General features: G+C 43.2%; 2 protein-coding genes across 11 annotated transcripts; one reads left to right on the top strand and one right to left on the bottom strand.

The window, feature by feature from the left end:
* Positions 1–29,654: 29,654 nt before the first annotated feature.
* Positions 29,655–39,994, bottom strand: LOC100762118 (YEATS domain-containing protein 4). Of its 2 annotated transcripts, none has more exons than XM_027392351.2 (7): positions 39,744–39,994; positions 35,345–35,464; positions 34,539–34,605; positions 34,344–34,438; positions 32,383–32,475; positions 32,050–32,137; positions 29,655–30,256 (listed from the first exon to the last, which is right to left on the bottom strand). In XM_027392351.2, exons 1-7 carry the CDS (start codon positions 39,792–39,794, stop codon positions 30,087–30,089), a joined length of 684 nt encoding a protein of 227 aa, XP_027248152.1. In that variant the 5' UTR covers positions 39,795–39,994; the 3' UTR covers positions 29,655–30,086. The 2 variants fall into 2 exon arrangements, with proteins under 2 accessions (XP_027248152.1, XP_027248150.1); XM_027392349.1 differs by lacking the exon at positions 39,744–39,994 and adding an exon at positions 39,473–39,737.
* LOC113832969 (lysozyme C-2-like) lies at positions 32,470–64,881 on the top strand. Of its 9 annotated transcripts, none has more exons than XR_004771793.1 (4): positions 32,470–33,763; positions 42,256–42,371; positions 61,011–61,095; positions 61,919–61,968. XR_004771793.1 is itself a non-coding variant. In XM_035451002.1 (3 exons), exons 1-3 carry the CDS (start codon positions 60,885–60,887, stop codon positions 64,735–64,737), a joined length of 519 nt encoding a protein of 172 aa, XP_035306893.1. In that variant the 5' UTR covers positions 60,353–60,884; the 3' UTR covers positions 64,738–64,881. The 9 variants fall into 9 exon arrangements, 1 of the variants encoding a protein (XP_035306893.1); XR_004771792.1 differs by lacking the exons at positions 61,011–61,095; positions 61,919–61,968 and adding exons at positions 34,059–34,276; positions 48,750–48,912 and having other exon boundaries at positions 32,470–33,733; XR_004771796.1 differs by lacking the exons at positions 61,011–61,095; positions 61,919–61,968 and adding an exon at positions 50,771–50,799.
* Positions 64,882–71,732: the final 6,851 nt, after the last annotated feature.

Genomic DNA, 71,732 nt, shown 5'->3' with positions numbered 1-71,732 from the left:
CCTTGGCTAATCATCTATCTCCCCTCGCTCAAGCCTAATGCTCAACAGGGTGTGAATCTTTGCTTGGCTCGCTGATACATTCTCACCTCCCAGAAAGGTTCCTGGCGCATAGTGGGCACTCAATAGAAAGGTGTTGAACCGATGAAAGGTCAAGAAAATAGCAATTTGTATTTCTCTTTCAAAAAAACATTTGTTTCAGACGGGCATGGAGGTATATGGCTGTAATGCCAGCAGGGCATGGGAGGCTGAGGCCAGAGAATTGCTGGGAGTTTAAAGTCAGCCTTAGTTACAGAGTGAGTCTAGGCCAACCTATGGTACAGAGTGAGACCCCGTCTCAAAAACAAATAAATTAAAAAAAAAAAAAAAGGAAAGACTTCAGTCTCCTTTTTTTTGGTGTATATTCTCACTTCGGATTGAAACCTAAAGGCCTCATCTGTCAAGGCCCCAGTGAGTGGTTTGGCAATTACACAAACTACAAGCAGGTCCCCTTAGGTCAATGGACACCTGAGGCTATTTATTTTGTTGGTGAAAGCCCAGTGTGAGAGCATTTTGGTCCAGTTCTCGAAAACAGCAGTGCTCTAACCAGCAGCTCCAATAAATCTTACAGATCCTTGAGCCCATAAGTCCTGGCCTCTTGCCTCTCTACACATCTATTCATCCACCTAAGAAGAGCCCCTTGTTGGGGCTCATAGGGGCTGGGTGGGGAGGAGCAATGGGAAGGAATACAATCTTCCTTTTCTGCCCTGGGGACAAAACTTGAGGGCAACCAGATCTGTACTCAGGAGGGCAGAGTTTGACCAGAGAGAGTCCTCCTCTCCTCCCTCCACGTGTGCCCAGACACAGATTAGGTTAACGAGGCACCAAGCACTGATACAGCCTCATCCCATGTAAATTATGTTTACATCTGACCTAGCTGGTTGCTATGTGGCCATTAAAGTCTATGGCTTGAAAGATAGTTAACCTGGGGCTGGAGAGATGGCTCAGTGGTTAAAGGCACTGGCTGCCCTTCTAGAAGACCGGGTACAATTCCCAGCACCCACATGGCAGCTCACAATTCTCTGTAACTCCAGTTCCAGGGAAATCTGATGCTTGTATGCCAATGTACATAAAATTAAAGTTAAATAAATTATTAAAAAAGAAACAGTTAACCCAACAGAATTTATTTGCCGCAATAATTTTCTGATTGTCTGTCTCTACTGTAGTATTTTAAACATCTTGTACTGTAGTTTACATTTTCAGCTTGCATCCCCTTTGACCATCTCTGCCCAGCCACTATACTAGCTATTTCCTAAAGCTGACGATACCCCTTCTCTGGGCAGCAGAGTGGGGAGCAGATAAGGACGAGGACTCTGAAGCCATACTGTGAGTGTCATGTACCATCTTAGCAGGTATTCGATGTCTAACCTTGGGCAAGTGACTTTAACACTGTTCTCAGTTTTCTGGCTCATTAAGCAAGGTTGAACACTCTGGTTCATGGAGTTAACTGGAATGGATACATTTGGTACAATATCAGGCACATAGATGTGTGGATATACACATTACTTATTTATGTAATTGGAAGTACTTTGTGTCTTTGTGAGCTGATACAAGTTCTGAGGTGTTTGGGTTTTGTCCCCCCCCCCCATATGCCCCCTGCATCAGGAGTAAGCTTGCTAACTGAGAAAAGATCTTGCTAACTGAGAAAAGATCTAACAAGATACTAATGAAAAACAAAACAAAACAAAAAACTAAGGTAAATTAGGCCCTCTCCATGCACTCCCAGAATTTTCCAGTCTTCTGGCATAGATGGGCCTAGCCCATAAACTAAGTTCTCTTTCCCTCGGAGACATCCCTGGGCAACCTCAGGGAACTGGGGATTTCATGTGACATTACTGGGATCTACAGGAGGAGGAAGTGGTGGCAAAAAGATAAACTTCATTTGCTTCCTCCCTACCCCATAAAATAGATATTAACCCACTGTGGCTATTATATTCATACATGAGTACCTTTGGTACTAGTCTGTATTAAATACTTTCTATAGACTGAATCATCACCTCCCACTGGCAAATTTAAATGTTTAAAACACTCCCCCAAATAATCATAGGTGGAAAGGGAACCTTTTGGGGGGTGGTGGTGATGGCTAAAGCTCAGGTAATAAGGGTGGAGTCCTAATCTAACAGGATTGCAGGGAGAGAGCAATATTCCAACCTGTCATATGAGAACATGCTTGGAAGAGAGCTCTCAACAAGAATTAATTGGTTTCTTAGGCTTGAACTTCCCAATCTGAAGTCTGACTTGAGAAAAAAAAAAAATGTTTAAGTCTGCTGGCTCATGGTGTTTTGTTATGGTAGCCGACTGAAGCAGGCTGCAACAATAAGTGAACCCACATGGCTCTTAATAGAGGAGCTTGTCTCCAGATACAAGGGAACCTGGTGTGGACACTGTCTTAGTTGGGGTTTCTCTTGCTGGACCAAATAACATGACCAAAAAGAAAGTTGGGGAGGAAAGGATTTAATTGGCTCACATTTCCAGATCACAGTCCATCATTGGACTGTCAGAACAGGAACTCCAGCATGGCTGGAACCTGGAGGCAGGAGCTGACGCAGAGGCCATGGAGGGGAGCTGCTCACTGGCTTGCTCCTCATGGCTTGCACAGCCTGCTTTGTTATAGACTCCAGGACCAGCAGCCCAGGGATGGCACCACCCACCATGGGCCTGGCCTTCCCCTACTGATCACTAAATGAGAAAATGCCTTACAGCTGGATCTCATGGAGGTGTTTCCTCAACTGAGGCTCTTTCCTCTGATGACTCTAGCTTGTGTCAAGTGAACAAACAAAACCGACCAGTATAACTAATCCCTTGTTGGGGCCTGGAGAGATGGCTCAGTGGTTAAGAACACTAGGTGGCCCTCCAGAGGTCCCGAGTTCAATTCCCAGCAACCACATGGTGGCTCCAAACCACCTCTCAGACAGGTAATGAGATCTGGTGTCCTTTTCTGGCCGGCAAGCATACATGCAGACAGAATACTGTATACATAATAGATCTTTAAAAAAACAACAACAACAAAAAAAAAAACTAACCCCTTGTTAACTTGACATACAAACATCACTATTAAGCCATAACCCTTTCTTTCTTATCCCCAAGATCTCACATTAAAATCATAAATAATTTTTAAAGTCCCATAGTCTTTATAAATTCAAACACATTTAAATTTCAGTCTCTTTAAAATAGCCAATCCCCCCCCCCACACACACACAAGGTTTCTCTACCTAACAGCCCTGGCTGTCCTGGAACTCATTCTGGAGACCAGGCTGGCCTTGGACTCAAAGAGATCGCCTGCCTCTGCCTCCCAGGTGCAGAGAGTAAAGGCATGTGCCACCACTGCCCAGCTAAAATATCCAATCTTGTCCTAGCTAGAGCAGTAAGACAAAAGGGGATACAAATTGGAAAGGACGAAGGCAACCTTTCGCTGGTGATATGGCATACATAAGTGACCCCAAAAATTCTACTAGGGAGTGCCTACATCTGATAAACACCTTCAGTAATGTGGCAGGATACAAGATTAACTCAAAAAAAAATCTGTAGCCCTACTATATACAGACGATAAATGGGTAGAGAAAGAAATCAGAGAAACATCTCTCTTCACAATAGCCACAAACAACATAAAATATCTTGGGGTAGCACTAACCAAACAAGTAAAAAACCTGTGTGACAAGAACTTTAAGTCTTTGAAGAACAAAATTAAAGAGATATCAGAAAATGGAACGATCTCCCATGCTCTTGGATAGGTAAGATTAACATAGTAAAAAAGGCAACCTTACCAAAAGCAATCTGTATATTCAATGCAATCCCCATCAAAACCCCAGCACAATTCTTCACAGACCTCAAAAGAACAATATTTAACTTCAAATAGAAAAACAACAACAACAACAAAAAAGGTCAGGATAGCCAAAATAATACTGTACAAGAAAGGAACTTCTGGAGGCATTACCATCCCTGACTTCAAGCACTATTATAGAGCTATAGTAATGAAAACAGCTTGGTACTGGCACAAACAAACAAACAAACAAACAAAAAAACAAAAAAAACCCCAAAAACAAAACAAACAAACAAAAAACCAAACAGACAGGTAGACCAATGGAATTGAATCGAAGACCCTGATACTAATCCAAACACCTACGTACACCTGATTTTTGACAAAGAAGCTAAAATTATACAATGGAAAAAAGACAGCATCTTCAGCAAATGGGGCTGGCATGTAGAAGACTGCAGATAGATCCATATCTATCACCAAACACAAAACTCAAGTCCAAATGGATCAAAGACCTCAACATAAATCCAATCACACTAAACCTCATAGAAAAGTGGGAAGTACACATGAATACATTGACACAGGAGACCACTTCCTAAATAGAACACAGGTAGCACAGACACTGAGAACAACAATAAATGGGACCTCCTGAAACTGAGAAGCTTCTGTAAGGCAAAGGACACGGACAGTAAGACAAAATGGCTCCCTACAGAATGGGAAAAGATCTTCACCAATTCCACATCTGATAGAGGACTGATCTCCAAAAACATACAAAGAACTCGAGAAATTAGACACCAAAATATCAAATAATCCAATTAAAAAAAATAAACAGGGTAGTGATCTAAACAGAATTCTCAACAGAAAAAACTCAAATGGGCAAAAGATATTTAAGGAATTGCTCAACATCCTTAGCCATCAAGGAAATGCAAATTAAAACAACTCTGAGATACCATCTTATACCCGACAGAATGGTTAGGATCAAAAACACAGACGACAGCTTATGCTGGAGAGGATGTGGAGAAAGGGGAACACTCCTCCACTGCTGGTGGTAGTGCAAACTTGTACAGTATGGCGGTTTCTCAGGAAAGTGGGAATCAATCTACCTCAAGATCCAACAATACTACTCTTAGGTATATACCCAAAGACCCAAAGGAGGCACACTCTTACCATGAGGACATTTGCTCAACTATGTTCATAGCAACATTATTCATAATAGCCAGAACCTGGAAACAACCTAGATGCTCCTCAACCCAATAATGGATAAAGAATTTGGTACATTTACAAAGTGGAGTACTACTCAGGGGGGGGGGGGTGGAGGGGAGATGACATCTTGAAATTTGTAGGCAAATGGACAGAACTGGAAGAAACCATTTTGAGTGAGGTAACCCAGACCCAGAAAGACAAAGTATGTACTCACTCCCAAGTGGATATTAGACAAAGAGCAAAGGATGGCCAGCCTACAGTCTACAGCCCCAGAGAAGCTAGGTAACAAAGAGGACCCCAAGAGAGACATACATGGACCCCCGAGAAAGGGAAAGGGACAAGATCTCCTGAAATCTTCATCCAGTAACTGTTGGAAGCAGATGCAGAGATTCACAACTATCCACTGAACCAAGCTCCCAGAATCTGGTCCAAGAGAGGGAGGATCAATAGTATGAGCAAAGGGGGCAAGACCATGATGGGGAAACCCACAGAAACAATTGACCCAAACTAGTGGGAGCTCACGGACTCTGGACTGAGAGCTGGGGAACTTGCATAGACTGAACTAGGACCTCTGAATACAGGTGACAGTGGGTGGCTTGGCAGTTTGTGGGGCCACTGGCTGTGGGACCAGGAGCTATCCCTAATGAATGAGCCCATTCCCTATGGAGAGATACCTTGCTCAGCAGGGGGGGGGGCTGTTCCTGCCTCAGTGTGGTGATGGGACAGAATTTGTTGACTCCCCATGGGAGGCCTTACCCTCTCTGAGGAACAGACCGGGGGTGAGATGAGGGGAATATGGGGGGAAGTGGGAAAAGGGGAAACTGGGATTAGTATGTAATAAATAAATAAAATAAAAAACAATCCAATTTCTTTTAAAAGTTCAAGTCTTTCAACTGTAGGCTCCTTTAAAAATCAAAATTAAGCCGAGCATTGGTGGTGCAACCTTCAATCCCAGCACTCAGGAGGCAGAGACAGGCAGATCTCTGTGAGTTCAAAGCCAGCCTGGTCTACAGAGTCAGTGCCAGGAAGGCTCCAAAGCTACACAGAAAAACCCTGTCTCGAAAAATAAAACAAAACAAAACAAATCAAAATTAAATATCTTCTTCAAGAGAGAGAAGAACCAGGGCACCATTACATCTGAACCAAGCAAAACCAAAGTCCAACAGCACAAATAACTTAGTGCCCAATTATCTGGGGTTTACTTAGGATCTTCTGGACTTCTCCAAAGGACTTGGGTCACTTCTCCTTCTCTGCCCTCTGTATCACACATAGCTTCTCTTGTGGGCTTCAGCTGGCTCCACTCTACGGCTGCTGCTGCTCTTGGTGGTCTTCTCATGGTACTGGCATCTCCAAAATGCTGAGTCCTTCTGCTACAACTGGGCTGCACTTTCACCAATAGCCTCTCATAGACGCTCCTTGGGGTTCAAAGCCTCAATTTCTCTTCATGATCCCTTCACTCCTGGGCCTTCAACTGCCACTGAGGCTGCATCTTCCTTCACCAATGGCCTCTCCTGGCCTCTCACCGTGCCAAGCCTCAGCTGTTCTCCATGACCCCTCCATTCCTTCAAAACCAGTAGCACCTGGTGACACTTATACATCAAGTCCTGCTGCCAGCACGAGGTACAACCATGGCTGCCTCTGGAACACAGCTTCTCTGTGCTCTCAGGAAACACTTCCCAGAAGATTTCACCAGGGATGCTGGTCTCTTTTTCATCACCACTAACGTTTAGCTCCAGCTAACCAGCATCAATTGTCTGCTGTCTTGTTAATCACAGCTGATTCTTCAGCCCCAGCTAATTAGAACCACAGAATATTAAGTCAAAATAGCATATGGCCCTGATAGAGTCTTTAATCTTCTCTCTGAAATTTCACAAGCCAGGCCTCCACCCTTTATACTGCTCTTAACATTCTTATCTTCCAAGCTCCCACAGAACAACCCATAGAGCTCTTAACACTCAGTGGCTCTTCTAGCCCCAAGTTCCAAAGCCCTTCCCCATCCTCCCAAAAACATGGGTCAGGTCTGTCACAGCAGTACTCCGCTATGCTGGCACCAATTTGTCTTAGTCTGGGTTTTTATTGCTGCAACCAAACACTGTGGCCAAAAAGCAAGTTGGGGAGGAAAAGGTTTATGTGGCTTATACTTCCAGATAACAGTCCATCATTGGAGGAAGTCAGGACAGGAACTCAAGCAGGGCAGGAACCTGGAGGCAAGAGCTGATGCAGAGGCCATGGAGGGGAGCAGCTCACTTACTTACTGGCTTGCTTCTCTTGGCTTGTTCATCTTGCTTTCTTATAGAACCCAGGACCAGCAGCCCAGGGATGGCACCACCCACCATGGGTTGGGCCCCGCCCCACCTTGATCACTTAGATGGAGGCATTTCTTCAGCTGAGGCTCCTTCCTCCCTGATGACTCTAGCTTGTGTCAAGTTGACACAAAACCAGCCAGTACAACCACCCATTATTGGCCTCAGAGCTCTCCAGCCAGAGATTTCTCCAGGCTGGTGGAGGAACAAGGTTGAACACAGAGGACAGTACTGCTTCCTTATTTAGTATTCCCATTTCCTGTTAGTAGTCCTATTTCCTGTTAGTTAGTCGGTCGTGCTCCTTAGTTAGTCTGACATTAACCTCTCTCTATGTCTACTCCCACTTCCTGGGCACTTGAACTCTACCCAGCAGGTGGTATTCTAGTTCAATTGGTTTCATGTGACCAAAGATACAGCCAGAAGCTTGTTCCCAGAAGGATGTCCGTACCCAACAGGCATTTCAGCACCTCAGGGATTTCTCCATGTGTAGAGTCCCTTTTCCCAGGACAGCAAAGCTCGACAAGTAATCGGAGACAGGTTCTCTATTTTAATGCCTTTGTTCATTTCCTAGGACTGCACTAACAATACACCATACCCTTCGTGGTTTAGAACGACACAGGTTTATGGTCTCAGTTTTGGGAGTCTAAAATGAGGGTGTCAACACCTCACTTTACTGCTGGACTCCACAGGTGGGCATGTGTCTCCAGGCAGAAAAGCAGTGTGATCTTCCTGTGGGATCACAGCAGCACAGTACCTGATGTGCAAAGTCTGAACAGTTATTCCTTTTTTTTTTTTTTTAAAGATTTATTTATTATGTCTACAGAGTTCTGCCTGCTCACCAGGTCTCATTGCAGATGGCTGTGAGCCACCATGTGGCTGCTGGGAATTGAACTCAGGCCCTCTGGAAGAGCAGTCAGTGCTCTTAACTTCAGAGCCATCTCTCCAGCCCTGTTATTCCTTCTTTCTATTCCTTTATTCACTTCCCTACTTGTCTCCAGACCTAGTTAGTTTAAGATCGTTAGGAATTAGAGTGGAAGAACCTGTGCTTTGGAGAAAGCCTTCTCTAGATAAATCCAAAGGCTTTCTTCGTCTTTTTCTTTCTTTTGGATTTTTGAGACAGGGTTTCTCTGTGTAGCTCTTGTAGACCAGGCTGGTCTCGAACTCACAGAGATCCACCTGCCTCTGCCTCCAGAGTGATGGGATAAAAGGCATGCACCGCCACCGCCTGGCTCCAAAGGCTTTCTTTATTCTTCTTGTTCTTAAGGTAACATTTGAGTCACTGGACACTACCTTCTTAGGATTCTTATTTTGTTTAAAAGTTTATTTTTTATTTATTTGTGTGTGTGTGTGTGTGTGTGTGTGTGTGTATGTGTATATGTGTGTGCATTGTGTGAATTTATGCACATGTGTTCATGTACAAGTATCATGTACAAGCCAGAAGACACATCAGATTCCAGGGAGCTAGAGTTCCAGGTGGTTTTGAGCTGTCTGACATGGGTGCTAAGAACCCAATTCAGGGGCTATGAAGAGCGGTGTGTGCTCTTGAGCTCTGAGGCATTTCCCCAGCCCCCATCTTAGCATTTAAAATATCTTTGCTGAGCCAGCATTGCTGAGCCACAGCTGACTGACTATGACCCCATCCTCTCATCTGTTTGTAGCAGGGTAAGATCTGGCTGTGTTCAACATAGGATGAATGTTAGGATTTCTCAGTCTCGGGTGCAGGTGTTTTGAAAAGCTGTGTTTGTTTGTTTGTTTTTGCTTTTTTTTTTTCATTCTAAGAAAGAGTATGGCCAGGTGTTGGTGGTGCACACCTTTAATCCTGGCACTCGGGAGGCAGAGGCAGGCAGATCTCTGTGAGTTGGAGGCCAGCCTGGTCTACAGAGTGAGTGCCAGGATAGGCTCCAAAGCTACACAAGAGAAACCCTGCCTCAAAAGAAAACAAACAAACAAACAAAAACAAACCCAAAAAACAAAGAAAGTATGACTGAAAAGTTAAGAATTCAAATGACCAAGGCTATTGTTTTTGTTCGTTGTCTTTTTTTTTTTTTTTTTTTTTTTTTTAAACACAGGGTTTCTCTGTAGCTTTCGAGCCAGTCCTGGAACTCACTCTGTAGACCAGGCTAGCCTTGAACTCCCAGAGATCTGCCTCCGAAGTACTGGGATCAAAGGCATGCGCCACCATTGCCCGGCTAAGGCTATTGTTTTCACTGGATGGACTGCATTCTGTCTTTTTAAAGTGGGTTTTCCTCAATGTGTGCAGTTCTGCTATGCATCTCTCTCAGAGCCGATTTCAGACCACTTAAAGCAGGGCTTCTCAAACTTCCTAATGCTCCCACCCTTTAATACAGTTCCTCATGTTGTGCTGACAAAAATATAAATTATTTTTGTTGCTACTTTATAGCTGTAACTTTGCTGCTTTTATGAATCATAATATGAATATCTGTGTTGTTTTGGATAATCTTAGTAGACCCCCATGAAAGGGTCATTTGATCCCCAAAGGGGTCAAGACCCACAAGTTGAGAACCACTGTCTTACTTTTCAGTGTGCTTGTATGTTAACTGTTCTAGGGGACTTAGCAATAAGTTGAAATCTGTAATCTGTTTCTTATGTCAAATAAGATTACATAGTTAATATTTTGGTTGGATATTGTCTTTAACTTATTATTGTTAATAATCCCAGCCTCTTGTAGACAGAGACATTCATAAATTCAAGATAATTATACTGCCTGTGGGATTCAAGGCTTATTTCCCCCCCTCAGGATTTTTCTATTAATGCTGTATAGTTCCTCAATGTATCTAATATGAAGTAAATTCAAGTGCATCAAAAAGATGTCTCTGTGATAAACAGAATAGGCTTAAAAGTAGTATATTTCACGTCTGTCAGGAGAAAATAACCCAGACACTCATCATTTGCTGTAACTTTTATTGATATTAGATGGCATTAAGATAAACCAAACATCAAGCAAAAAATAATTATGTGTCAATTATTCTTCTAACACGCCTTCAAGAAAACTTGTCAACACAGGCTTAGCACATTGAGAAATATGTACTTTAAAGTGGCTACTATCAAATTCAAACTGACAACTCAATGTTGAAAGTCAAAGACAATTAAACGTTTGCTGATCGTACTTGTTTACCAAATGCCCTTGAGACTTTATTTTGCCTTCTTTGAGATAGTCTAAGCTAGCTTTTAAATGGCCGGCTTTGCTTTTAGAGCAGGTCTCACCATGTTGTCCCAGCTGGTCACAAAGTCCTAGACTTGGGTGATCCTCCTCTCTCAGCCTCCCAAGTAGCTGAGACCACAGCCACATACCACAGCTAATTTTTAAGAAATGCCTTTTTGTTAATAATGGCTTAATTCAACAAATAACATTCAAAAGATTCTGTGCCATTTTGGCATCCCCCGATGCCTATATTTTGAAAAGGAAGTTTTAAAAACTTTTATTTATCTATTTATTCATTAATTTGGAGACAGTGACTCACTAGATAGCTCAGCCTGGGCTCAAACATGCTTCTCTGCCTCCGTCTCCCAAGTGCACGGTTATAGGCATTTTAAACTGAGGAAGCACCGGCAAACAAATAATTTAAACGGTTGATTCAGGGCTAGTGAGACTCCACAGATAAAGGCTCTTGCTTTAAACCGCCGGAAAATTTTGAGTTCAATCCCCAGAACCCACATAAAGGTGGAAGGATATACCTAACTCCACAGAGCTATCCTCTGACCTCCTCACACTTGCTGTGGCACACACACACACACACACACACACACACACACACACACACACACACACACACACACACACACAGAGGTTCTGAACAATAGCTATTCTTTATCTTGGCTTTGAAAACAAAGGTTGAGGCAAGAGTCTATGCTAATGTTTTACTAGAAGGGGAAGCTTACAATTCTAGATCAGCAAGAATGAATAATAAAGAGAACAGTCAGAGATAGAAACAGAGCCAAGACCCAGCGATGTGTTAAGAGTTATAAGAGTTATAAGTTTATGAGAATACACAGTGCGAATTCGCCAGATCTTAGGAGTCGGTTCAAAAGCAGGTCTACCAGTGAGCCAGAGGCAAGCCAGTGTGCTGGTTCTCGAGTGCCTCTCATAGTCTATCTGGTCAAGAAGGCCCTACAAGATAGAAACCATTAGACATTGCCAAACATAATAAACTAAGACGCCCTCCAGGCAGACACCAGTGAAGCCCTGGCCTAAGGCACACTGTTGCTTCTGAGTCCTAAGGGAGGGAGAGCCTGAGATATCGCCCTCCAGGTTGAGCTGTCGGGAGAACTGGTTCTGCTGGAACTCTAGCTGCGTGGGTGGGATGGAGGCCTTGCCAGAGCTTATCGTCAAGCCCAGAGCCCTAAGCACCAGAGCAGCTCTTAGTAGCCTGCTCAGGAGCCAACAAAGCAGCCTGCGGAAGCACACAAAATAGTCCAATACGTGGTGGCAGTGGATCTAGCTCAGTCCTGGATTCAGTCCCCAGAACTAGAAGAAAAAGTCTGTTTCTCTTTATTGTTTCTGTTCTCCTGTCTCCAATTCTGAGTCTAACGAGTCTATTGGTTGCCAGCCTTTCTGCCATGAGCACTAAGGTAAAAAATAATGCTCCTTGATTCACGATCAATAATCATTTAATATGAGTGTCGTGAGCCTGGGACACTAGATGAGAGACGTGAGTTCTTTCGAGGAGACTTCAGAATTGCAAAGAAAAGAGCATGAACAAGCAAGTAAAGCACCTTCGTGAACTCTAGATGAGCTGTGAAAGTGAAAGCTACAAACGGTAGAGATGCAGACGGACCAATATGGCACATGGGAGGCACGAGGACAGGGCGCAAGGGACCCTGCTCCCAGGTTAGCAACTGTGGTTTATAAACCTACTCTGATGGCCACAGATAAGGTAATGCAGTAGTTAACAACAACAACAATCTAACTTGTTATGGTTTAAGCCATTAAAAGTGTCCACAGTAATTTGGGAAGCTCAAAGCAGACCATTCCAAAGACGTTTTGGAAACTAAAAGTGTCACCAAGAAACCCACCGTCCATCTTATGTTCTGCCATCTTTACTGTTCCAACTCCCATTCTTAGGTTTGTTGCCTCATAACCCCCAGCTGCAGCTCCAAACCTTACATCTTCACAGAGCAATTGGTAGAAGAAAGAAAGAAAGAAAGAAAGAAAGAAAGAAAGAAAGAAGGAAGGAAGGAAGAAAGGAAGGAAGGAAGGGAGCAATAGAAGCTTTCCCTTTCAAAATAGAAGCAGTTACCAGAAAGCCTCTTGTAGGCACCCATTACACATACTGGCCTAAGATGGTTGTACCATGGATTACTCATCAGATAAAGAGACTTAAGAGTGACATGATTCACTTCTTCGATCCATTAAGAGCTAGCTGCTGCTGAGTATTCAGCTAGCTAAAATTCCCAGGATGCATCCTGCTGGTCCTTACCTCCAGTGATATATATGTAAATCACATATATGTATACAGCTTGTGGGGGGGGCGCTCACCAGGCTTTCCCCAGTAGCTTCCTTACACGTACATCTCTTCTTTTAAACATAAACTTTAATGTTGCCTCCTAGCAAAGCTTCCAGAATGCTTCTCCTCTGATTTCTCAATAGTGTCCTGTTAATAGCCCTTGTGTGACATTTACAGCCCTGTGGCAATTGCTTATTTCTTCATCTTTTTCCATTTCACTGAAAATCCCTGGGGCTTAGCTCGGTGTCCGGAATGCAGACCTCACTCTAACAGTGCTGAGCAAACTGGGTGTGGTGGTGTGCACCTAGAATCCCTGCCCTTTGGAGCCTGAAGCAAGAGGACAGTTAGTTCAAGGCCATCCTGGGATACAAGGGGAAACCCTGCCTCAAAATAACACACACACACACACACACACACACACTAACAGAAAATTTAAAATGCTGATTAAACAGCAAATCTCTCTAGCTGTGTGCTCTCAACTCCAGGTAGGTCTTATTTGTTTGATTTGTTACTTATAATGAATCCAAGCTCTGGGGACTCTTCAAACCCTCCCTACCCTACTACTTCACATGGCTTAGTCTCTATCTTCTCCTTTATTTTGGTAGGGGACTTCTACTTCTAATGTTTTATTTTATTTTATTTGGTGCTAGAACTCAAACCCAGGGTCTTGCATATGCTAAGTACACATGTAGCTACCACTGAGCTACACCTTTACCTGACTCCTTTTCTTCCCTCCCTCCCTTCCTTCCTTCCTTCCTTTCTTTCTTTCTTTCTTTCTTTCTTTCTTTCTTTCTTTCTTTCTTTCTTTCTCGTCCTCCCTCCCTCCCTCCCTCCCTCCCTCCTTCCTTCCCTCCTTCCCTCTCTGCCTCTCTCTCTTCCTCCCTTGCTTTCTTACCTTTAAATATAACTTCTGGGACTGGAGAGATGGCTCAGTGGTTAAGAGCAGTTGCTGCTCTTGCAGAGGACCCGGGTTCGGTCCCTAGCTCATAGCTGTCTGTAGTTCCAGTGCCAGGAAACCTGATACCCCCTTCTGAACTCCAAAGGTACCTACCTGCAAGTGGTGCTCATACAATGCCAGCAGACACCCATCCATCCATACACACACATAAAAACTGAAAATATCTTAAAGTATAGTTTCCAATATCTCGTATTCCTAGAGGACAGTTTGTCTTTAGTCCCACAGTCTGAGCCCCTCACACCACAGGCTTGGTGGAGGTCGTGAGGCAGCACTTGCAGGTCTGCAGAGTCTCTGGCCCTGTTGGATTCCATGAGAAAAATTCCTAACTGGTCTGTTGACACTAACTCGTGAAGTCACATAGCACATGTAGCTGATGCATAAAGATGTACACGACACCTATGCACAGCTGTCTCTGGCAGCTGCAGCCTCTACTGTTTCCAGTGACAAACTTAATGACTGTGCCCTTGGACATACCTAGGGCACAGTTGATGAAATGAATATATGTGTGTGACCTTAGTCTTTCCCATAGAACTCACCACTCCTTCCTTGAGTGTGGGAACTTGAGAGAGCTCACCCTATACTTCTTTTTTTATTTTAAGATTTTATTTATTATGTATACAACATTCTACTTCCATGTATATCTGCACACCAGAAGAGGGCACCAGATCTCAAAATGGATGGTTGTGAGCCACCATGTGGTTGTTGGGAATTGAACTCAGGACCTCTGGAAGAGCAGTCAGTGATCTTAACCTGAGCCATCTCTCCAGCCCCTCAACTACTACTTCTTAGAGTTCACTTATACACTAATGTCAAGCACTTTATCTTCTCTCATTCACAAAAACCCTCCTCCTCCTAAATACCTAACATCCTTCCAACCTGAAGGGACAAGATATCTCTCTTTCCTAAGAGTCTATTGTGCCTTTCACCTGTCCTAGGACCACTGTTTTCAGAATCCTCAGTTTTCCTTTGGGGGCACTCTGTTCTGATCCCAACCCTAAAATGCACATCTGGCTGTCAACCCTTTTACTGTTTTACATCTGGAAACATTCCTGGCCTGTTATCAATGCCACAGACCAACCTCCAAGAGCAAAACTGGTAGCTCAAATAACAGACATAATCCATAGGCTGTTTCATGGGTCAGTTTCTTTAGAATTGGTCATTGTCTGTGGACTTGGTGGCACACAGCTATAATCCCAGCAGTTGAGAGGAAGACCATAGAGGATCTTGCTTTTTCAGTCTAGCTTAGACTGGACTGAAACCAGCCTGGGAGAAGCAATGTCACCTTTGCTCAACACAAAAATAGGGAAGTTTCACTCTGAAATAAAGATTTCAGGCTTTTTTAGACAAAGATGTGGCCCTGTCAAAGGATTAACCCATTCCGTAAGTCAGAGCCCTCTTGACAGAGCCCTAGTTGTCCCTGAAGATGCCATCCCAGACACACCCAGAGGTGCCCTCCACTAATCCCCTAGGCTTTCTTAGCCAATCAAGTCAACCAAATTAACCTCCCCAGCACGTCCATCTCCTAACTCATAAATTACCCATGCTATTCACGACAGCAGTTCCAACTGAAAAGCAGAGATGTAATCACAAATGAGATCACACCTCACGTGCTTACAAGGAGGTAACAGGTCGCCGTGGTGAGCAAAGAAGTTCAGAAAGTGCCAGGTGACCACACAGTCCACACCACTGTTGCCCACAGAAAAGGTAGACCAGGGCAGATGTTCTGTATGCTTGCCTGCTTCGTGCCAAAGACGATTCCTGCAAGTCCATCTTTCTGAGATGGGAGGCCTTCTTGGCATCCTATGAAGTCCATCTCAAAGTTGAACTGATAATGGCACCCACCACTCCCTCATTCAAACTAGTAGTAAGAATGATAAACATCATAGTAAAGTATAATAAGCACAATAGATCAGTTTGTTGCATGTGTGTGTGTATGTGTGTGTGAGAGAGAGAGAGACAGAGAGACAGAGACAGAGACAGAGACAGAGAGCGAGTGAGCACATATCTGTGGAGGCAACTTCCCTGAGTCAGTTCTCTCCTTCTACCATGTGGATTCTGGAGGTGAGGGATTAAACTTTGTTTTGTTTTTTGTTTTTTTGAGACAGGGTTTCTCTGCATAGCTTTGGAGCCTGGAACTAGAGGCTGGCCTCGAACTCACAGAGATCCACCTGCCTCTGCCTCCAGAGTGCTGGGATTAAACGCGTGCACCACCACTGCCCAGCTTGAGGGAACAAACTCAAGTTGTCAGGCTTGGCAGTAGGTGACTTTACTCACTGAGTCATCTTGCCAACTCTGGAAATACATGTAAAGTACAGAGAGGCTTCATTCGTGGAAATTGACCTATAGTGGGAGAGTGGAGGCCCAGGGGGTGTGACATTTGAACTGGACATTCAAGGGAAAATGATTCAAGAGATGGGCAAGAAATGATTGGAGGGAAACATTTATTGATTTATTTTTTGTCTTATTTTGTTTCATGTCTTATTTTGTTTGTTTTGATGAGACAGGGCTCCACTCTAGAGCTCAGGCTAGACTGGAACTAACTCTCTAACTCTCTCTCTCTCTCTCTCTCTCTCTCTCTCTCTCTCTCTCTCATATATATATATATATATATATATATATATATATATCTGGGCTTGAACTCCCTTCAATCTTGGATACCAGTCTCCCGTATGCTAGGATTATAGAGCTGTCCCATCAGATCCAGCTTTAAAATAATTCCTGGGCAGTTATAATGATGGTAAGATAGAAGTATTGAAGGGTTGTCCCAAATGTATTTAGATAATGTAGGCTTTAATTATGGCATAAAACAGATAAGTAAGAGTCAATCTAGTATATAAGGATGGAGTTTCCCAAGGGAAATGTGGAGGGAGGAAGAACCTGGGTCATTCCCATTTTTGGTGCTGGCTCATTGCAATATATACACACATCCCTTTGTTGATAGGTGAATGTTTTAGAGGAACATTTATTTATTATTGACATTTTTAAAAAAAGGATATAGGGGTGGTGGTGGGGCTGCAGCTCAGTTGTACAATGCTTGTCTAGTGTGTGTGAGGCCCATGGTTCAATCCCAATCACTTCAAGAAGGAAAACAAAACAAGGGATAGAAAGTCAGCCATTGAGATTTGATGCTGATCTGAAAACTAGCAAACTGTCCCATGCATCTCTCAAGCATGGATCTGCAGTCCAAATGTGTCTTAGCTTCGGAAACTTCTGTTCGCAGACAGAAGCCCACTGTCATCTGCCAAAGCTGCACTCGCTTAGAGAAGGGCTTTGCTGCTCCAAGACAATCCCCACAACCTGCCTCCAACCAGAGTGATCGATTTCTCCTCTAGAATACAGCTTTGTTTGATGAAGATAAACAAGAAAGCCAGAAACTATAATACAACTTATTTGACTTGCTCACTTGGCTACCTGTCTTAGCTGAGTGCTCTCTGTGCCCTGAAACAATGTCTTACCAACAGCAATTGCTTTTCAGGCATGTCTGCTTTCAGACACTTCTAGTGTTTTATTTGTGTGTGTGTGTGTGTGTGTGTGTGTGTGTGTGTGTGTGTGTGTGTGTGTGTGTGTAGGGGGAAGAAATATTAAAATATTTCTTTATGAGGAGGTATGCAAAGAAGAAAAGGAGGAGGAGGAAGAGGAGGAGGAGGAGGAGGAGGAGGAGGAGGAGGAAGAAGAAGAAGAAGAAGAAGAAGAAGAAGAAGAAGAAGAAGAAGAAGAAGAAGAAGAAGCCGCCAATATGCCAACATTAAGCCAAGTCCTATTGTCTTCCCTGGGGACTGTTTCCACCTAAGGAGTGGTTGCTGTTTTTCCAGTAGGACCAATGAGCAATACTAAAAATGCTGCACATGACAGTGACCAATAATGTGTTTTCTTCATTTCCAGACCACTTTTCAACATAGCAGAGAACACTGGTGATCAGACTTGAAGAGCAAAGGATTCATGATCACAGAACGCTTGACTCCCGTAAAGGCAGGTCAGGGACGGTAACTGGCCGATCCTTTTCTTTTTCACGGGGCCTCATGTAGAATCAGTCGGCTCCTCAAACTTTCTCCAGAGCTAAGGACCTAATCCTTCCAATCCTCCTGCCTCCACTCTGCCAGTGCTAAGATTTCAGGGGTGTAGCACTAGACCCCATTTTACATATTGCTGGAGGTCAGGCCAGAGCTTTGCATGTGCTAGACAAACTCAACAAGTGAGCTAGATTCCTAGCCCAGGTTTTTTTTTCTTTTTCTTTTTTTTTTTTTCTTTTGGTTTTTGAGACAGGGGTTCTCTGTGGCTTTGGAGGCTGTCCTGGAACTAGCTCTTGTAGACAAGGCTGGTCTCGAACTCATAGAGATCCACCTCCATCTGCCTCCCAAGTGCTGGGATTAAAGATGTGCACCACCAATGCCCGGCCAGGTCATCATTTTTCATTGGTCAGATGCCTCGAAAATATTTAACCATGATGTTAGTTACTTCAGCTTTAGCCAGACTGAGTACTGTCTGTTTCTCACCAAATGCCACACATTGCCTTTTGTTTTGTTTTCTTTTGAGAAGAGTCCCATGTAGCCAGGTAGCCAAGGATGACCTTGTACTCTTGAGTGTTTCACTAAATACATTCATTGAATCAAAATTAAGCACTAGAAGTTTGTTGTTCCTGCCCCTTGAAGGAACTAAACTGTCATGGAAGCCTTGTAATTTCATATCAACCCCAAGGCAGCCAGCCTGGTCATGGTGTCAGAAGGACTCAGGGAGACAAGCAGGGAATGTGACCCAGTGTGCTGGCTCAGCTGCCCTTTGAACCAAATCTATGGCAAGCTCTTCTTGCTTCTGATAAATGCTTCAAGATAAGCACTATTGGGAAATCTCAGCTCCGATAAGCACGACTAGGCAAAGGCGCTACTTAGCTCGGGGATTTTCCTGAAGCCAGTTGCCGTCTCCTGGACAGACTCCAGGTCCCTGGCTAGAGAAGACTGTAAATAGAATTTTAAAAATTAGGGGAATTTTCTTTTTCTTGCTTGCCAGATGATAAACACATCAGAGGACAGAGGCCTCGAAGTTGTTTGTCGTTGATGTGATCTGTGGCGAGGAGAACAAGTGATTGACAGGCCTGAATTCTTCCTGCTTGTTCTTTGAAGCCATTTGCAAGTGAGTTAGTGACCATGACAGAAACTGAGAGTTGAAGTTGAGGGTATATCAGCATTTTCAGCTCTTTTCCTTGGGGGGGGGGGGGGGGGGGGGCACAGATCAAGGACCTGGGAGGTGCCAGGCTTGCAGGATCTGGCTGCCTCTGGCTTCCTGGACTGGTGTAATGGCTCTGTTCTCACAGAAGTGCTGACAAAACATGACAAATAGAAAACAGATGTGAACTGACCTTCTAAAAATGTATTTCAAGTCCTTCTTACTCTCCAAATGGATGGATTCCTTGGAGTGGGAGATGTCATCTTCCAACAGCAGTGCTTGTAGTATTAAAGGCTGGCATTTGTGTTGTGGTCCTTGGCCAGCCCCTGCCACGGAGCTCTTCTAGCCATCTTCAGTCAACATCCATGTCACTTCTGCTCAAGTCTCTGTATACAGGCTTCATTTGCTGTATGTGCTCACACACAGCCTCAGCTGTTGTAGCCCTAGCCTTCCTTAACAAAGACAGAGGGGTGACTCTCTCCCACTTAGGCCATTGGGTTAATACTTGCTTTGAAATGGTCCCTCTCACTGCCAATTCTAAGTGCAGTGATGCCCCCCTCACCTGATGACAGGGATGCATTCTGAGAAATGTGTCATTAGGTGCTTTTCTCAAACTTCACAGAACCTGATGAACCATCAGTCATTTGATATGACACTCATTTATTTGTAGATAACAGTCTCACTATGTAGCCCAAGCTAGCCTACAACTTAACCGCATAGCTCAGTCTGGATTTTAATTAGAGATTCTCCTGCTTCACCCTACTGAGTATCAGATTATAGACATTCCCAGTTTAAGCAGTGTGTGTGTGTGTGTGTGTGTTGTGTGTGTGTGTGTGTGTGTGTGTGTGTGTGTATAGTAGTGAGATGTAGTTTATTTGGTAGACTGCTTGCCTAGCATGCATAAAACCCTTGGATCAGTCCCAGCACAACATAAAATTAGGTGTGAGGCTGCAGGCCTGTGATCCTGGCACAAAGGAGGTAGAGGCAGAAGAAACAAAGTTCAAGGTCATTCTTGGCTACATAGCCAATTGGAGGGCCAGCCTAAGTCACATGAGACCCTGTCTCAGGAGGAGAAAAAAAAAAAAAAAAAAAAAACAGAAGAAACACACTGTAAAATAATTATAAAAAGCTGTGTCTAGTAAATACTTATGTGGCTTCTATCACTAATAAATATTCTGCTTATATATCATTGTATGCATTATGTTTTGCTACTATAAGCAGAACAATGCGTTTGTTTAACCCAATCTTGTCTATCACCAATGTGCAAATAACTGATTGCATTATATCATTATGATAGCTATGACATCACTAGGAATGTTTTAACTACATTTTAATGTTATGGGATACCATACTATATGAAGTTCAGTGTTAACTAAGATGCTACTACGTAACACATAAATGTATTTTTTGACACTAAGTGATGGTTTGCAACTATTGAATACAGTTTTTTTGAGACAGGGTTTCTCTGTGGCTTTGGAGGCTGTCCTGGAACTACCTCTTGTAGACCAGGCTGGTCTCGAACTCACAGAGATCTGCCTGCCTCTGCCTCTGCCTCCTGAGTGCTGGGATTAAAGGTGTGCGCCACACTGCTCGACTGAACATATAGAATTGTGAACACTTAAATTAGAAGAATTAGCCAGGCATGGTGGTACACACCTTTAATCCTAGCACTTGGGAGACAAAGGCTGGAAGATCTTTGTGAATTTAGAACTAGCCTGGTTTATGTAACAAGTTTCAAGTTGGCCAGGACTATCTAGTGAGATCCTGGCTCAAAACTAACCAACAAAGCGGAGAGGGGAGGAGAAAGGGCTCAGCGGGTAACCGCACCTGCTCTTGCAGAGGATCCAGGTTCAGTTCCAACACCCACCTGCGACTCTAATGTTTGGATCCACAAACACCTTGGTGCACATAACATATGTGCACACACAATTAAATGAAAGGGAATATTGATACCAAATAGCAGCTTCAAAACCATCTCAGGAAACGTTCCCAAGTCCCTTGCCTTCCAGCCTCCTGACTCCAGTGTCCCAGTGCTGCCCCTTTCGTGTGTGAATTTGTGCTCGGATCATACATCTGTGTATGGGTTTGGAAGTACTCCTTCTCTTTTCTTTGTGAATGCCTGTATACATTCTATAGGACTTTGGGTGGCACTGGAATTTGCCTGTAAAACATCCCCATAGGCTCACATTTTCCAACACTTGGTCCCAGGCTAGTGGGACTGTTTGGGGGAGCGTCTGGAAACTTTGGGAGGTAGGTAGGCCCTACCTGGAGGAAGTAAGTCCTGCTTGCTAGGTCTTGAGGTTTGCAGCCAAGCCCCACTTCTTGTTATGGTCAGGGGAGATGTGGACTAGCAGTCTCTTGCTGTTTCCTGCCATCAGCTGTTTGTGCCTCCATGTTTTTCTCACTGTGATGATCTGCACCTTCAGGCTGTGAGCCAGTGTGAATCCTTCCTCCCTGACGTTGCTTCTTGTGAGAGTCCATCTGAAGTTAGAGTTTCTGTACCACCTGGTCCCACAGCTGTTTAGTCCCAAATAAACACACAGAGGCTTATATTTAATTATAAACTGCTTGGCTGATGGCTGAGGCTTCTTATTATTAACCCATTTCTATTAAATGATGTATTGCCACCAGGCTGTGGCTTACCCATAATGCTCAGGAAAGTTACTACTTCCGCAGCTACATGGCATCTCTCTGGTGGCTGTTTCCCTGCCTTTTCTCTTTCCCAGAATTCTCCTAGTCTCATAGCCCTGCCTATACTTCCTGCCTGGCTAATGGCCAATAAGCATTTATTCATCAACAAATAAGAGAACCATTTATTCACAGCATACAGAAGGACATCTCCCATCATCCATCTTAAAAATTTTTCATTTTCTACCAAAGGAGCTGTCCTGGTTTCTTTTTCTGTCATTATGATAAACAGCTTGACCCAAAGCAACTTGTAGAGGAAAGGGTTAATTGGGGTACCGGTCACAATCTGTCATCAGGGAAGCAAAGGCAAGGACTCACAGCAGGAGTCTAGAGGTGGCAAGTGAAGCAGAGGCCACAGAGTCCACTGCTCACATCACTCCCAGGGTGATGCTCAGCTACCTTACACAGCCCACACCCACCTGCCCAAAGATGGCACTGCCCATGGTGGGCTGGGTCCTTTGACATCCACTAGTAGTCAAGAGAATACCTTGACTTTTCCATAGGCTGGTCTGATGGAGGCAATTCTTCAAAAGAGGTTTCTTCTTCCAAGATGACTCTAGTTAGAGTAAAATTGAGGAGAGCTAGCCAGCACAGACGCTTTATGCAATGCCTCTTGTCATTTGGATTCTGTGCTGTCCAGGCTGTGGTCACATATATGTGGTCCTAAAAGAATGTCTCATTAGTTACTGCTGTGCACACACAGCTCAGGGAATAGCTGGTCATTTCAGGGCTCACCATGGATACTAATGATGTTTTGCTTTTGAAACAGAATCCCATGTACCCCAGGCAGGCCTCAGATTCCACATGTGGCTGAAGGTGACCTTGAGCTGCTGACACTTGTACCTCACCACTGTGCTCTGCAAGAACAGTCATGCTGTGTCACCATGCCTAGCTAAGGTGGTTATTTCTCTCATTTGTTTCTTTTGACATGGTCTCACTGTGTAGACTTGGCTAACCTGGAGTCTTCTATGTCAGTGGTTCTCAACCTTCCTAGAGCTGTGACCCTTTAATATAGTTCATGTTATGGTGATCACAACCATAAAATTATTTTCAAACTATGTAGACCACGCTGGCCTTGAAACTCATAGAGATCCCTGCCTCCCGAATACTGGGATTAAAGGTGTGTGCCCACCATTGCCTAGCTATTTTTGTTCTTGTTTACAAATGTATTATATTTATGTGTGTGTGTGTGTGTGTGTGTGTGTGTGTGTGTGTGTGTGTGTGTGTGTGTGTGTGTGTGTATGTGTACAGGAGTCAGTGATCTCCTTTCATCGTGAGGGTCCCAGGGGTGGTGGTTGTGGGGCTGGGTGGCCTGTGCCTTTACTTGCTGAGCCATCTTGCAGGCCTGTGGACTTGAGTATTTCAATACTCATTGCAACTCCTCTGAGATCTAGACACATTTTCTCTTACGTACATTGCAAATAAATACAACAGGAGTGTGTAATTGTACAGAAGCCACAAGCTTAAGGCTCGAGCTTGTTATTTTAAGGAGATGGAAGGATACAGGGTGGGTTGATTCCGAAGGACACGATTTGCTAACCATTGGAGATTGTTATAAGAAATGTTTAGAAAAGGCAAATGTATAGACAGGAAGGAAAGTGATGCTTGCCCGGAGCTGAAGGTGGATGGCAGTGACTGCAAGTCAGCAGAAGGTTTCTTTTAGAGGCAACAAAAATATTCTAAAATCAGACTGCGGCAGTGGTTGTATATAGTTCTAAATTTACTACAAAACCCCCGTATTGTACATTAAGTGGGTGATATGTGTGGTGCACCTGCTAGTTTGCTGGGGCTGATGAAACATCACACGATGGGTGGCTTGAACAACACTGGTTTATCCTCGTGCAACCCTGGAGGCAGAAAGCACACGATCAAAGTGCCAGCAAGGCCCACTCCCACGGAAGGCTGTGAGGGAACCCTGTGCCATGTCTCTCTGGGTGTAAGCAGCCATCTCTGTCCTGTCTGTGGCCCATCGTCCTCTGTATGTATATTTCCAAATCCTCTTTCCCCTCCTCTCCTCTTCCCTCCTCCTCCCCTGCCTCCTTTTCCCTACTGTTTTGTTTTTGTTCTGTTGTTGTTTTTGAGATAGGATCTACTGTGTAGCCTTGGCTGACCTTGAACCTCCTGCCTCCACCTTCCAATTGCTGGAATTAAAAGTATACTACCCAGCTCAGTGTTTTAAAAGACACCAGTCTGCTGGATGTGGTAGCATACACTTTTAACCCCAGCACTTGGGAGGCAGAGATAAGTGGGTCTCGGAGTTTGAGGGCAGCCTAGTCTACAGAGCCAGCTTCAGGATAGTCAGGGCTACAATGTGAGAGCCTGTCTCAAAGCAAACAAATTAACTAAATAAACAAAGGACACCAGTTATATTGAATTAGCTACCACTTTAATCTAATGACCTCACTTCATCTTAATTACATATTTAAATGCTTAATCTTCATTAACTTATACATTATATTCTGAGGTACTGGGGGCTTGGGATTGAACAAACAAATTTTGGAGGGGACACAAGTCAGCTCGAAACAATATATAAATTAAACTCCAATAAAGCCGTTTGAAAAAACCTACTTCATTTTTTTTGTTGTTGTTTTTGCATTCTAAGTTCTATACCCAGTCTTTGACACACATCATCTTATTTGATCTTTTATGAGGTCACCATAATTATGCCCACTTTAAGTATGAACAAAGCAACGCACAGAGAAGCTAAATAACTTGCCTGGGGTCACAAAGCCAGCAACAGAGGCATGGTGCAGTCTTTGAAGTCCCATTCCGGAGCCTACACTTTGAAACCCTCCACCAAACAGTCTTCTTCATGCACACAACCACACCAGCCCTAACATGGGCAACAGTAACGACTGACCATAATCCCGAAAGACGACAATGGCTGGGACAAATGCCCTAAATCCAAACTAACGAGAAGAAGGGTCACATGCTATGAGCATGGCCACAGGATCCATTACTGTGAGTGAGGCTTGTGATTCTCACCAGAGAAGCCTGTTGGAGAGATGATGTCTACCACAGGCAATAAGGCAATGGTGCTGTGAGCCAGGGTGGGGAGTGCGTGACGGAGGAAGACTAAAATAGGCCATGACTTAGGCTTCAGAAATGTTCTAATGGAAGTAACTGCAGAACATCCAGATACATTATCTAGAAGTAATTTAATATAGTCCAGAGCCCAGAATAGGCATGCAGGCTTTGAATTTCGGCATAAAATATGGCTTAAAACTGTGGATAAAAGCTGGCTCAGGGTGGACCCTTAGGGAACCTTAATGAGTTATCCATGGTAGGTGGTAAGACAAGCCTGTGATCCCAGCACTCGAGAGGCTGAGATGAGAAGGTCAGGATCGTTCAAGGGTATTCTCTGCTACTTACCAAGTTCTAGGCCAGTCTGGATTACATGAAACCCTGTCTCTAACAAAACAAAACCCAAGTAACTACTAAAATAAATAAACATTAATAGACCAAATGGAGGAAGAAGATATGCTGAAAGAGACAGAGGGAGTCAGCAGGACTGGAAAAAGGAAGGAAGTCAGCCAGCTAGAGGTGGCATCTCACACCTGTAATTTACTTTAAGGGTGATTATTTTGAGTTCAAGGCCAACCTGGGCTAAAACTGAGACCACATCTCAGAAATAAACAAGCAAACTGACCCTCCAAATGATGCTAAGAGTCAGATGAGCTCTGAACGCTGAAGACTGACGTGGGCACCAGAGGGCAGAAAGAAGCCCATGTCTCCAGCAATGTCTTAGCAGGTTCCGGAGCAAATTCCTCAGGATACAGGTTTCTCAGCACTGGTGAAAGGGGTAGCCAGGGCAAGTCTCGGGTAACATTACATTTTAAAAAGACACTAGCCAGTGTACTGGTGCTTTATGATTCTTCAGAGTTCATTGAATTTTTTTTTTTTTTTTTTTATTTTCGAGATAGGGTTTCTCTGTGTAGCTTTGGAGCCTATCCTGGCACTCGCTCTGGAGACCAGGCTGGCCTCAAACTCACAGAGAACCACCTGCCTCTGCCTCCTGAGTGCTGGGATTAAAGGCGTGTGCCACCAACGCCCGGCCATTGAATATTTTTATACATCTATTTAGTGTGTGTGTGTGTGTGTGTGTGTGTGTTGGTTCTCTCCTTCCACAATGTGGGTCCTAGGGACTGAACTTAGTGAGTCAGTCTGATTCATCTACTAAGCCATGCCACAGGTTCTAGCAAGCCCCTTTTTTAGATAGGTAGCTTGGACATTTCCAAGGGCCCAGCGACAAACTCTTGATTCCATTGGAAAGCATAGATCGTCCCCTTGTGGTCCACATGCCTCACTGCATTTCTAATCTAGAGAAACTGAGAAACAAGTCTTCAGGGCTAAACCACCTGCCTGTGAATAGTGAATGATTTACATACATACATACATACATACATACATACATACATACATACATTCATTCATTCATTCATTTATGATATATATATAGTTTTCAATATTAAAAATAAAATAATTTGACGTGAAAAATTATGTTATTCGAGTTCAGTATCAATAAAGCCGTTTTTTATTGGATAGTTACACTCATTTGCTGTGTGACTGCTTTCACACAATAGCAGAGGTCACCAACTGTAAAAAAACAAAAAACAAAAAACAGATATTTACTCCCTGGGTCTCTTAAGAAAAAGTCCCTGCATCCTCAACTCAAAAAGATGGGGTACAGATGGGAACCCAGCACTCGGGAGGCAAAGGCAGGCAGATCTTTGAGTTCAAGGCCAGCCTGGTTTCCACAGTGAGTTCCAGGACAGCCAGGGCTATACAGAGAATCCCTGTCTTGAAGAAAAAAAAATCAAGAAAACAAACATAAAAACAAAAAAAGGGGGGTGGGCAGGAAAATCCTGAGACTTTAGGTTGCATTTTAGAGACATAAAATTTGAGCTGAGAGATGGCTTAGTGGTTAGAAGCACTTGTTACTCTTCAGAGGACCCATACGGTAGCCCACAACCATCTGTAACTCCAGTCCTAGGGGACCTGACACTCTCTTCTGGCCTCCAAAGGCACCTAACATTTAAGTGGTGCATATACATACAAGCAGGGACACACTGCTACAAATGAAAATAATCATTGTTTTCAAGTAGCTTTGCTAGTCTCCAAGCCTCAACAAAACAATTAGGTTTGTGTCATATCCTAAGGTCTTAGGTATAGGAACAATCCCAGGATTCCATGGTCCAAAGCAGGGGGAAGCACTGGGTCAGATAAGAGACTTGGCTTTAGGAATCTTCTGGCACTGGTGTCTGGATGTACTTGAAGCAGCGTTGGAATTTGGAAAACCATCGGTGCCAATTTTAGGCATGCTGGCCTTAAAGAGGGATAGCTACAAAGATCCTGGAGCATGTGTTGCTTCACTAGAAAAGGGTTTTTGTTTGTTTGTTTAACATTATTTTTCTTGGAAATGTTTATTATAGCGCAGCAAAACTAAGCATACGAGACAATGGATGTCATTAGTTTAGGTGTCATCGGCTTATTATAAAGGGAAAGACATTAAAGGGGATTATTGACATGATGAAACAGTTCAGAACATGGGTGGTTCGGGCAGCTTCATAAAACACCAAGTCAACAGTGATTTTGGTTCACATACTTTCCAAGAATGTCACCGTCTCTAAGTTTGTTGTCTAGAACTGCCTCTGTGGTCTGGGAGAACTTTGTCTCCAGCTTTCTCACTAACGGGTTGGCTCTCTCCAGCCTTCCCTTAAGGCCTGGTCCCATGGTTACCACTGTTGTTTACAATACTTTTCCTTGAGATTTTTGTGGAACCATAATGCCACCTTTGCTTACAGTGGCTGTACTCCTTTTAACCAATATTTTGTCCAAGAGTGGAAGAAACTAAAAGCTCGCCCTGCCATCACTTGAGCTACCACAGCTTGGCTGGACTCTGCACCCATGCCATCCCTGCAAGGAGTCTTTAGTCTTTAAAGATTTATGCGTGTGTTTTGGATTCATGTATGTATGTGTACCGTGTGCATGCCTGGTGCCTGTGGAGGTCATGAGGATGCTGGATCCCCTGAAACTCTAGTTATAATTGGTGGTGAACCACCAAACCCAGGTTCTTTGCAAGAGTAACACGTGCTCCTAACTACTGAGCTACCTCTCCGGCCCCCACCAGAGAAATTTTAGAGATGCCTCTGGCCCACCACTTCCTTCTTGTCCTGCAGGAAACTCAACCATCTTGCTCAGTTTTCAATTGAGTCATCTATTACTGCAACATTTTTGTTTTGTTTTTTCCTAAAGAGGGTTTCTCTGTGTAGCCTGGACTGTCTGGGAACTCACTCTAAACCAGGCTGACCTCGAACTCACAGAGATCCACTTGTTCCTGCCTCCTGAGTGCTGACATTAAAGGCGTGCACCACCACTTCCTGGACAGAGTAGCTGCTTTCTTGGGAAGTGAACATCCAGGTTGATTTCCAGTTCATTCTCTCCGAGAAGCTGTGTGTCATACATGAGTCTTCACGCCTGCTCAGTGGGCAGGGAATGCTGAATTCAAATCCTACCTCTGGCCCGGACTGATTATATGCCTTCAATAGTTTTAGTTTTGGTTTTTAAATTTTTTAGTTTTTATGTATTTATTTTGTACAGTGTTCTGTCTGCACATATCCCTGCGGGCCAGAAGAGAGCACCAGATCTCATTACAGATGGTTGTGAGCCACTATGTGGCTGCTGGGAATTGAACTCATGAATTCTGGAAGAGCAGTCAGTACTCTTAACCTCTGAGCCATCTCTCCAGCCCTAGTTTCAGTTTTTCAAGACTTAATTTCATCATCAGATATGAACTGAATGAAATATTCCCTAAGCTCCCTCTCAGTTACATCTACGCTCATTCAGTGAACAAAGCTGGTGTAGAGCCAGTTGACTGGGAATTTTCAAATCATAACGACCCACTAAGGGATTAAAGGGCAATGCAGCTTTGTTGAAGATAGAAAACAGACTTAGGAAGCTAGCTAGGGGGAGCAAGAAAGAAGAAAAAATTCAGTGGGTGAAGGAGGGCTCCTTTGACTTGGGAATTGCAGTGTATTGCCTAAGATTACTACTATCTAGGATGCCACTGAATATCTTTTATCTTTAAGGACTTAAAAAGATTAATTAGCAGGGCAGTGGTGACATGAGCCTTTAACCCCAGCACTTGGGAGGCAGAAGCAGGCAGATCTCTGTAGACCCAGTCGGGTCTACAGAGTGAGTTCCGGGACAGCCAAGGCCACACAGAGAATCTGTCTCAAATAACAAAACCAGAACAAAAACCAGACTCAGCCCCAGGACATGGCTCAGTGGGCAGTCACTCACTGTGCTGTCATGGTGACCTGAGCCCTCCAAGTCAAACACAAAGCTAGATGCTAAGTCACACCATCATGTCAGCACTCCTGCAGTGCTGTGGGAGGCACAAAAGCAGCAGCGCACAGAGGCTCACAGGCCCGCTAACTCGGAGGATGCAGTGCAGCAGCAGAAAAGGGGGGACCGCACCTCAACAAGGTTCTCCTGCGGCCACGGGAGCTGTGGTCTGAATGTGCTGTCCCCCACCCCCAATATTAAAATATCCAGATAAGCTGGGCACCATGGTACAAGTCTTTCATGACAGGATTTGGGTGACAGAGGCAGGCACATCTCTGTGAGTTCAAAGCCATCCAGGGCTACATAGGGAGACCCTGTCTCAAAACAAGACAATGCCCAGACTTCAACCATCTGGTTTTTGGTTAGGATCATGGTGGTTCACTCCAGTTCATCACGACACACTGAGACACAGACCTTACCTCATATTCAGTCTCTCACAAAAGCCACTTCCCGGTCATTTCTGTGTTGGCCTATGTGTTAGGAAGCAATGTCCCCACCCCTACCTGAGGATCTATAGACAGATGATGGCTTCAGGGAGACAGGGAGTCAATCTTTAAGGATGTGTCGACATTCCACTCCTGGAAGTATATGGAGAGCAATCTGGAGTTGATGGGTTTAATACAAAGAGGACACAAAATACACTGTATGAAATTCTCAAATGAAACAAAACAAAAACATACCAATATTTATTTAAAATTACACAGTGGGAAAGTGATCGGAGAAGTCACAGGAGGCAGACATAAGAGCAGTAAACTACATTTATTGAATACTTACGAGACATATCATGTACAAAAGAGGTAGAATGGGGCAGGTAAGAACTTGAAAAATTAAATACATATACTAATTCTACCTAGTACTAATACACACACTATAAATCTGTACAAGTATAATAAAACTTTGATTCCTGCCTAAAAGAAAATAAAATACACAGTCCAATTTAAAAAACAAACACTTTGAAAGTTGTGCTTAACATGTTGAATGCCATACGGCATCAACTCTTGGAACACAGATGGATTTCCTATGGCTCGAGCAGTGTGACTACTTGGACTTTGCAGATGAGAAACCATGGCTGGCAAACTCACACGCAGCTCCTCCAAAAAACATCACAGCATCTGCACCAAGTCCGTCCTCCTGCAGGGTTGCTTGCTTTCGGCTTGGCTTATTGCCAGTGCTTATATGTCTTTTGTCTGATCATCTTCTTCAAGTTTTCTGATTTCATTTTTTAAACAATTTATAGTTTCACGACTTGCTTTTAATCTTTCCTTAAGCTCTGCGATTTCAAAGCTTGTTTTTTTCTTGGCGGCTTCTAATTTTTCTCTGGTTTTCACTTCAAGTTCTGCAACTGAAGACAAATACTGGAGCTGAGAACTCCTCTTTCTTATGCTAAGACGCACACAGAAGAGCAAACAGTGTTTCCTAAGGCCACTGTTTCCAGGAGGAGAAGTGAACAACACAGAACATGCAAGTGGAGAGAGGGTAGGAAGTCTAAACTTCCAACAGAGGCTCCAAGCTGTTTTCTAGAAACATGAAACTGCAGCTACTCACAGTTCAGATTCTGAGACATCATTTCTTTGTCTTTCCTCTAGATACATATTACTTTGGAATAAGGGGCATTCAAACCTAAGAAATGCCAGTGAACCAACCAAAAATATTCTTTTTTTTCTTTTCCTTCTTTTGCAAGATAGCGTTTCTCAGTAGCTTTGGAGCCTGTCCTGGAACTCACTCTGTAAACCAGGCTGGCCTTGAACTCAGAGATCTGCCTGCCTCTGCCTCCCAAGTGCTGGGATTAAAGACATGGAACACCATCACCACCCAGGCAAAAAATATTCTTAACTAATGCACAAGTGCAATTTACATAGCAAAATCACACCACCAAAATAAGCCTCTAGCTTTTTTTTTCCCAAAAAAAGCAAAACTGTCTAAATTTAAAATCTAGCTCTGCTAGCTATGACACATTTCTACACTCACTTACTCATTTATGACATAATTATTACGAATAGCTATTTGTTGAGAAGATTGTATGTGTGTGCTTGTGTGGGGGGGCGGTCTGTGTGCCTTTGTGTGTGCATGAGTGTGCAGGCCAGAGGACAACTTCAGGACTCCTCTATTGCTCTCCACCTTATTGTTTTGAGATAGGGTCTCTCACTAAACCTAGAGCTTACTGATTGGACAAGAACAGTTGGCCAGCAAGCCCCAGTGATCTTCCCATCTCTGTCACCAGCTCTTAGACTGTAGGCACATGCCACCATGTCCAGCTTGTTACAGAGGTGCTGGCGATCCAAACTCAGGTCCTGTGCACACAAGTACCTCAGCAACCAAGCCACTGCCCCAGCCCTGTTCAGAAGATCTTAACTGAACTGCTGCGTAGAAAGTACCTAGAATATGTGTGATATATAAAACATTTTTATTAACTATTATTACGAATATTTATGCTGACAAGAGAGTGTTGTTATTTAAAAATGTCTACAGGCTGGTGATGTAGCTTGTGGTTGAGTCTGCTAAGGTGACATGCTGGACTCAACCCCCAACAATGCAAAAGCAAAAGTTTCAGCTGAATACATTAAAAATTACCAGATAGATGTCTTACCTACAAAATGAGATATCATCTACTTAAATATGCTAGTTGACTAGTCTGGTATGGTCTTGACAAAGAAAAGCTCCTGCTCACAGCCAACATTGCCGCCTTGTGGACGCCTTAGGTAACTGCTGCTCACAAAGTTCGGGTGTTCTCACAAACATGAATGCTAATGGGCAGCAAGCTGGTACAGTGAGAAAAATCTAACTTTGAAATCACAAAGACTAGAGTTCAAATACATCCTCACTCCCTATTAGCTAAACTCAGTTATTTGTAAGTCTCCCTTCATTTCTCTTACCATATGACAGTTAAAACTAGGCATTTCCCACAGGTTTGAGAATTAAGAGAAGTCACTGGAGCTAAAGCATCTATCACCTAAAAATGCTCAGGAAATATTAGTAACTGCTCTCCTTTATTTAGCTCATTGTTGTCATCTATGGTACTACATAGCTTGTTTTATTAACTCCTAAGAAATTTACCTAAAAAAAAAAAAAAACCAAAAACCAAAAAACCAATAATCAACAATTCTTTTGCCATTACAGAATACATCAAAGACTTACATTCTGTTTCGTGTTTATAGGCTCCTAAGGTTAGCTGACGAGATGTTGTTAACAGTTGTTGCATCATTGCTGTTGGGTCTTGAAATATCTTAAGGGATAAAATGAGAAAAAAAAGCCCAGTAACTCCAAAAGTCTCCAGCTTAAGTGCTTTTAAAACTCACTGTAAGAGCCTGAGAGAATGCTCAGAAGGTAAAGGTGTTTGCAGCCAAGCCTCGTAACTCGAGTTCAACTCCTGAGACCCACACAGTGAGAGAACTAAGTTCCCAAAGCTGTGCTCTGACCCCACACCATAACTGAAAGTGTTTTAAAAGCCCTGTCATTATAATGTCATACCATTTCATCATAGAACTCGGAAACCACCGTCTTTTTCCCCAGCATTGCATTAGTGTCAGACTGGAACAGCTTCAGTAAGTGATACAGAGTCACCTGTAAACAGAACGGGTGTCATCTACCAGTGACTCCATCAACACGGGACACATTCCTACAGTTGGTCAGTCCCACCTCTCTCCCTTCTTGGGTTGTTGAGACTCCCTAGACTGGCCTCAAGCTAACTATGTGGCAGAGGGCTGGCCTTGAACTCCTGACCCTTCTACCTCTACTTCTCAAATGCTAAGATTATAGGTGTGTGCCACTAGGCCTGGAAGACACCGCCATTTTGTTAGCGGGATTACGGGATGAAATCAGTAAATATATCAAATTCCCTGTCTTGCGTCAGTTGTAATTTAGATGGCAAATCACCCAAACTTCCGGTCCTTTGTTTTTGTACCAGGTATACCGTCTGTCCACATTTCACAGAGGTGAGGTGAGCGTCTCTAGAAAGTAACCATACCCAAACAACACACATGAAGCTATGGGATTTTTCATTTTCTGTGGATATTAAAGGATTTGAAGCTGGGTGTGGTGGTAATCCCAGCATGTGGGAGGCTGAGGCAGGAGTGTTCCTGAGTTCTGTGTCAGCAGCCTGGGCTGTATAATGAGACTGGTGGGGGGAGGGGGTAGTTTTCTAAAAGAATAATTAATAGTAAAATCTCCAGTGGGAGTAAGATACTTTACCAGGGGCATAACAAACAGCCGGCAGGTAACTTACTCTGCCAAGAGCACTTTGCTCTTAAACACAGGTGTACTGAGGCCTCAGGAGAAGCTCTGAGCTGCAGAACATATGCCATTACCAACCAAACACGAGAGCTGGCAAAGCTGCATAGCTCATGGTGAACCACCCAAACCAATCTACAGGCCCACAGACCTTCCCACAAAAATCACTGTAAGGAAACAGGGCTCTCCGAAACCATCACAAAATAGGAAGTATATTCTGTAGAGGAAAATGAACAAATATTTCCCACTAAACTTAAACAAATGAAATCAATATACAGATGTCCATCTGCCTTCTTTGGATAGGATTTAGCCAGTGGAAATACCCTCCTTCAAATGGCATTTTCCAAGTTCAAACTATAGCTCAGTAATACAAGGCTCTGGATTTACTCCTAGCTTGGGTGCGAGTGTGGAAAGGGAGAAGGCAAATCCCCAGGGCATCACTACCACAACAGCAGATAATCTTAAGTGAGAAGATGAACTATGTGGCCACATTAAAGATGTATTTGGTCATTCCTGGGACAGACAACAAACAGATGCTGCAGAGTCTACACCCCAGGAGCACAAGGATGGAAACCATATGGACATAGCACACGTGAGTCCTGAAACACTTGGTTTCAGGCAGGTAGGATTTTCTGTTTTTGTTTTTGTTGTTGTTGTTGTTTTGTTTTGTTTTGAAGACAGGATTTCTCTGTGTAACAGTCATAGCTGTCCTGGAACTCACACTGTAGACCAGGCTGGCCTTGAACTCACAGAGATCCACTTGCCTCTGTCTCCCAAGTAGTGGGATTAAGGTGTACCTCCCTGCCACCCTGTGAACTTTCTGTCTTTGTTTTCTTGAGAAGTCACTGAGCGCTGACATTGCTGCAGTTTCCCCATGCTGATTTTTAATTCTTCTATCTTTTTGTTCTCTGTTACAGGGTCTTATTCTGTGGCCAGGCTGGCAAGGACTTGATGGTGTTGAGGTTAGCCAGCTTGAGCCACTAGGGTTGTAAGATCATTCAGCTCTGCTAGGACCTTAGTGCCACCCCCTCCCCTTTAAAAATTTAGTTTCTTTCTAAACTGAAAGATCCTAAGTAACAAGGGAAATTTAACTTACGGCATACAGGGGACCGTGTGAGCAAATTCCAGCTCTTCAGTAAGTATTACAAGGGCTCACTCACTAAATGCTCTCTTTTCTGCTTGCAAAGGCTAATGTTACTCACCGGTCTTTCATTAGGGTCAATGAAAAATATTTTGATGATTATTTCAAATTCACCCCATCCTGTTTCAGTAATTTCATAGGGCGGCTTAGTAACGACTAGAGAGGGAAGAAAAAAGAAAAAACAATTATAAATTACCGATTTAGTTCCTGTTTCTTTCCTAATTATGTATACGATGAGACAAAAACTGTAACACACCTCTTAAAGGATTGCCATAGCTTTCATGTAATTTAAACTGGATTTTCTTCACATATGCTGACATATCCTAAAACAGAGAGAAATTAGTTCTCCAATGGACACCACTCAGCACGTGCACACAATTTTATAAAATATACTTTCCTTCGAAGTTTACAGGACATAATTCAAACAAAACAAGAGTTAGCTGGTATAGTGAGACACACCTGTAATGCCAGCTGACCGAGAAGCTGAGGAAGGACAGTAAGTTTGAGGGTAGCCTGGGCAACCTGCTAGACCCTGTTTCAGAATGAAATGTTTAAAAGCGCAGGGATGTAGTTCAGGAAGCATGCTTGGTTTCATCTCTCAACACAGCAAACAAAACAAAAGCCAGTGTTCATATGTGTACATATACGTGTGTGTTCTCATGTGTGTACATGTGTGTGTGAATGTGTGTATGCATGTAGGTGCCCAAGGGGCATATAGGTGCCCAGGGGGTACAGGAGCTCTGGACCCCCTGGAGCTGCAATTATAGCTCTTGTGAGTTGCCCTATGTGGGCACTGGGAACCTTTGCATGAGCACTGTTTGCTCTTAACTGCTAAGTCATCTCTCCAGCCCCTTATCTTAATCAGAAGACATTCTAAAAAACTGTTCCATTAATTACATGAAGATAAGAATTTTGTTTGTTTTTTTTTCAGATGGGGGTGGGGTGGGAATTCTATAATGGGCCCACTTCATTCTTGGAAAGTTACTATACAGAATTTCATAATTTACTGTCAAGTAAACAAACTGTACTTCAGAAGATAACTACAGAAAAAAAAATGCCTACCTCATTTCTGTATGGTTTTACATATACTGTCCACTGGTGGGTGTGTCCATCTTCTTCTCTTTTCTTCCCAAAATATCGGGCAACATTACCATAAACTATTGGCTTAACGATGGTAACTCCCTAAAAGAAAAGCAAGTTTAAAAATCGGTAAGTATTTTACCATTGCCTGAATAAACAGTGAGCACTGGCAGCTTGTTTTAGGGAATAGCTTCTAACTACTTTAGGGTTTAGTTAGAACAGGGATCCCTTCAACCCATTTTCACACTCATTTCATGTTAACACAATAACCAAGTAACAATTACAACTTTCATATTTGAGCGGCTGGGGAGACAGTTCAGCAGTTGAAGCACTTGCTGCTCTTACAGAGAACTAGGTTTGGTTCCAGCACCCACATGGAAGCTCACAGTGCTCCCTACTTGAAATGTTTGTTATTTTGTGCATCTGTGTGTACATTCTGCAGTGCACAGTACATGTGGAAGCCAAACAGTCTGCAGGAATAGATTTTCCTCCTTCCTCTATGTGGGGCCTGAGGCCTGAACTCAGGTCATCAGGCTTGGCAGCAAGTGCCTTTACCTGCTGAGCTGTCCTATGGCTTGAAAGATGGCTTGAATGTTCTCATCTAAACACCATGTAAGGCATGTGAGTATTTGATTAAAGAAAAACAAAATGTCTTCACAAACCTAAAAGCTAGGAAACAGAAGACAACTGCCAATTTGACTAGCATCGCTTGTAGCTAAAGGCTTTTAAAATTAATCTATGGCAGAATTTCCAAAGCATAGCACAAAAACCAAGGACAACTTATGAGAGAATTTTAGGGCAAACATTTTCCGTTGTCATCACTATGTACATTATAATCTGGATATGAAGTACCCTCAAAAGGCTTATTGTTGTCGGGCGTTGGTGGCGCATGCCTTTAATCCCGACACTCGGGAGGCAGAGGCAGGGGGATCTCTGTGAGTTCAAGGCCAGCCTGGTCTACAGAACGAGTGCCAGGATAGGCTCCAAAGCTGAGAAACCCTGTCTCGGAAAACCAAAAAAAAAAAAAAAAAAAAAAAAAAAAGGCTTATTGTTGAAAGCTTGGTCCCCAGCCAGTGGCACTGAGATGTGACCGGATCATGAGGGCACTAACCTCATCAATGAATTTATACACAGCTGAATGGTCTATAATGCCCCGTGGGAGCAAGCAGGCTAGTTGGGTCTCTAGAAGGTCTATCCTGTTCTTGGATCCTCCTCCCTTCCTTAGCTACAGAGATCAGCAGTTTTGTTCTGCCGTGTGCTCCCAGCATGATGTTCAGCCATGCTTCAAGTCTATAATGGGCTAAATGACCACAGGTAGAAAATGATGGAGGACAGTGGGGACAAATAGCGGCATTTTATATTCTGTGTTATAGACACATTTGCATTCTGTACAGTAGAAAGGATTCTGCACACAGAGTCACTAAATGCTTCATATGTGTGCTGCTGATGCTTGGTTTATTCTGAGTTAAGTCCCCTTGGCCTAGATGTCCCTAGAAAAAGACAAGGCTGATGTCATCAGACACTTAACTAGACTCGGCATTTCCAGAGGACAGGGAAGAGTGCAAGGGGTGGTAAGAAGAAACATGGCTGACCACCTGACATGGGGGGCAAAACTAAGCTCACAATGGTGGGCCTCCTCTCTCCAGGTGCCCTACTCCCAAACTGGCTGGAAAGGAAACAGAAGGCAGTGTGGGGTGCTATCTGCTGCCTTGTCCAACTGCTGGCTCTCTGAATAAAACTAAACTTAGAACCCAATTCCTGCTCTCTGTTCACTGGCTTCTGTGGTGAGAGGCTGCACAAACACAAGCCTTCTGGATCACGATACCTCTGAAGCCTGGAACCTAAATAAATTGTCCCCTTTAGAATGGTTTCTTTCAGGTATTTTGTTACAACAATGAAAAGCTAACTAACATGATGGGTTTAATACACATTACATAAGACATAGCTACAACTAAAGAGTTGAACTTTCAATTCAAAATGGTCAGGAAGAGACCAAAAAGATGGAATTAAGTATAAATGTTACGTGCTGGAGAGATGGCTCAGAGGTGAAGAGCATTGACTGCTCTTCCAGAGGTCCTGAGTTCAATTCCCAGCAACCACATGGTGACTCTCAACCATCTGTAATAAGATCTGGTGCCCTCTTCTGGCCTGTAGGTATACATGCAGGCAGAACACTGTATATATAATAAACAAATTATAAATATTACAATAAATATTAGTGGACACAAGTATGGCAAAAATAAACAGTGTGGCACCTGAGTGCTTGAAGTATGCTAGCTGATGGCCTGTAGCACATCTGCTACAGCTGTGCTAAATTCTAGGATGTTTTCATTGCCTCCCATAGGTGTAAAGGCTGTATTGACAGGTTATGATGGGAAACATATTAAAAACACCAACTTTTGTACACAGATCTGAGATGTACTGTCCAATAATAGAAGTACCTAAAGGACAAAGATCTTATCAGTGTAATAAACTCTAAGGAATTAATTAAGAAAAAGGAAAAAGGAAGCCAGTGGAAAATGTTAAACTATAGCCTGATCGCTAAGTAAATCAAAACTTGTACGTCCACAGTTAATTCTGGGTTGGTTAGATGGCTCAGTAGGCAAAGATACCTGTTACTGTGCCTGATGACCAGAGTTTGGTCCCCAGGACTCCTGAGCTATCTATCCTCTGATCTCTATATCCACGCTGTGGCATGCATATGCCCCCGTGAACAAACAATAGATGCAATAAAATTGTTTTAAAGTGAATTAAAGAAAAGGCAAGCAGTTTTTATGTGAGCCTGACCATAATGACAAGGACCAATGATGACACTGTGATGTGACCACCACAGGTATAGATGGCCTCAGGTTCAGGACCTGATGGAACTGAGTATAAGGGTACAGACTCGGTAAGCAAACAATAAACGGATCCTACAGCTAGTATAGTGGTGCAAGGAATTGTCAATTTGTCAGTAACGGAAAGGACTCATGAGCAGACTCTCTTCTAGGACGAGGTTTATCTGTATTGGAAAAAGATAACTCTAAGAGCATACAGTAATTGGCAAAGAGAAACAAGTCTCCAATGTTTAAGCTGTGCATGACTATTCTTGGTGTGGAAGGACCCCAGACCCAACTTTCTCAAGTTATCCTGGACTAACATTTACAAATGTCTACAACCTAACATGCCCAAAGCAGAGAGAGGTTTTCACATTAACCCTTTGCTCTGTAATCACTTCAAAATTGGCTCAAATTCTTCACTAAAGGCTAGGCAAATGCATACTTCTATGACGCCTCTTATACTAACATGAACATAATCTGGCTTTTCTTTCTCCTATTACATTTCAATGACTTTAAGACTGCTGAGGAATTCTCCCTTTACTTTTAATATAAAAACAGCTATGGGTGTATAGACACTATGATTATGGTAATATAAAAATAATATGACACTGATAAAGATTTAAAAAAAAAAAAGTAGTGGCTGGAGAGATGGCTCAGTGGTTAAGAACACTAGGTGGCTTTCCTTCCAGAGGTCTTGAGTTCAATTCCCAGCAACCACAGGATAGCTCACAACCATCTGTAATGAGATCTGGTGCCCTCTTCTGGCATGCAGGTATACAGGCAGACAGAACACTGAATACACAAGTAAATCTTAAAACAAACAAACAACCCCCCTCCCAAAAGATACTTCCTGTGGTAGATTTAAAAGTGGGAGTTAGGGCTGGAGAGATGGCTCAGAGGTTAAGAGCACTGGCTGTTCTTCCAGAGGTCCTGAGTTCAATTCCCAGCAACCACATGGTGGCTCACAACCATCCGTTATGAGATCTGGTGCCCTCTTCTGGTGTGCAGATATACATGGGAGCAGAATGTTGTAACATAATAAATGAATAAAATCTTAAAAAAAAAAAGTGGGAGTTAAAGGGAGAGGGGCACCAGAAACCAGTCGATCCCGCCTGTAGGAAGGAGGATAGATCAGAGGACACCAAGGACCCACCCACATGGTGACTCCAGAGAACCGACTCCTGCGAGTTGTCCTCTGACTTCCACCTCCTATCAACAACACATGTAAGATACTAAAATAAACGTGCGGGAATTAAACCTCATAACCACCAACATTATGTGGGGGACCCACGTTCACTAAACTCGAAAGCAGCTCAGTGCTCCTTTGATGACTTCGGGAATGACAAGTCTTGGCGACAACAGACCCACGCACAGCAGGTACCACATCTGTCAGCTCCACGGGCTGTCCCAGCCCACCCGGGAACCTTTGCTTGTCTGCCGGACGGCAGAAGATGACGGCAGACTCGGGGCCAATGAGCGCCGAGCGGGGCGGGGCCATCCTGAGAGCCGAGCGCCCGAGGGGACTCGGCCGCCACCGCTGCGCGCCACGCATGCGCACTGACCTTCACTCTCCCGCCGGAGTCAGGCCCAAATTCCGCCATTCTCTTGAACATATTGTCCCAGGGAAGGAGCCGCGGCCGCCAGGGAAAGAGCTCAGGCCGGAGGGGCCGCCCGGGCCGAGGGGTTCAGGCAGGAGGAGGGCGAGTCACCTGGCTCGCGGCGCTGAACAGCCACCTCCTCCACACCCGCGGCGTCGGGGTCGGCCATTCAGCCCCGCGGTGGGAGAGCGGAGCGGAAGTGGAGGGAGGGGAGCGTCGGACGCGTGAGCGTGCGCATGCGCATGCGCAACGGCCTCAGGCGTACACTGCGCACGCGCCGAGTTTCTGCCATGCCTGTAGAGAGCTTTCAAATCGGCCACAAATCACCACGTACTTTCCAAAAGCCATTACTATGAAAGACAGGTCAAAGAAAACATTTAGGAAGAAGAGCTCGGGAAATCCAGTGAAAAACGACCTATAATGTGTATCTCATAGACAAAAGAAACTATCACATGCACGGAACAAACTTGATGCTACAATATACTGCTATAATAAATCATTAGATGGAAAATATATTGTAAAATAAAAATGTGATTGCATTAACAACACATTTACTAGGAGAGCTGAGAGATATTCTACAAGAAACTTCTCGGATGATTATCTGTTGGGACAGTGGGGCAGAGAGTGTGGAGAGGCCACAGCAGAAGGTCTGCTAGAGTTCTGAGGATGAGACTGGGGTATTGGACTTCGTGGAGTGGAGTGGAGGTTAAGATCTGCAGTTAGCCTACTTGCTTCCCTGGTCAGAGTGGCCTGTGGTTCCCAGGTTGTGCCTGCTGGAGTTGGGGCCTGGGATAGGAGCAGAAAACCTGTGGGGTCTACCAGAGATGATGTTAATCCCGCATATAGAAGAAGAAAGACCACCGACCCAAATCATGGCCATATTAATAAAGCAATTAGTTAAAGCAAGCCTTTGTATTGCTGTACTCGGGCTGCCTTCCCCTATGGCAGGGTTCTAGAGGTCAGCATTGGACATGAGGAAGACAAGGTTTTTATAGCTCAGGGATAGGGTTTTTCCCAATTGGGAATTTGGCAGCAAAGATAGGTGGGGCTACAGGAGCAGAACATAAGCTTAGCAAGTGAGTCACGTCAACCTTTTGTGAAACTGAAAGATGTGATTGCAAGGTAGTTGTAGCAAGGAAGTCATAACAACATGTAGTCATAACCCTTTGAAACAGTGCCACAGTGTTTCTATTGCTGTGAAGAGACACCAAGACCAAGGCAACTCTTATAAAGGAAAACATTAAACTGGCTTCAGTCCATTATCGTAACGGAGGGAAGCATGGTGGCATGCAGGCAGGCATGGTGCTGGAGAAGGAGCTGAGAGTTCTACATCTTGATCTGCAGGCAGCGGAAGTGAATGCCACACCAGGCCTACCTTGAGCATATGAGAATTTGAAGCCAGCCCAACAGCAAAACACTTACTCCCACACTACTTCAAGGCTACACCTGCTCCAACAAGCCCATACCTCTTAATAGTGCCACTCCCTATTGTTGTGTGATATTTTGTTTGTGTTCTGTCAAATAAAGCTTGCTTGGAGTCAGAGGGCAGAGCTAGCCATTAGTCAACCATAGAGGTCTGGAAGACTGTACGGAAAGACAGGAAGTGATATGTGTCTCTGCATCTGTGATTATTATAGAAGCTTCTTTTGAATATATCCTTTTGACGTTGTGTAAGCCATTTTATTTCTTATTTATAAAGTTTCTGGGGGGTTGGGATACACTGGAGTGTAGAGTGTTTTTTGAGCACATGTACGTGCTTGGGTTTTTAGGATTTCAGCAGTGATTAAAAAGTAAAGAGCCCACTGAAGCAAGAGAGCTCACTGTATGCTGTGGGACTGTCAACTACCTGAGGGAAGGTCCTCTTTGTTCTCACACTGGAAATAGAATGTGTTGGAACTGCCACCTATGTCTACCAGTGGAAATTCATCTTAAGAAAAACAGGGGCCGGACAGATGGCTCATTAGCTAAGAGCACTGGATGCTCTCCCAAAGGACTTGATTCCAGCACCTATGTGGCAGCTCTCAACTGTCTGTAACTCCAGTTACTGGAGATGGAAGTCCTCTTCTGACTTCCATAGGTACCAGGTATATGTGTGGTGCACCGTCCTATATGAAGGCAAAGCACCACACACACAAAGATAAATGAATACTTTAAGAAAGAGAACAAAGCACAAGCCTTGTGTGAACAAAGCTCTTCCTGACAATTTGTAACCAGTTAAATAGAAGCAGCAGGAGCTTTAAGCCTCAAAACTTAAGAGTGGTGTTTTCAACATACAGAATATTGTTACTGCAATTTTATTCACTCTTTATAATGAGAATTCAGGTCAGTGTTTGTTACTTTGGATGTAGTTTTCAGTAACAACCATTTCATGAAGCTGTTTAAGTATAATTTAATTTGTGTAAAAATGTAAAATCTGTACATGTTTTTATGTGAGTACTCAGCCCATGATACAACTTTACATGGATCTACACCACAGATTTACAGACAAGAAGAGTAATGTCCAACGGATTCCAGTTCCATGAACTATCTGAACACTCAACAGGGAGTGATGTTCCTCTTTCCTGTAGTTCTACTGCCTTCCAATGACTGCAGGTGAGTGTACAAAATGCCTTAAAGATAGGCCAAGTGGGCTACAGAAAGGTTCCACAATCTCTTTTCTTCTGAAAACTGTAACAACTAAGTTTAACAGAGTAGGAATTAATAGCTCATTGTTTAGCATGCTTGACTAAACTGTACCAAGTGTTGGGGTCAATTGCCACAAAGGAAAAATACAACATACACTAAAAATTACATATTACTGCCATCATGGCATGAGTTCAAGTTCTACCATCCAAGGCCTAAATACTGATATGAGCCTTGTTTGCATCTTGTTAAAAATAAGGCCACAGCATTTAAGCATCCTCTCAGTCCCATCATCCTCTAGTGATATGCGGGTTCTAACGTTTGAGCTGTGTGCCAAGCAGGAAGTTCTTATTGATCCACAGCTTTAAAGTCATTTTTTAATTTTCTCCCAGTGTTTGAACAGAGATGTTCTGATCTAGAGAGAACGATAAAAAGATACTGCTTGAAGACTTTGTGGACAAAGAACCCGGAGGTCACACCCCTCCTAAAACAGGAAGCCGTTATTTTATCTTGAATGTGACCAATATAAAGAAAACCAAATAAGTTATGTTTTACTGCTTAAAATAAGGTGTGACTATAAATCAACAGTCTTTTAAAATTAAATTGTTTTGTGTACAATTACCATTTTGTATGGTCTTTTCCACTTAAAATTATCTTACATAGACTTCCCACAAAATGAATCTCTTAATATTTATCACGACACAGTTTTGCTCAGTCAGTTTCCTTTTCTAGACTTTCTTGATAGTATTACAAACTTTGTATTGTTGCAGACCAGTGGTTTGTTTTTGGTCCGAGGCAAGGTCTCACCATGCAATCCTGGCTGGTCTGGAAATTGCTATGTATTCTAGGGTGTCCTTGAATTCTTCTGCCTCCTGAGTGCTGGGGTTAAAGATATGTGCTACCATGCATAGCAACCAGGGTTTTTATTTTTTTCCCTTTAAGTTTCTTATTAAAGTCCTTTCCTAGCATAAGCAAAGGAATAGAGATCAATATGCTGTCCATCATTTGATATAAGAAACAGTCACTTTAAAGGCCTTCAAGCCTTCTGTTCCACAAGCAGAGAAACAGTTCACTCTAGTGCTGTGTGTATCGAGCCTTTTTTCTGTGTGTGACTTTCATTGGACTGCCAGCCCCAAAATAATGATACAGAGACTTATTGTTAATTATGGAAGCTTGGCCTTAGGCTTAGGCTTCTTCCCAATGACCTCTTATAATTTAAATTAACCTGGTTTTATTAATCATCGTTATGCCACATGATTCTTTAACTCTTCTCCATCTTTATGTCCAACTTCTTCTGTGTCTTTTTTTTTTAAATGGAGACTTTTTAAAAAGATATATTTTATATAATGTTCTGTCTGCATGTATGCCTACTCGCCAGAAGAGGGCACCAGATGTCATTACAGATGGTTGTGAGCCACCATGTGGTTGCTGGGAATTGAACTCAGGACCTCTGGAAGAGCAGTCAGTGCTCTTAATCTCTAAGCCATCTCTCCAGCCCTCCTCTGTGTCTTAATTGTTTCTCCTCTCAAGCCAGATTATAACCCTGAGTTCCTCCATCTGCACGAAGTCCCATCTATTCTCTTCTGTCTAACTATTGCCCATTCAGTTCTTTATTAAGCCAATCAGGTGCGTTAGGCAAGTGAGGCAAGATATGGACAATCTTCATGCAGTTTGAACAAATATTCTCAAACAGCTGTGGGTCAGGCTGGGATCTTCTTTATTCATCTTCACAGCCAGGTGAAGCAGAGCCATATGAAAGTTATGGGAGACAGCATAGTTATCTCCTCCACAGGGAAAGGGCTTGGTCCTGCTACAGAGATGGAAGTAGTAATGAGCTTGAATGCCTTGAGTTCTCAATGGTTAGACTTTAGAAAAAATTCAGCATACTCACTACCTAGACCAGTGTGAGGAAATAAGTGACAACCTTCCATTTCAGAGCTGAGGCCTCCTTGTTTTTGGTGATGTTCAAGACCCACCAATAGTCAGTAATACCAGGTACTATCACTACTGTTTTGGACATGGACCAAAAACACGTGGTTTGAAAGGAATTTGGTCCCCAAATGAAGTGTCACTATTCAGAGGGATGGCTTTATGGGAGGAATTATGTCACTGAGGGAGTGGGCTTTCAGCTCTTCTATGATCAAGCTACTCCCTGTGAGAAAATCTACTTCCTGTTGCCTGCTTATCAAAATGTAGCCAGCACTATATCAGCCTGCATGCTGCCATGGCTCCCACCAGGATGATAATGGACTGAACCTCTGAAAACATAAGCCACCCCAACTAAATGTTTTTTCTTTGTGAGAGTTTCATGGTCATGGTGTCTTTTCACAGAAATTGAAATCCCAACTAAGACAAGACATAAATCAATATTTTAAGCATAAATAAAGCTCATGTGAACAACTTTCCTGATATCAACAAAGGGTGTTGTCTTTCACTTGTCCAACCCATTTCCATGTTAGAGCACCAAAAGTCACTAGGAAGAAATGAGACTTTAAAAATGAAATTGACCCAAACGAACATATCCAACTGAGTGTTGTCTTCAGATGTCATCAGCTCAGGGAGCTGTGCACATTTTTAGACACAACACCACCAGAACCCGACAGCAGCATGCCCAGGATTGGCATAGGAGGGAAGCTTCCAAGTAATACAAAGTGCCAACCTTATCATCAAACCTATCTAATAATTTATTATAGCATTATAGTGTAGCATCAAACTTGTTGCACATATGTGATATTTTCTTTTGTCTATGAGATACACATTATTGGTCATGTTTTATTGTGTTTCCTGAGTTCCTATTTCTGAGTTATTCTTCTAAATGATTGCTTTGACCTGTCTTTCATATTAATGGCTTTTGAAAAGTGTGTGCTGATTTTTGGTTGATTCTATATAACCTCAAACACTAAGAGGATGAATAAAATATCTATGACCTGTGTAGGTGACATCAGAGGTAAATGAATACAACTGGCTATTTCATTGGTAGTGGCAAGTATTAGCATCAAAATGTCTTTTCTTCCTCTGGAGATGTTTATTACAGAAAGAAGTCATATTGAATCCCACCTGGAGGAAGTCATGTCAGGCAGAAATCAAGTTGCTTCAAAGGGCAGGTAGAAAGGGCAGGTCCTGGCTTAGGGGTCAGAATACAGGTTTTATTTTATCACCACTTCTACATTTGGCATTATAACTCTGACTTTAACCACCCCGTCTCTCTGTACTGGTGTTTCTTTAACTTTTCATGGGAGGATGTGAACAAAGGTCCACTCAGCCATATAAGACACCAATAATAGATCAAAGTAACAGTTCACCAAAGTCCACCACAGTGAACCAAGGAGTGTATTGGCTTTATTACATGTTAGGAGCCGGTGCATATGTAAGGAGCCGTTGGAAGCTGTGCGCATGCGCACTAGGTAACTTTGTAACTTTCCTGCCCTTAGTCTCTGCCCCTCCCATGACGTCATATGGTTCGATCAGCTGACGTCACATGGTCCGAGGGTTTCAGCCAGTTAGAATGTAACACTCCTGAGGCGACGGTTGCCAGCCTATATAAGGAGGGGTTTTTGGGCGTTCAGGGTCTCCATTTTGTAAGCTATGCTCTTCCTCTCAAGAGGCATTAAAGCTTTACTGCAGAAGGATCCTGATTAGTGTCCCCATGTCGTTTTTGCTGGCGAGGCGGTTAGGGCGGGACAATTACAGAGCATAGATAAGATGTTACTTAAAGAATCATGAGTAACCTAAACAGCTACTGCATCACTGCAATCCCCACCCATCAGGAATGACCACATCATGGAAGCTGCATCACGGAGTTTCCCCTCTCAGCTAACCTCAATAATCCCCCAGGGTCACTAGCAGTTGGGAAAGGGCAGAAGGGAATAATGGCTGGAATCCATGATGAGGGTCCTGGATCCTCCCTTCCTCTTCCTACTGGAAGAGCTGCTGACACTTCTGCTGTCATTGCCTGTCTATCCCTAACTAGTCTACTCCATCCATTTCCAAGGTGACCAGCAGAACTCTGTACACCAAGCAGATGATCATTTTCTGCCTGGAAGAGAAAGCCACAGGACAGCAGCTGGGATCTACACGTGCTAGAATGCACTCGACCACTGAGCTACACACCAGTCCTTCAGCTGTGCCTTGAGTGTCAAAGCCAGAGTGTCCAGTTCATCGTCTCCAGGGAGTGATTGTACCATTCTTCCTCTGGGTCTCCCTCCTGGGAAAGAAGAGTGCAGCATTGAAATGCTTTGTTAGATAGCCTTCTAACCTGTCCCAGTGTCCATGAGCTGCCAGGCAGCGCAGCCTCCAGATTCTCTTAGTGTTTCCCAGGTTGTAGGGCAAGACCCAGACTGCCTTTACTTGGTTTCTCTTTCTGTGGGCGATTGGGGATTTATTTCTTCACTTCTTAGATTCCTGTTCTTTATTTATGGGTTACATGTCTTGTACTTTCACATTGTTACTCTCTTTTCCATATGTTTTTATGTAAATTGGAATAGTTGGTGCCCCATGTCCAGTTTATTTGTTGAAACACAGGTTCCAAGTACATTCTACAGATATCGTGCACTCTGACAAAGCTTGGATCTTTGCAGTTGGTTTCCACTGTGGGGACACAGCCAAATACCTAACAGATTCACAGTCAACTTCCATCTTCATAGGCCTAAAGCCCACAGCACTCACCATGATTAATTCCTTCATCCTTGGAAACAAGATGCATAAATTATTAATTATGAACACATTGTGCATTCTTTTCCATTGTAATACAACAAAATTTTCTGAGATCTCTAAACAACCTAAAATCATGGCAAAATGCATATTTTCTACAAAAGGAGAGTGAAATCTCTGCCACAAATTATGTGTCCTTTCTCTTCTATTTTTAAGTCACTTACTATATCGAATGAAACAAAAATTATAATTGAAATTTGTCACTGCCTCTGACTCCAGCACCAGGAGAAATAACTTTTGAGACCAGAACCACCCACAGCCTTTGAAGTAGTCACACTGGATCATTGATAGTGGTTTGGCTCTGGATGCTGAGTAAATATTTGCCTATTCAACCCTTAAGATAGCACAAGTTCATAACTGTTCAAATGTTTATAATGAAAAGTCAGTTTAGTGAGCAGAATGCATGAAGCTGTATAGATAACAACTGTGTGTTCTGAACTCAGGCACAGAGGAGACAGCTAGTGACCTTTATCTGGAATCAGTCATTTTGAGTACCCCATATCCATCTCAGTGCCCATTATTAAAGAATCAAAATTGACCTGAAAAAAAATTGGCATTATTCTTGATTTTTAAATAGTATGCTCAACTAATGCCTTGGAGACACAACTGGCACTCTCTAAGGCCAAACAGAGCAGAACTTTCATTGTCGGGAATAAAGTTGACCATAAAGTTGGCATTTATATGACTTGGTAGCTTCCTTCCTAGTCTGATCCTGGGCTTGCTGCTGTGGGGTTCTGTGGTGTTGTGTCCAAGAATGTGCACAGCTCCCTGGGCTGATGACATATGAAGACAACACTCAGTTGGATATGTTCGTTTGGGTCAATTTCATTTTTAAACTCCCATGCTTCCTAGTGACCTTTTATGCTCTAACATAGAAATGGGTTTGGAGAGAATAAGACAAGACCCTGTTTGAAAGACATTAGGAAAGTTGTTCACATGAGCTTTATTTATTCTTAAAAATATTGTTTTTCTGTTGTCTTTGTTAGGGTTTCAATTGCTGTGAAGAAACACCATGACCATGGCAACTCTCCCAAAGGAAAAACATTAATTTGGGAAGGCTTAAATTTTCAGAGGTTCAGTCCATTATAATCCTGGTGGGGATCATGGTGGAATGTAGGCAGACACGGCACTGGCTACATCTTGATAAGCAGGCAACAGGAAGTAGACTCTCTCACTGGTAGTAACTTGATCATAAGAGACCTCAAAGCCTGCTTCCTCAGTTACATACTTCCTTCCACAAAGACACACCTCCAAATAATTCTACTTCCTTTGGGGGCCAGTTTCTTTCAAACCACCACCTCGGTTCAGGTCCAAAATGGTGATGATACTACCTGGGTTTTACTGCTATCTGGAAGGTCATCCTCCAGCAGAACAGGACTTTGAGAAGAATCCACAGTGTTGGTGTAAACTACACTTTTCTATGGGAGTTGTTTTAGGGAAACCACTCAGCCACTCTCTTGATGACTTCATTCTTTATTATGTGTTCTCTCATGTTCTTTCTCTTTTTTTTTCTACTGTGTACTTTCCCCCTCTGTGGCTTATATATCCCAATAAAGTTTTTCAGACAATCTATAATGAATACAGGTCAAAACATGTTTTTCATCTCCCTTGCGTGATTAAACATTTTATATATTACAGGTGAAAGAGACATTATCCCAAGAACCCACATAAATGCTGAAGGTTCCTGAAGTCACATCATTGAGAACATCACTACTTCCATCTCTGCATCAGGACCAAGCCCTTCCTTTGGGAAGAGATAACTATACTCTCTACCATAACTTTCTTGAGATTCTGCTTCACCCAGCTATGAAGATGAACAAAGAAGATCCCAAACACAGCTGTTTAGGGATATTTGTTTACACTGTGTGAAGATGTGTTTATGTTTCCCCTCACTTGCCTAAGGCACCTGATTAGCTTAATAAACACCTGAATGTCCAGTAGCTAAGCAGGAATGAGTAGGCTGGACTTTCTGACAGAGAGAAGAACTTAGGGTTATTATCTGGGTTGGCAGGAGAAGCCATTGAGACACAGAGGGAGTTGGACATACAGAGGTAAAGAGCCATGTGGCAGAAAGTAGACAGATAGCAACAGGTTAATTAATTTGTAGGAGCTAGTTGGGAACAAGCCTAAGCTGAAGGTCAAGCTCTCATAATGAATAATAAGACTGTGACATCATTCGGAGGCTGGCAGGCCAAAGAAAGCCCGACAAGAAATACTTGATACACACAGCACTGGTTTGAACTATTATTCTGGGTGTGGATTACAAAATTTGTAGGGGTTTAAAGTCACTGTTTCTTTTTCTTTTCTTCTTTTTTTTCTTTTGCATTAACCAGTTTATTAAATTGGGGGAGGGGGGAGTGAGAGGGTAAAGGAAGAGAGCATAGAGAAAGTCACTGTTTCTTATATCAAATGATGACCAGCGTATTGATCTTCTGTTCATTTCTTAATGCTAGGCAAGTACTTAAGTTACTTAAAAGAAAAAAAAAAACCCTGGGAGCTGTGCATGTTAGCACATGTACTCAGGAGGCAGAAGAGTTCAAGGACACCCTAGTCTACATAGAAATTTCCAGACCAGCCAGGATTGCACAGTGAGACCTTGTCTCTGAAAAAATCAGACCACTGGTTTGCAAAAATACACAATTTATAATACTATCAAGAAAGTCTAGAAAAGGAAACAGACTAATCAAAATTGTATCTCAAATACTAAGAGATTCATTTTGTGGGAAGGTCTGTGTAAGACAATTTTAAGTGAAAAAGACAATAGAAAATGATAAATGCACACAAACAACTTAATTTTAAAAGATTGTTGATTTATAGTCACACCATATTTTCAGCAGTAAAACACAACCTATTTGTTTTTATTTATATTGGTCATATTTAAGATAAAATGAAACGGGCTTCCTCTTTAGTGGTTCTATCCCCTGTTGTTTGTGATCGTCATTAAACAGTATCAATTCATCATTATCTACAGAACAGAAGGAACATCCCTATTCAAACACAGGGGGAAAATAAAAATGATTTTAAAGTTTGTGGATTATTAAGAACTCCCTGTTTTGCACCCAGCTCAAAGGTGCACCCCCCCACTCCCTACCACTAGAGGATGATGGGAGTTAAAAGATACTTAAATATCGTGGCTGGGCTGCTCTGGGCAGCTGCTGAGCTGATTCCCATGCAACATGAAGGCACTCCTCAGCCTGGGGTTCCTCTTGCTTTCTGTCACTGTTGGCTAATCAGTGTTGTATTCCTCAACCAATAAGAGAGACATATATACTTAGAAGAACACACTCATCAGTCCTTGGGGGAAATTATATATTGTGAAAATTAACATGGCACTCTCAATAGGGTCTATGTCCTCACCTACACTTAGCCAGCAGCTACATCCTCATTTACTCATAGCTTTTGCATATACCCTCATCTGCACACATCCAGCTGAATATCTCTTGGGTAATATTCAAATGCAAGTTGTCCAATATCTTTTGTCCCTAATAGGCCCTTGTCAAAGTAATTACTATATTATGAAACTTCTAGTCATTTTGACATGAAGACTTTACTACAGTGACAGCCAGATCCCTGTGTGTTGTTCTAGCATTTTTGCTGCCATCACTTCTTTTCCATTTGTCCATCTCACTCTGTATCTATAAAGGTTTTTTTTTTTTAAGCATTTTACAGTGCACTAGAAACATCATACTTTTTAAATTATTTTCAGCTTCAAAAATACAGTATTTTTTTCAATTTTGTTTTATGTGTATGGACGTTTTACATACACACATCTGTACCATATACATCAGTGCCCTAAGAAGCCATAAGAGTGCACCAGATGCCCTGGGACTTGAGGTACCGATAAGTGTAAACTGTGATGTGTTCACAATGGACCCGGGGTCCTTTAGAAGGGCAAACAGCATACATGCATTTTTAGGAAACACTTTCTTAGTAATTTTTCCTTGGTCTAACAATATAAAGCTGGCTAAATCTGAACATACTCTGCAGCCTTTTGTTCCCCACTCCTGTTTTCAGAATCATTGAAAATGACACCACTGATTTTGTAGCCTGTGAAGCCTGTAGTGAGGGACCCACAAGACATGGTTTAAGTTTTAACAAGGAAAACTTGCTACCCTGTTGCAGATACATGCAGTATGTCACTCTATCCTTGAACAAATTATTCATGGCAACTCTTGGAGAGTCTTACTCTTTTTTTATGTTCTTTTTTTAAAAATTTATTGATAATGTATACAACATTCTGCTTCCATGTATATCTGCACACCAGAAGAGGGCACCATATCTCATTATAGATGGTTGTGAGCCACCATGTGGTTGCTGGGAATTGAACTCAGGACCTCTGGAAGAGCAGTCGGAGCTCTTAACCTCTGAGCCATCTCTCCAGCCTGAGTCTTATTCTTTTACATTATCCTTCTTTTAAGCACAACCTGGGCAATTAATATCCATTCAATTAATAGCAATATCAGGGTCTAACTCATGACCATGTTGTATGACAGATGCAATATTTTGTTTTTCTAGAACATTTGAGGTGTAATTATTATAAAGAGGATGGGAAGGGGTGCTATGAAATGCTATTTCTGGCCACAACATGGCTGTTGGACCCATAAATTCTCAACAGCAGTGGCTTTCTGCTCAAGACTGGGTCCATTAGCATTTCATGCTGGGTGAGGGAGGGGTGTGTGAGGCCCCACTTCTCCCAGAGGAGCTCTCAGCAGTTAAAGGTTCATGGGGAAGGTGAGGGGAGAAGCCACATTCCTCAGTGGTGTAAGGGACTGGTAATTAATTGCCCTTGCTCAAGCGAGTAACACCACCCATGTTAATGCAGCAACCCTAATCCATGCCATGGGCACACATACACAAAAGCACTACTTGGAGGCCCAAGGCTGACATTTGGTGCCTCTCTCAGTTGCTCTCCACAGTACACTTTGAGGCAGGTTCTCTCATTAAACAAAGAGCTCACATTATACTTGGAGGCAGGGTCTCTCACTAACCAAGGATGTCACTGTTTAGGTTTGTCTGACTAACCAGCTTGCTCTAGGGATTCCATGTCTCCACACCCCATGTGCTAGGACTCCAGGTATGCCACCATGTCACATGGCATTGTGCATGGGACCTGGGTAATCCAACTGTGAGCCTCCATGTCTGCACAGGAAGCACTTTACCTGCTGAGCCATCACAGCAGCCCGGATTTTAATTGAGAGGCAAAAGGGACAAAGAGTCTCAGACAGCTGACTTCAAAATGGATATATATCCAAGGATGACACTGAACTTCTGCTCCTCCTGATTCTACCTCTTGGGTGCTGAGATTATAGGTATGCACCACCATCCTAGTTTTATGAAGCCTGAGGATCTAATCCGAGACTTTGTGCACACCGGGTAAACATTCTACTGCCCAGAGCTGCAGTTTAATCTTCAGGAATAGTTATCCATTATCTCTGGGATTAATGTCGAAATCCCACTGTAGTTGGGATTATCAGTTTCTGGTCCAGCTTCCTCCAGATGCATTTTCTTCCCAGGCACTTTGCACTGCTTTACACATCTTCCTCGGCCTCCTCTTGCTTCTAGACCTCACCACACATGGTTTTGTTCCCATCATGCCCCACTCTCTCAGTGTCTGAAAATTGGCTAACTCTAATATGTAATCTGAAACTTGGGGTACCTCCCTCACAGGACTGTCACTATGTTTGTCTCCCATAAACACTGCAACTCTTTCTGTAAAGCTCATCACATCCATGAATTGTGTTCCAGTCAGCATGATGAACTTCCCATAACTGCTGCTAGGACAAGGATGATGTGTGCCTAGTTCCTTCCTCAATGAGAAGTCTGGGCATAGGGCATGGCTAGCTCAGTTATGCAGCTACATTAACACTTAAGAATCTCTATTTCCCACTACAGTGATGGGAATAGTCTTGCCAGTCCAGTTAGGTAGGAGAACCAAAAAGATAACTGTCTGTGTTTCAAGAATCAGAATCAGACAACAGACATCAGAGTCACTGGACAGGAGAATCCAAAGCTCTTCATGGATCTCCTGCTTATACCTATGTCTGTTCTTTTAAAGAGCCTTTTGATTCTTGTATCTGAAGGTCCCTCTCTAATCCATATGCCGATCCAATTAATCTAGAATGTGGTTCAACATGCTACTTGGACATTTGTGTATAATGTCTCCTAATGCAGGAGTACAGATCCTAGCCTCTGGTCAAGGACCAGAATCTGATGAGCACAGGATGAGGGTAAAGAGGGAGAGGAGACTCCAGGGCATCCCAGTCCAACTGAAAAAGCTAGACCTGAGGGTAATGTCCCAATTTTGTGGGCCTCTACCTCCCTTTGCCTCCTGTCCTGTGGAGCCCTTTCTTTCATATACAGTAACAAAAGGCAGGGAATGATAGATCATGGCCTGCCGCTCTTCATATGGTTACAGTAACAGTCAAGGCAGCCACACCTTCCCATAAGCTTGGGTTGTTATCTCTCTTTATCTGTAACAACAATGTAAAGTAGATATTCTCTCTTTGTCTCTGCCTCTTCAAGCAGGCACAGCCCTGATGCTCACCCACACCCTTGAGTTATGGCCTCATATCTCACAGTAAAGCCTTGTGTCTTAGAACCCCACCCCCTCTGGAAACTTGTAAAAGTGAGGACTTCTGTGTGTTCCCTGTACTCTTTCCTCTAATCCATCCTGAGATGGATTCCTTTTGGTGGTGGCAGGCATTATCAAGAAGACCTGTTTACCTGAAATACATCTTAGCAGCTGTGTGTACCAGCCATCTTCCTTATCCAACAGTTATCACTACCGTCCATGGCTAGGTGCCATGAAGAGAAGCCAGACACAAGAACCTGCTAGCCTAGAGTAAGGAAGGGGACAGTGAGGAGAAGAGTAAATAGCAGAGAATGGTTCTTTCTGGAGGCCCCTGGGTGAACTTCAGAGCACCAGTGGGGTCCCTGTCTGTGGACCAGGTGGAACAGAACACAGGGAATAAGGAAACAGCAGAAGGGCAGGCCCAGGGAGAGTGGGTGCAGGCAGCCCCAGGAGCAGAGAATTCTCTCATGTGCCTGGGGCAAATGCACAGCACAGGCCAACTAGGCTGCTGCTGCTTAGGCTGCATTGTCAGTCACAGGTTTGCAAGGTGTTAATCTGTTGTTGGTTTTTGTGTGTTTGTTTGCTAGAAACTGGCACAGTATGGGCTGTGTGGTAGAAGTGACAGTGTTACTCAGGCCACTGGGGTATGTTTAAAGATCATTTCTGTCAGTGTTAATCTGTGTCCTGATGGAGAAAGTACAATAGGAGTCACATTGTAGCGTGGGGTGAACATAGGTGATGTCCAGAGAAGGGATGGTGTCTGAAGAGGAAATTCTCTGCTTCCTTTTATCCAATTTTCATTGAGCAGGAGTTTTAACTGAAGAGACATTGGTCACTAAAGCCCCAGAAAGTGATCATTAATCTCCACAAGAAATGATACCGGTTTTGGATTTGGCACACTCAAATTCTATGCTGTTTCCTAGCAACCCAGGCATCAGGTACCATCAAAATGGAATTTGTGGTTTAGGGCTAAGCCCTTTTGCTTGTTCCCACAACAAGTCCCCTGAGCCAGGAGCCAAGAAGCAGCTACATGAGGTTTGTCTGTGTCAGGGGGGACTGCAATCAGAAAGTAGGTCATTTTCATGCAGTTTCTCATGCCCAGGTCATCTTAATATTAATATAAACAGAGAAGCAGTATTTTATAAACAAACACAAAAAGTGGTCATCTGAATTACAGTGAAAAAAGACTATGAATATAAAGTACCATTGCAAGACAAAAAACAAACAAACAAACCACTTTTCCTGTGCAGGAATTTTCAAGTATCTCAAGAAACTACAGTAAAACAAAACCAAAAAACCCTAAAAGAAAAAAACAGGGGAGGTCTCAGGGTAAACCCAGTCTGTGCCTGCAACAGACACTCAGTGGTTATTGTTGAAGGTGAGATCATCATTCAGAAGCAGTAGGCTCCTCCCCCAAGCTTATTGTTCTCCAAGCCAGGCAGTGTATGCTCAGTTTGCCCAACAAATATGCGCCCTCCAGGAAGCTTCTTGTCATTGCCCAGAGCCTCATGTAGACATGTAGCTACATAGATGTAGAACATCTCTTAGCTACCCAATAAATGTGTTCTTAATGCAACCACATCTTTTATTTTAAAATATATTTCATATTTTCTTTCCAATGATTTATTATAGTATTATAGTGTAGCATCAGGCTTGTTCCGTGCATGTGATATTTTCTTTTGTCTCTGAGAAACACATTACTGATCATGTTTTATTGTATTTCCTGAGCTCCTATTTTCTGAGTTCTTCTTTCTTTTTTTATTTTTTAAGGACCCATCCATACACACAGACACATAAAAACTGAAAATATCTTAAAGTATAGTTTCCAATATCTTGTATTCCTAGAGGACAGTTTGTCTTTAGTCCCACAGTCTGAGTTCCTCACACAGGCTTGGTTGGAGGTCGTGGGGCAGCACTTGCAGGTCTGCAGAGTCTCTGGCCCTGTTGGATTCCATGAGAAAAATTCCTAACTGCTCTGTTGACACTAACTCGTGAAGTCACATAGCACATGTAGCTGATGCATAAAGATGTACACGACACCAATGCATAGCTGTCTCTGGCAGCTGCAGCCTCTACTGTTTCCAGTGACAAACTTAATGACTGTGACCTTGGACATACCTTAGGGCACAGTTGATGAAATGAATATGTGTGTGTGACCTTAGTCTTTCCCATAGAACTCACCACTCTTCCTTGAGTGTGGGAGCTTGAGAGAGCTCATCCTCTACTTCTTTTTTTTTTTTAAGATTTTATTTATTTATTATGTATACAACATTCTGCTTCCATGTATATCTGCACACCAGAAGAGGGCACCAGATCTCATAACGGATGGTTGTGAGCCACCATGTGATTGCTGGGAATTGAACTCAGGACCTCTGGAAGAGCAGTCAGTGCTCTTAACCTCTGAGCCATCTCTCCAGCCCTTGAGTTCTTCTTTCTAAATGATTGCTTTGACCTGTCTTTCATATTAATGGCTTTTGAAAAGTATTTGGTGAATTTTGGTTGATTTTACTAACCTCAACCAATAAGAGGCTAAATAAAAAAATATCTGTGACCTGTGTAGGTGACATCAGAGACAAATGAGTACAACTGGCCAATTCATTGGTAATGGCAAATATTATCATCAAAATGACTTTTCTCCTCATTGAGATGTTTTTCACAGAAAGAAGTCATATTGAATCCCACCTGGAGGATGTCATGTCAGGCAGAAATGAGTTGCTTCAAAGGGCAGGTAGAAAGGGCAGGTCCTGGCTTAGGGGTCAGAATACAGGTTTTATTTTATCACCACTTCTACATTTGGCATTATAACTCTGACTTTAACCACCCCGTCTCTCTGTACTGGTGTTTCTTTAACTTTTCATGGGAGGATGTGAACAAAGGTCCACTCAGCCATATAAGACACCAATAATAGATCAAAGTAACGTTTCACCAAAGTCCACCACAGTGAACCAAGGAGTGTATTGGCTTTACCTACAGAGCATAGATAAGATGTTACTTAAAGAATCATGAGTAACCTAAACAGCTACTGCATCACTGCAATCCCCACCCATCAGGAATGACCACATCATGGAAGCTGCATCACGGAGTTTCCCCTCTCAGCTAACCTAATTGTACTCAATAATCCCCCAGGGTCACTAGCAGTTGGGAAAGGGCAGAAGGGAATAATGGCTGGAATCCATGATGAGGGTCCTGGATCCTCCCTTCCTCTTCCTACTGGAAGAGCTGCTGACACTTCTGCTGTCATTGCCTGTCTATCCCTTACTAGTCTACTCCATCCATTTCCAAGGTGACCAGCAGAACTCTGTACACCAAGCAGATGATCATTTTCTGCCTGGAAGAGAAAGCCACAGGACAGCAGCTGGGATCTACACGTGCTAGAATGCACTCAACCACTGAGCTACACACCAGTCCTTCAGCTGTGCCTTGAGTGTCAAAGCAGAGTGTCCAGTTCATCGTCTCCAGGGAGTGATTGTACCATTCTTTCTCTGGGTCTCCCTCCTGGGAAAGAAGAGTGCAGCATTGAAATGCTTTGTTAGATAGCCTTCTAACCTGTCCCAGTGTCCATGAGTGCCAGGCAGTGCAGCCTCCAGATTCTCTTAGTGTTTCCCAGGTTGTAGGGCAAGACCCAGACTGCCTTTACTTGGTTTCTCTTTCTGTGGGCGATTGGCCATTTATATCTCCACATCTAAATTATTGTTCTTCATTCATGGGTTACATGTCTTGTACTTTTTATTGTTACTGCCTTTTCCATGTATTTTTATGTAAATTGGAATAGTTGGTGCCCCATGTCTAGTTTATTTGTCCAAACACAGGTTCCAAGTACATTCTACAGATATCATGCATGTGGCAAAAGTTGGTTTCCACTGTTGGGATATAGTCAAATATCTGACAGATCCACAGTCAACTTCCATCTTCATAGGCCTAAAGCCCACAGCACTCACCATGATTAATTCCTTCATTCTTGGAAACAAGATGCATAATTATTAATTATGAACACATTGTGCATTCTTTATTGTAATACAACAAAATTATCTGAGATCTCTAAACAACCTAAAATCATGGCAAAATGCATATTTTCTACAAAAGGAGAGTGAAATCTCTGCCACAAATTATGTGTTCTTTCTGCTCCCTTTTTAAGTCACTTGCTCACTATATCAAATGAAACAAAAAGTATAGTTGAAATTGGTCACTGCTTCTATTCCTGTGCCAGAAGAAATAACTTTAGAGATCAGAACCACCCCCGGTCTTGAAGTAGTCACACTGGATCATTCATAGTGGTTTGGCTCTGGATGCTGAGTCAATATTTGCCTATTCAATCCCCAAGAGAGTACAAGATCATAACTGTTCAAAGGTTTATAATGAAAAGTCAGTTTAGTGAACAGAATGTATGAAGCTGTACAGATAACAACTGTTTGTTCTGTGCACTGGGTGAGGAAGTGCACAGAGAAGACAGCTAGTGACCTTTATCTGGTTTCGGTCATTTTGAGTTCCCCAAATCCATCATAATGCACATTATTAAAGAAGCAAAATTAATCTGAAAAGAGTGGCATTGTTGATGTTGAATAGGCTTCTCAAACGTCTTGGAGACACAATTGGCACTCTCTAAGGCCAAACAGAGCAGAACTCTCAGTATTGGGATTAAAGTTGAGATAAAGTTGGCATTTTGTGTGACTTGGTAGCTTCCTTCCTAGGCTGATCCTGGGCTTGCTGCTGTGGGGTTCTGTGGTGTTGTTTCCAAGAATGTACACAGCTTCCTGAGCTGATGACATATGAAGACAACACTCAGTTGGATATGTTTGTTTGGGTCAATTTCATCTTTAAATGTTTTTTTAAATAATTTTTTATTTTATTTGCATGCATGTCTGTGTGAAGGTGTTAGACTTGTAGTTACAGACAGTTGTTAGCTGCCATGTGGGTGCTGGGAATTGAACCTGGGTCCTCTGGAAGAGCAGTAAGTGCTCTTAACTACTGAGCCACCACTCCAGCCCCCAGTCTTCAAATTTCCATACCTAGCGTCCTTTTATGCTCTAATATGGAAAAAGGTTGGGAGGGAGGAAGATATGACCATGTGTGAAGGATACTAGGAAAGTTGTTCACATGAGCTTTGTTTATACTTAAAATATTGATTTATTGGTTGTCTTAGTTAGGTTTTCAATTCCAGTGGAGAGACACCATGACCATGGCAACAATCACAATGGAAAAACTTTTATTTGGGGTAGCTTATATTTTCAGAGGTTCAGACCATTCTCATCATGGCAGGAGGTATGGAAGCATGCAGTTTAATATAGTGCTGGCTACATCTTGATATGCAGGCAACAAGAAGTAGACTGTCTCACTGGAAGTAGCTTGATCATAGGAGATTTCAAATCCCAACTCCACAGTGACACACTTCCTCCAACAAAGTCACACCTTCCAATAATGCCACTCCCCTTGGGGGCCATTTTACTTCAAATCATTACCTGGGTCCACAACCAAAATGGAGGTGACACTACCTTGGATTCTTGCCTTTTGGGTGGGTCTTGAATACCACCACAAAAAACAAGGAGGCCTCATCTTTGATAGTAAAGGCTGACCCTTATTTCCTCACACTGGCCTGAGTGGTGAGCATGCTTATGGATTTCCTGAAGTTCCACCATTGAGAGCAAAATGGATCCAAGTTCATTATTACTTCCATCTCTGCATCAGGACCAAGCCCTTTCCCTGGGGACAAGATAACTCTACTTTCTCCCATAACTTTCATGGGACTCTGCTTCCACCCAGTTATGAAGATGAACAAAGAAGATCCCAACTTGGCCCATAGCTGTTTGGGATATTAGTTTACGCTGTATAAGGGTGTGTTTATGTTTTGTCTCACTTTCTTAACACACCTGATTGGTTTAATAAAAAGCTGAATGTCCAATAGCAAGGCAGGAGGGAATAGGTGGGACTACCAGGAAGAGAGAGGAACTCAGAGTTAGTATCTGGTGTGGCAGAAGCCATGGAGACACAGAGGAAGTTAGACATATAGAGGAAAGGTAAAGAGCACGTGGCAGAAGGTAGACTAATAGAAACAGGTTAATTTAAGTTGTCAGAACTAGTTGGGAATAAGCCTAAGCCAAAGACCAAGTTTTCATAATTAATATAAGTCTGTGTCATTATTTGGTGGTTGGCTGGCCAAAGACAGTCCACAAGAAAGACTAGAAACACACAGCACTGGTTTGAAGTGTTACTCTGGGTGTGGACCAGAAAGCGTGCAGGGTTTTAAAGTCACTGTTTCTTGAATCAAGTGATGACCAGTATATTGATCTTCTATTCCTTCACTTATGCTAGGAAAGAAGTTAAAAAGTAATTTTTTTGGGGGGGGGGATTTGAGACAGGGTTTCTCTATGTCTTTGGAGGCTGTCCTGAAACTAGCTATTGTAGACCAGGCTGGTGTCAAACTCACAGAGATCTGTCTGCCTCTGCTTCCCGAGTGCTGGGATTAAAGGCGTGTGCCACCACCACCAGGCCTTAAATAAGTAACTTAAAAGAAAAAGAAAAGAACCTGGTTGCTGTGGATGGTAGTACATATTTTTAACCCCAACACTCAGGAGGCAGAAGAGTTCAAGGATACCCTACTGTAGATAGCAATTTCCAGACCAGCCTGGATTGCACAGTGAGACTTTGTCTCTGAAAAAAAAACAAAACAAAACAAAAAAAACAGACCACTGGTTTACAACAATACACAATTTATAATACTATCAAGAAAGTCTAGAAAAGGAAAAGGAAACTGATTAAGCAAACACATGACAATAACTACTAAGAGATTCATTTTATGGGAAGGTCTATGTATGATAATTTTAAGTAGAAAATACAATTCAAAATGACAAATGCACTAAAACAATTCAATTTTAAAAGATTGTTGATTTATAGTCGCACCTTATTTTAAGTAGTAAAACACAACCACTTTATTTTTAAGTAGTAAAACACAACCACTTTATTTTTCTTTATATTGGTCATATTCAAGATAAAATAAAATGAGCTCCCCGTTTTAAGGGGGAGTGACCTCCTAGTTCTTTCTGAGCCAAGTCCTTTAACAGTCTTGTTGCATTGTTCTCTATAGACCAGAACATCCCTATTCAAACATTGGGAGAAAATAAAAAATGATTTTAAAATTTGTGGATCAATAAGAACTCCTTGCTTTGCACACAGCTCCAAGGGGGGGGGAGCCCCCACAACACTAGAGGATGATGGGAGTTAAAGGATGTTTAAATACTGTGGCCAGACTACTCTGGACAGCTGCTGAGCTGATACCTGGCAACATGAAGGCTCTCCTCACCCTGGGGTTCCTCTTGCTTTCTGTCACTGTCCAGGCCAAAGTCTATGACCGATGTGAGTTCGCCAGAACTCTAAAAAGTCATGGAATGGATGGCTTCTTGGGAATCAGCCTGGCAAACTGTAAGTCTCCTCTTCTTGACCCCTCCAGATAAGCACCCCCTACAGAACAGGTACAAGGAGCAATGAGTGAGCAGAGAGGGAGCTGGAGTCAATAGGCATCTAGGATTCTTGTGTGTTTGACTTGGTTTGATTAAAAACATCAGCATTTGTCTTCTTCCTCAGAGATACTGGGATGAGGGCATGGGAGGGGCATCTGTGCCAGGCTCAGGCAACAGGACCTGAGGTACTCTTGGAGTGTCAATGGGTTTTTCAGTTGCTACAGACTCAATAGTCTACAGGGGTCTGGGAAAAGAGGGGAGGACCACTCATTCAGAACTTGAGTTCTGAGAACCTGAAGTGACTGGGTATCTGTCTTCTTTTCTCTTACCATGGCATGGACCTTAAAGAGAAAAATTTGAAATTTTTGAACTTCCTATATAGGGTAGTGGGGTCCTATTACCTCTGCTTTCGGCTCAGTTGAGGTCTACTGAATCTGAATGTAAACAATTTGTTGCATGGATAGATGGATTTATGGATGTTCAAATTTATTGCCCTCAGAGATTCTCTTTGGGGTACTTGAAAATTTTCACTTGCTTACACATACAGCAGTTCTACCTACTTGAAAGGCAGAGGCAGGAGGATTACTTGAGACCAAGGACTACCCTGAGTAACACAGCCAAACCTGGCCTGAGCTAGTGGTAGCTTACTTTATAATTTGATCATATGTTTGTATTTATAATGTAAATCACTTGTAAAATACTGAAAGACCAAAGAGTTAATTTTGATATCCAGTATACATCATTTTGTGTTGCTGCTTATTGATGAATATTCTTTTTATTTTCAGGGGTGTGTTTGGCTCAGCATGAGAGTAGCTTTAACACAAAAGCTACAAACTACAACCCTGGATCCAGAAGCACAGACTATGGGATATTTCAGATCAATAGCAAATACTGGTGTAATGATGGCAAAACCCCAGGAGCAGTGAATGCCTGTGGGATATCATGCAGCGGTAAGACAAGGCGGGTTTAGAGGGACAGCAAACAACCCACCTGCTCTTATGTGCAAGAGCAGAGATTCTGTGCAGGAGACATAACACTGAAGGAAGCATCAGGACCCTGGGAGACTGTCTTGACTGTTAGAAAGTCATTGTTAATCACACCAAAATTAGCCAAGGAAGACGTTAGGCTTAGGACATAGTCTGGTGATGCCCTGCCTGCCAATCAGAGGGCCCTTTATTCTACCTCCAAAATTCACTCAATGAATAAACAGAGCCTGGGAAGATAGCTCAGACAGAACATCCCATAAGCCAATGTTTGACCCTTAGCACTCACATAAAAGCTGAGTTTGGTGGCATGCATTTGTAAGACCTGCACTGGGGAGTCTGACACAGGCAGATCCATAGGGCTAAGTGGTCAACCAGCATAGCCTAATCTGTAAGCCAGTTCCAATGGAAGACCCTATTTTAGAATAAATGTAGACTACTTCTAGGGAACAGCTCCTGACTTCTACATATACAAACACACACGTGCAGGTTCACTGGTGCACATACCACCACACACAGAGACAGACATGTTAAAATAGTAGAAAATTAACAATAAAGATATGGTATTATATTTTTCAAACCCATACTCAACACGCACTCACCTATACATGGACACATAATTACAATTAAGAAAATTAAGCATTTTAAAAAGATTGTCGTTTGTAACACATGAAATTTCTGTGATGTGTAAGTCGACTTATTGGTGTTTGTTCTGAATTTTCCATTCTAGTTCTTTACTTAATGGTAGTTAGGGATATTGTTATAGTATCATTTTTGACTGAATGAATTTTGTTATAAAGATTTCTAACAAACAAATGAAGATATTACTATAATAAAGACCATATGACAGGGTACCAAGAAGTCCTGGCATTTTGTCCAGCTGGCTTCTATGTGCATGTACTGATGCACTCTTTGTGTTGAGAGATCTTAGGGTGAATTACAATACCACATTTTGTTTTTAAACTCTTGAGTTTGCATGTCCAAACAATCTAATTCATAGATATTATTTCATCAAATAAATAAATATTTATTTAAGATGAAACTTATTGTTAACAAGAAAACAAACAAACAAACAAACAAAGATTCCTATCAGGATTGAGTCCTGAGATGGTAGAACTTAAACTCATTCTATGAAGGAAGTAATATGTAAGCTCTAGTGTATGAATAAAATTGTCTGATATTGCTCTATTTCTCCAGTGTGGGAATTGAACTCAAGACTTGCTACATTTTAGTCAAGCACACTATACAATGAACTATTAATTTCTACTCTGTTATACTGGGTTGTTAAAATTTTCAAGAGAAAAGAGATTGTGGAACTTTTGTGTAGCCCACTTGGCCTGTCTTTAAGGCATTGTGTACACTCACCTGCAGTCATTGGAAGGCAGTAGAACAACAGGAAAGAGGAACATCACTCCTTGTTGAGTGCTCAGAGAGTTGATGGAACTGGGAACCTTTGGACATTTCTCTTCTAGTCTGTAAATCTGTGCTGTAGGTCCATGTAAAGTTGTATCATGTACACGTATACTCACAAAAATCATGTACAGATTTTACATCTTTTCAGATTTTAAATTTTGCACAAATTAAATTATAATTGCATAGTTTCATGAAATATTTATTACTGAAAACTACATCCATAGTAACAAATACTGACCTGAATTCTCATTTTAAAGAATGAATAAAATTACAGTAGCCAAATTCTGTATGTTGAAAACACCACTCTTAAGTCTTGAGTCTTAAAGTACCTGGCTACTTTTATTTTCCTGGTCATTAAGTGTCAGGAAGAGCTTTATTCACACAGGGTTGTGCATTGTTCTCTTTCTTAAAGTTTCCATTCATCTTTATGTGTGTGGGTGTTTTGTCTGCGTATAGAACTGTGCACCGCATGTGTGCCTGATACCTGTGCAAGCCAGAAGAGGTATTCATGTCCTGGAACTGGAGTTACAGACAGTTGAGAGCTGCGATATAGGTGCTGGGAATCAAATCTTCTTGAAGAGAATCCAGTGCTCTTAGCCACTGAGCAATTTGTCCAGCCCCTGTTTTTCTTTTTTTAAATTTTTTTTCAGCCCCTGTTTTTCTTTAGGATGAATTTCTACTGGGAGACCCAGGTGAGAGTTCAGCATGTTCTCTTTTCAGTGTGAAAACAAAGAGGAACTTCCATCATGGTAGCTGACAGTCCCACAGCCTCCAGTGACTCCTATCACTTCAGGGGGTTCTTTACTTTGTATTAGAGCTGGAATCCGAAGAACACTCTACACTCTATCCTAACCCCCAGGGACTCTATAAATGAGAAATAAAATGACTTACACCATATCAACTGGATAGAATCAAAAGAGGATGTCTCCAATAATCACAGAGGCATGGGCACTTGGAGAATAATTTCTTGTGTTTACTGCTCAGTGTCACAGAAGAAAGCTGACTGGATCTGAAGTGAAAATGGGTTCTATAACAGTCCTTGTCATTCTTCACCCTGTCTTTCAGTGTTGCTCCAAGATGACATCACTCAAGCCATAAAATGTGCAAAGAGGGTTGTGAGGGATCCACAAGGCATTAGAGCATGGTATGTTGGAACTTGGGAAGGGGAAACTGTTGGTTGTGTTGATATGTGCAGTGAGTCTTCCTAAGGCCCAAGTGTCTTCTGAGCTCTGCAGGTTCAGCTGGGGTCTTTCACTGCATCATTAGTTTTAGGGGATTTCTCCAGAGTGTGAGAATCCCCACACACGACTACTTCCTTGTCAGGCCTCCAGACTATTTGTAGAATCAGTCAACCATTCCATACACGTGATGTCACATTGACATTGAGCATGCTGTGCTCTGCTCAGGGTCTGGAGAGGATCACACAGCCATGCGGACAAAGCTACACCTGTCAGTAGCAGTTTCTGGGTGATGCTACAGCCTGTGTTTCACATTGGATCTTGGCCCAGAACCCAATCTCCATTAGTGTCACTGTTACAGTATTTTCCCCCAAAGGTTTCAGTATGTGTGTGACAGAGGAGACAATTTTAACCATTTCTCTCCTGTCTCACTTTCCTCCTCAGGGTGGCATGGAGAAGCCATTGTCAAAACCGAGACCTCACCCAGTATATTCAGGGCTGTGGAGTCTAACCGCTGTGCGCTTCCGCTTCAGCTCATTCTGTCTCTGTATCGCTATAGAAGTAGAAATGGAAAAGGTCACATGTTCTTGGACTCTCCTTTAGACAAGCACGATTTAAACAGAAACAGGAGAAAAATGGAGACTGTTTCCTCAGAGGCTTCTAATGTCTTCATTGTTCTAAGCAAAGTCATCATTTACCTAGGCAGCAGATGCTGGTGACAGTGGTCTAGCACTTTGACGGTCACACGCATCTCCATACATTAGTTCTTCATCTGTGAGGTAATTCACATTCAGTTTCAGCAGAATTAATCTCCATCTCCCCCTTGTTGGGTAGACATACAGCATGTATTTACAGGAGACAGAAGATCTTGGGTAAAATGGCAGCTGTGTGAGGTCCCAGGCCCTGTGTGTGGGCTCAGCATCCAGACTGTTAGAACAGCCACTGTGTGGGTCAAGGAGTTTGTAAGGGAACAGAACCCTGAGTGGATGGAACTGAGTCTCCTCAACTCAGAGACTTGTTGTCATGAATATGTGACCTTTCAAAAAATATATTCTTAGAGTTGTCCCATTTATGCTTCTTAAAAAGTAAATTCTCACCTCATGTCAAAAGTCTGTTTTAACCCTTGATAGAGTGTTCCCATGCCTCTTGCAGATCATGAGGTATTCAGGACAGATTAGTGACTGTGCTAGCCCTTAACTTTCTTCAAGTAGCTTCATGCATATGAACTGACTCTGAGACAGATGAGCCTGAATCAGCAAAACTAAGTGTATTATGAAAACTATAAATACCATTAAATGATTTTCATTGCATATCTGCCTGTGTTTTCTCTCAATTGGTGTCTATGGGAGAAAACGGTTTCTATTTGGAAGTGAAAGACCCGCTCGGAATGTTTCTGCATGCCCCCTGCCCTTCTGTCTTCCCCGCCTGTGCCGGTGCTGGGTGTTCTCTCTGGAGCAGGCGGGAGAAGCAGTTGACTGAGGGCAGCGTGGCGGGGACTGAGCAGGGCAGGGCCAGGGTTCAGCCAGGGGCTGGAGAATGCAGCGCGGGCGGCGCCTGGAAGGGGAACTTGAGCTGGGAGAGCAGCGGTGCTGCTTGTCCAGGAGCTGCGAGCAGGGAGCCGCCTCCAAGGCCAAGGACACGGGGGCCGCGGAGCTGCCGGGGCCTCCCAAGCCTTCACCCCGGCAGGGCTCGCGCCCCCGGCCCGCCCCGCCTGGCACCGCGCCTCGGGGCTGGGGCCGAGCAACGAGCACCAGGTGGGCGGCCCGATAGGGCGAGCACCAGTTAGGCCGGCCCGGGGCCCCGCCCCCACACCCCCACCTGATGAGAAACACTCCGTCCCAAGGTCTCCGCCCCCAAGGTCAGCCATCTGGACGCAGAGGGGGGGAATTGAATCTGTTGTACCAGACACCAGACCTTGAGAATATGCTGATCTGGAATGGCTATGTGTCTCATTTGAACCATCCAATAGAAATGATTCTGTATTTCGCCTCATTTGAAAGACTCTGTGTTTCACCTCATTTGAATAACTCCATATTTCGCCTCATTTGAATAACCCTGTATAGCGCCTCATTTACATTGACCAATGGGAATAGCTCTGTACAATGCCTCATTAGAATTATCCAATAGAATCCCTGCTTCTAGCTTGCGCCTTTTTCCCTATATAAGGACCCCTTTCCCTTGGCTCGGCGCGCTTAGCCACACAGAAGCTAAGTCGTCCCGGGTACCCGCGTCTCTAATAAAACCTCTTGCGGTTTTGCATCCAAGTCTGTGGTCTCGCTGGTTCCTGGGTGCGGGTCTCCTTCTACGAAAGTACCTCTTCGGGGGTCTTTCAGAAGAAATCAACATCACACTCTTAATGGGTTCTACATTCTCACCTACATTTATCCAGCACCTATATCCTCACCTACACATAACCTGTGCCTACGCCCTCACAGACACGTAGCCTATGTGTACACCCTCATCTACACACACCTGTGTCTACACTCTCACCTACACATCACCACTGCGTACACGCTTATGTACCATTGCCTACATCATCGTATAGCCTGAGCCTACAACCTCATCTACACATAACCACCTGGATTTTTCTTGGGTAAAATTCAAAATGCAGCTGACCAATCTCCCTTGTCCCTAACAGTCCCTTGTCAAAGTGAAACATTTTTCCACTCTAGAGTCTATTCTAGCCCAGCATCATCCTCCACACACTCCTACTTCTCAAGCTCTTTGCTGGCTCTAAGATTTCGATTTCCTTTTTCATTGTGGGAATGGTCTGGGCTGTGGTTTCCACCTCTTATTTAACATTTAGACCTATACAAAGAGAGCCTTGCACGTGGTTTGCTAACCAAGAACACACTCAACAATTCTGTTTCATTCTGACTCAGAGCACTTGCTAATAAACTCTGCTTTCCTCTGAGTGGTGAGGCAATGGCAGTCTTTTAACCAGCAGCTCTGTTAGTATTCAGGCGTCTGTACTGGCCTGCCCTTGGGGTTCTGACAGGATACGCCCTCAGCTGCAGCCACTAAGAGCACCACCTGTGCATATTCACTATGTTCCCCCCAGTTTTTTTTTTCTTTTTTCTTTTTTGGTTTTTCGAGACAGGGTTCCTCTGTGTAGCTTTGGAGCCTATCCTGGAACTAGCTCTTGTAAATCAGGCTGGCCTTGAACTCACAGAGATCCACCTGCCTCTGCCTCCCGAGTGATGGGATTAAAGGTGTGGGCTACCAATGCTTTAACTATGTTCCCTTTTAAAGGGGCCCTGGCCACCTCCCATCTCTGCCCACCTGCCTGCCTGCTTGCCTGCCTGCCTGCCTGCCTGTCTGTCTGTCTGCCTGTCTCTGTCTCTCCCTTCTCCCTCCCTTTCCCCCCTCTCTCTTTCTCTCCTACCACTCCTGTTTCCAGGGACCAGTCTCTGCCCCCCACCCCTGCCCCTTTTGCTGCTCCTTCTCTCTCCTCTCCCAATAAACCTCCTATGTGAATCCTGTTGCATGGCATGACTTCTCTTTGTGGCATTTTAAAACTTAACAACAGCGTCCCCATCTCAGAGCTTCCAAGGGTCTTAAGAACTCCACAGTCAGACAACAGGGAGGGGCAAGCAAGATGGCTCAGAAGCACAGGTGTCTCTTCCCAAGCTTGGCAAACTGAGTTCAAACCCAGGATGTGATGGGGAATTTACTGTGTATGTTCATCTTATTGATTATTGAATAAAGTACTTGTTTGGTCAATGAAACAGCAAGTTAGACAGGACTAGGAGTCAAAGAGGATTCTGGGAAATATAGTAGAGAAGTGGTGATCCAGGCCGGAAGTGACATAGCAAGGAGACTCATATTTGAGCAAGGAGAAACAGGAAGTGTCCCTTTTTCTCCTCTGCTCTTCCTCCAGGATGGGATGTAATCCACCGGCAAGGAGGGACGCCAATAAGGTGTCCAATAAGATAAGTCTTATAAAATATATAGATTTATGATAATTAGGACTGAGCTAACAGATGAGAATCCTAGTCATTGGCCAAGCAGCTTTGAACCTAAAACAAGTCTCTCTGTGTATTAATTTGGGCCCTAACTCAGGCAGCGGCTGTCGTAAAGCACACAGGTGGCAGTGGGGCTCCTCGGCTTTTGGCAGAAAGATTTATTGTAACAAGGATGCACATGATGGAAGGGAGAGTGGACTCCTGCAAGTTGTTGTCTGAAGTTCACATGAGCACCACATGTCCACATGCAAATAAACACAGACAGACAGACAGACAGACAGACAGACAGACAGACACACACACACACACACACACACACACACACACACACACACAGAGTTCAATTCCCAGCAACCACATGGTGGCTCACAACCATCTGTTATGAGGTCTGGTGCCCTCTTCTGGTGTGCAGATATACATGGAAGCAGAATGTTGTATACATAATTAATAAATAAAATCTTAAAAAAAAGAAAATGCCTCCATAAGAATGGGTTGTAAGCAGGTTTGTAAGGAATTTTCTTAATTATTTCTTTTAGTATTAGGGATTATTTTTTGGCTATCTTTTTTTAATGAAAGACTAATTACATTCAAACTACTGTAACACTACTCTGTAGCCCCCATAAGCTTGTAACGATATCATAGTGCAAAATATATTTAATTCAAAAGTTCCCATAGTCTATCACAGTTTCAACGATGTTTTAAAGTACAAAGTTCAAAGCCTCTTCTGAGATTCATGCAATCTCTTAACTGTAATTACATGTAAAAATCAAAATCAAAAAGCAGATCATATATTTCCAACATAGAGTATCACAGGATATACATTACTGTTCCAAAATGCAGGGAAGGGATCATAGTAAAGAAAAACTGAACCAAAGGAGGAAGGAAAACAGCTGGGCAAACTCTAAACTCTGCATCTTCATGTCTAATGCCAAAGTACTCTTCTGATTGCCAACTCCATTCAGCTCTGTTTACTGCTACACACTTCTTTTTCTTGGGCTGGTTCCACACTCTGTTAGCTGCTCTCCTTGTTAGACCCCCGAAAACTCAAGTATCCGGGGTCCCAGGCCACGTTCGTGGTCACCCCAATCACCAGGCGGATTCGAGAGCTTGTTGCAAACTGCACGAGGCTTTATTGTAATTTAACGAGCTAACCCCGTTAGCTCGGGTCTTTCACCCACCTGCCATGGCGGATGGCTAGAAAAGACGGCTCCTAGGGTCTCCCAAGAGATCTTATAGGACAGCGTAAGGGGAGTGTCTAGGGGTACGCACAGGCTCACGATTGGTGTGCCTCCAGGCTTGGAGGGCTTGCCCTGCATTGATTGGTCAACTGGTTGTTATGGCTCATAGGCCCTCCCAGGGTGGTTGCTATACTTTGTGCGTCATTGCTGTGCGCTTGTCCGTAAAGCACACCCAGGGTCGTAAAGCATAGCTCCACCAGCTAACTTCTGATTGGTTCCTTGTCACGAGGCAGGCATCTGACTTTCTAGTGACTAACTTCTGATGGGTTCCTTGTCACGAGACAGGCATCTGACCTCTAAGTGACCAAGGCAGGTTCATGGCAAGCAGGTGTTCGGCTGTTATGGCTGCCGAAAGGGGAGCAGGTCCCTTCATCCTCAGCAGGTATACCATGATTCTGGCATCTCTAACATCTTGGGTTCTCCAGGGCAATCCAGGCTTCAACTTCACACAATGGCCTCTCTACTAAGCCTGCATTCAGGGTTACCCCTGACACTTGCCTGGGTTCATCAGCTTTCTTTAGGCACAGAGGCAAATTCTACAACTGGTTTCTTCTATCCTTAACTCTAAGGCAAGAACCACATGGCTGAAGCTGCCAAGTTCTGCTGCTTGGTGGGGCTAAAACCACCCCTCCACACACACACACACACACATTCAATTACACATTCACCAACTTTCTGTCCTTCACTGTGTAAGCTTGGCTGTTCTGAAACTGGATCTCTAGACCAGGCTGCCCTCAAACTCAGAGATCTGCCTTTCTCTGCCTTCCCAGTGCTGGGATTAATGGTATGCCCACCACACCCAGTTCTAAACTTTTCTTTAGTTTCTTTCCACAAGTTGGAAGTTTAGCTGGGTGGAATCTTGCCCTGAAGTTACCACTGCCTTTATTCCATCCCTTAATCCCTTTATCTCCTGGAACATAGGATTTAGCTCCATTCACCTTCCTGGTTCTTTTTCTCCTCAAAATTTCCATTTTGTAATTTACCCTGCTCAGCTTGCTCCCTTTTCATTATACATCTTTATTTAAGTTATAATAATCACAGGACAGAGTTTATCCTAGGCTGTTTTGAGATTTCTTCTGCCAATGGAATTAATCCAAAACTCTTCACTTACACCTCAGGCAGACTCTTCAGACAAGGGCAAAAAGCAGTCACTTTTTCCTCAAAATATAACAAGACTGAACTCTAGGCCACATACTAACATTCTTCTCTTGTTGGGGACCAAGAAAGTTCCATTAAGGAATGTCTTAAGGACCAACCTCCAGTTTCAATAAACTGAAGCTCCCAGGAGCTCAGCCCTACAATCATATTGCAGATGAGAGCAAGTCTTCTATAGAATAGCATGGACTCAGTGTAGAATGCCTCCTAGTTTGCATCTATACAAGACTAAGCATTTGAATAGGTCTGCACCTGGGCTGAGGGCAAGGTATGTAAGTAACAGGTGAGGACACACAGAGAGAGTTAGGAGCTATCTAGCAGGGAGAGGAACCATCGAGCAGAGAGGGGTCTGGAGGAGAGAAATGACCTTGTGGCCATGGAAGCATGGTTAGAAAACAGCCAAGAAGATGCTGAATAAACAAGAGACTCTAGTTTTGCAACATGGAACTGAGAGCTCTCTAAAGATGACAAGATGCCTGTGGTTGGTCTTTATCGCTGTCGGGTTGCTAGGAGTTTCCAAGTCCATGTTCCCCAACTCAGGCTGAACCTCATGGCTTGGGGCTAAGAATGCTGGGCCACAACAAAATGGCACCCAAACTCGGGGCCTGAGAATGGGGGAAGAAGCCATGGACACCAAGAAGAAAGGGACACCAAAGAAGCAATGGAC

The sequence above is a fragment of the Cricetulus griseus genome (genome assembly GCF_003668045.3).
Source record: "Cricetulus griseus strain 17A/GY chromosome 1 unlocalized genomic scaffold, alternate assembly CriGri-PICRH-1.0 chr1_0, whole genome shotgun sequence".
Classification (NCBI taxonomy): Eukaryota; Metazoa; Chordata; class Mammalia; order Rodentia; family Cricetidae; genus Cricetulus; species Cricetulus griseus.
Note: the sequence above shows the minus strand (reverse complement) of the source record. Positions and strands in the feature narration are given on the sequence as shown.

Bases quoted from the DNA above. Each gene is read 5' to 3' on its own strand.
- LOC100762118 (XM_027392349.1), bottom strand. From the start codon at position 39,733: ATGCGTGGCGCGCAGCGGTGGCGGCCGAGTCCCCTCGGGCGCTCGGCT. The intron at 34,606-35,344 runs GTAGGCATTTTT...TCTCTGTTTTAG, and splicing joins TAAAACCATACAGAAATGAG to GATATGTCAGCATATGTGAA. The intron at 32,476-34,343 runs GTGAGTAACATT...TTCTGTTTACAG, and splicing joins TTGACCCTAATGAAAGACCG to GTGACTCTGTATCACTTACT.
- LOC113832969 (XM_035451002.1), top strand. From the start codon at position 60,885: ATGATGGGAGTTAAAGGATGTTTAAATACTGTGGCCAGACTACTCTGG. The intron at 61,096-61,918 runs GTAAGTCTCCTC...TTTTATTTTCAG, and splicing joins GGGAATCAGCCTGGCAAACT to GGGTGTGTTTGGCTCAGCAT. The intron at 62,084-64,594 runs GTAAGACAAGGC...CCTGTCTTTCAG, and splicing joins CTGTGGGATATCATGCAGCG to TGTTGCTCCAAGATGACATC.